Raw genomic sequence first — 55151 nt, forward strand, 5'->3', positions numbered from 1 at the left:
GTTGGGCACGGGGCGGCCGTTGGGCACGGGGCGGGCGGGCCGGGACAGAGCCCGTGTCTGGGAGCGAGCAGGAAGCTCTGAGGAGGGAGCGCAGCCCCCGTGACGGGAAAGCCCGTTATTAGTGCAGTGAAATAGGCCGGGGTTGGCACCGGCAAACGGCCCTCGTTGGACCCTGAAGCACCCGAAGTTAGAGACAAACCCATTGCTCCCGTTTCGACGTACTGATTGCCTGCAGTAACTCTGCAGTTACTGCCCGTTTTGATCTTTTCCCCCTTCTCTAACATCCCTGGGGTGGACAACAAAGCACCGCAGACAAGCTTGACCACAGGAAATAAAAACGTTTTCATGGTCAGGCACCCTTGCCTTGAAACTGCCTTGCCCAAAAGATTCAGATCCAAGATAAGGAAAAGCTCATCTGCTGATTTCACTGTTCTAACACTCGACAGAGGAAAAAGATGTTTTGTGAGGTATTTCTTATTGAAGGCAGGAGAGCGAGTGTTTAAAGCCGTTCCTAGCGTCCCTAGGCCGTGTGCTCCCAAAGGGGCGCTTAGGGGCAGCGTGCTCCCAAAGGGGCGCTCCGAGGGGCGAAGCGCTCCGGCCACCAAGGCACAAGGAGATGGTCCTGCAGCTGCCGAGCGTCGCTTTAGGCCCTGCTCCCCTGGAAAGGTAACTTTATTCCCTCCTAAAGCCTTCTCTCAGAGTAAGAGCACTAGCTAACGTGAAACCAGGTGCTGAAATAGGCCCAGAGGTTTCTCCTACCCAGGGCTCTTTCATAGCCGAGCCTGCAGCTGCAGTGCAGGTGCTTTAAGTTGCTTGAAGACTTTTAAGGTAGGAAATGCAACCTCTTGACTAATTACAGGCCACTAATTGTTTGGTCTGAAGTGCTGCTGTGACTTTATCTCAAGAACTTGAGAGCCAGATGCTGCTTTTATTCCTCTGTGGAGAAATAGTCTGTGGTGTGTGTGGTAAGGATGGAACTTGAGGGCTAAAACAATGAACCTTATTCTTTTTTCTTTTTACAATTTATATTACAAAATAATGTATGTTGCAATGTGCATCTGGTAATTATACCCCGTCCTTGTTCAAAAATGTTTGTTTAAAATGGATTGCTTTAAGAATAGGAAAAATAATGTATGTGTGTATAAGTTACAGGACTGAAGGATAAAAGGATTGCATGAGTATTTTAATACTGGACACGCATTGTAGTGATTAGAACTGAATCTTAGCCTTGGCTTACCCTCTGTGCTAAGGTTTCCTTCAAAAGACAGAAGTGTTGTAGGTGAGATCGCCCTGTCAGAGAGTGTTGTCTGGTTATTAAGATAGATCTCCTAAAATGATAATGTTTGGGAGGGTTTATACATTTTGACATTAATCTATTTCTCTTTTATCAGGGAGTGTGAACAGTTCTTCAGTGTCTCAATGCAGAATCGAGAAAATTTCCAAGGGAAATTCAAACTCTTCTTTGCAGAAGAGGGCAACTCTAAGCCATGTTTATGTAAAGAATGCATGTGCACAGATGCATGTTAAAGCTTTGTGAAAGAGAACTTGTTGTTAGCAAAGTTTTGGAAGCCTAGGATGATTTTGGCAAGTTGGAATTCTGCAGAGTAATAGCCTCTCACAGGCCAAAAAATTAAGTTTCCTAAAAATTGTGGTCTAGCTTTAGGTTGGTATCTGTGCAAGGTGGAAAAAAAAAAAGAAATTCTCTGTTATTTTATGTGTGACAAAGTACTTAGCAGCTCCCACACTTCCAAGGTGACTGCCAGGAGCTGAGCACAGCCTGACACGGATAGACAGAGAGCTTTGTATTTCATCCAAGGGTGCAAGTTACTCTCTGATGGATGCAAGCATGAATGTTGTCGATCTGTCATTACAGGCATCCTCCTGTCTTCAGAAACAGCTTCGTAGCTATGTAATTTAAAGCATAAAGTGAGAGAGGGAGCCTGTTTGGTAGCGACGTGGAAGCCGCCGGGAGCAGAGGGAACAAGATGAATGCGTCCGGAGGAGGCTGCGGGAGCCCCAGTGCTGCAGAACCCGCTGGGGATTTCTTCAAGGAGCTGTGGTCCAAACTGAAAGAATGTCACGATAAGGAAGTGCAAGGTAAATCGCCAAAGTCCCACTTTACAAGAGATTATTTGTTACTGTGGAGAAACTTTGAGCCAGTGTGTCACTCCATCTGTGTTAACTAAATATGTTTTTAGGGTTTTATGTTGGTTGGGATGGTTACAAAGGGTCCGTTAGAGGTTTACAGGCTCAGCTTGGCCTAGCAGATTGGATTTGAACCATGGAAAATATATAAATTGTTTGCTAGGTCTGTGAAGCGAAATATCACAGTGTTACTTGCCATTTATTTTTTCTTTGAAAATACTTAAATGTTACATTGTTATTAAAGGGTTATGGTCCAAAGCTTCAAAATGAAGCTTTCCAACCTCGTTTTTTTTCTTTTTTTTTCTTTTTGATTTCCTTTGGTTTTCATCACTTCAGATGTATTTAAGTTGTGGCCTTGACAAACATGTGCATTTTTTCCCCAGACTTGTGCCTAATTACAGTGCACATCACAGCCTGCTGCACATTATGATTACCAAAGAGAAAAATAATTTTTTTCCCAATGTTCTACCTCTTTTTTCCAAAACATTTTTACAAGGGATGCTTGTTATTTTACGCTATGATACCAGTTTTATTATCCTTAGACTGTTACTGTCTTTCCATTTACACTAACATAGAAGATTAGTGATATGCAAAATAAAGATGAATTATTGCATCATATATTTATATTCTTAATATTCCTTATGCATGGAGCAGTGTTTGTGTTCTGCTGGAATAAAAGCCAGTGAACTTTTGTGAATTAATGGCTTCAGTCACACAAGCTCATCTTCATAGTCAAACTCTTCCAGTGGCCTTGGTCGTTCTCAGGAGCTTCAAGGCTGGGCCAGGTCTGCCCAGTTAGGTCTAGTTATAGCCTCATTTATGAACTGCTGTCCTGCCCGCCCCCAGCCCAGTTTCGAAATTGTATTGTGGATATTTCATTCCTCCTACAGGAAGGCATAGAGGGTTTGACTCAACCCTACAGCCCTGGGCCCTGACGTTTTGTGCAAGTGTTGAAAAACTTTCATCACTTTGGCAGCTACAAGGAAAGATGTAGCAGATAATAGCACTGCCTTAAAAATAGTTTATGTCATATCAAGTATAATTTTATATTGTGCCTACTTAAAGAAAGACAAAACTGCCTATTTTTATGACTTTTTTTTTTCTTTTTCGTTCCTTATGGTTCATCCCAGAGTGGGTGTGATGTCAAGTGCAGATAAACGCGGAAGCGCAGACAGAAGGGGATCTGGCAATCCATGGCATGTCTGAACAGCCAAAACTTGAAAAACAAAAAGCTCTAATACACAGGGCGATGTTAAGTGACCCCTTCTCTAGTTTTTGGGGGGATGCGCAGCACGTGATTGTATCGTTTTGGTTTTCTTTATGCATATGAAGATATTCTTCAGCAGGCACGTAGGGTGGGGCCAGGTAATTTTGCCACTAGGCAGACTTTTTCATGCCTAGCCCTTTGTCAGTATGTCCCGCACTGGGTTAGGTAAAATTAGGTCTTCCATGATAACATCAAAGACATGCCTGAAGGATAGTTAATTTTTTCAAAAGGTGGGGATCCTCTTGTAGAAAATGGTCCTGGAAGATATTTTAGAAACATCAAACACAGACTTGCCTGGACTTTGCTTGCTTCTGAAGTCTATAAATAAGAATTAAAATTGACTCATGAGTTTCCAATCTAAGTGTCAGCAAAAATGTGTTTTAGAGATGGTGGTATTAAGGGAAAGCTAGTGGTTGGACAAAGGACTTTTTCTACAAGGTAGACAGTGAACTGAATGTGGGTGATAAATGTGGAATTCTTACTGCAAATTTGTGAAAAGCATAGGTATACATGAGTATGTAATGGTCAGGCATGTTATACAAATTGGATTAGAATATTTTTAGAAGATTTCAAACATGTTAAGTTTGAAGTGGATTTTATTTAATTCTTGTATTACTATATTGTAAAGGGCATTTTTTTTCCTACATTAGCTGAGCTAGCACCATCTTGCAAGTTGACCGTGGGTCTCTCTCCTACAACTCCTAGAGCAAAGATACTGATCATGGCGGAAATCAATTGAGTTTTGTAGAATTCAGAAGTGTTCAGAAACTCAGGTCCATTAAAACAATTAAAACATTAAAGCAACTTCTGCTTTTATTACCTATCTGAAGAATGTTTGGCATACTCTCTAAGTTGCAGAAATTAGAAAGAAATCCAATAATACCGTTTCAAAATGACTTGTTTCTGCAGGTATTAATAGTTGCATCTAGCTTGAAATAACTGCCTGGATCAGCAGTGCATATGTGTCTTTTAATGTCATTCCTGGGGATACATTCACATCTGAGGCTCTATATTCGAAGTAATTATTTTATTTCAGTGTGAAAACATGGTAAAACAGTTTTGTGTAGCAGAACAAGAAAAAACAATTTTCTGTTCCTCCTTTACCTCTGAAAAGCAAGAGATATCAATGAGGGAAAGACATCTGTAATTTTAGAAGAGAAAAATTTGAGGAAAGTGATGTTGTTGATAGATGGTTGTAGGAAAGGAGATGGCCAGAGACTACTGAAAAGTAAATTACCATAGAAATCGGGGCTGGAGGGGATCTCAGGAGGTCATCTGGTCCATCTTGGTACCCCTAAGGTAGGATTATATCTGTGTCCTTCCTAACAGAAGCTTGTCCAACCCTTGTTCCTAGAAGCTTCCAGTCATGAAGTGCCTTCCCAGGCTCTGTCAGTTTTGAAAAAGGAAACCTATGGCATCTGAAAATTGATTGGAACAGAAATGGTCATGCCCATTAGTCAAAGTATTGCACTTAGCGGAGTTGTAAGTTTTATATATGTCATGTGTTCATATTAATTTGCCTAATGATTTTTTTAAAGACAGTCTCCATCACTTTAATATAGACAATTTACTAAAGCTCTTGTGAGTTTTAGATAACTGAGATTTATATAGTCTGCAGCCATCTATTTCATAGAATTGTTCAGTAAGAAATGCTTACACAGTTGTTAAGAAAAATTCAAGCTGTCTTAATCAGGGCAGTTGAAAACTCCCAGTTCTCTGGAAAAGCTAGTGCAGCTTTACACTGTGCAGTACAGCTAATACAGTAATTCAGTGCTCTTGGATCCATGTAACAAGCTGGATTCCTGCCTTCTCATTGCAGTTCTTTGAACTGAGAAGAGGAAAGGAGGGGAAAAAAAAAAAAAAGAAGGGCTAACCTTTAAGGTAACTAGTTTGGTTCCTGCTGAATTGAGGTGAGAGGGGAGATAGTGTTACCTGCAGCACAGCGCCGGGCCCTTAGAGCGCTGCCTCCTCGGGTTGTGGCTCGGGTTGCCAGTGTTACAATGCGAAAGCCTGGCTCAACAGGCTACCTGTTCATACAGGAGGCGCTTTGTTGGGCAGCCTCATTCCTTCCGACGGGCGTGGAGCAGCATTAAAGCCTCCTTTATAGGGGTTTTAATTGCACATGCCTAATTGCCTTGATGAACGGCAGCAACTCCTTAAGAAAAATAAACCCTCTTTCGCTGCTGATCTGCATGACAGAACATAACATCTCACAGGTGTTGAACACTTAGAGATAAAAGAAATCTTGCTGTGTTTCCCAAGAGCTATTTTTGAAGTAGTCTCTACGTTTTTTTATCTCTCTGTCTCCCTGGCATCTTGCAGCACTCAGTGGCTCGGGTTCATTGAGTCTTTGGCTGGCCTGACTATTGCTTTTAGGTGGCCTGAAAATTGAATTCTTCCCCAGCAAGCATTTTGGAGGGGGAGGACAAGGGAAAGAAATATGTTTATTGTCTTACCTTGCATTTTCTGTAATAAAGCATAATACTGGGCAGGTGTTTTGATTTCAATTCAGTTCAGATAGTTAGAGGAGTTTTGTTTGTTGGTTGGTTGTTTTTTTCCTCTGAAAAACACTCTGGTTTCATAAGATTAGATTTTTTTTTCTAAGACTAATCCTTTTTCAGGATACCTTGCATTCAGACTGAAGTTTTTCATTCATAACTTTGCACAGCTTAAAGTAAATCTAGTATTTAAAAAGAAATTACATAGCTTAATAAAAATACCAGTGGGCGGGTATAAGATTTTACTTTTGCATTTAGTGTCATTTTACACGGAGCTTCGTGTCTGAGAACATCATTGGTATTTGCAAGGTTTTTTTACTTTTTTACTTCTAGAGTAGACAGGTGTTTTGTAGCTTTTGGAGTGTGGAGGCCTGAGTGGCAGAAGGGCTGTGTAGGAGGTACTGCTCTCCTGTGCACCCCAAAAGAGTCCAAAGCAGCTTTGGCTGGCTCTACCTGAGCGTACCTCAGTGAGAGTATGTGGTGGCTGTGTAGTGTAAAGCTTTAAATTACTGTTCTTGATAAGCTTCCTTGATACATAGACATTATAACACACTTTTCAATTCAGTGGTTGGCTGCCAGATTGCGAGTAAATAATGCTCTTATGTGTATACACAGATAGCATAAAGTATCATGTGTACAAACATTCCATAAAAAGAAAAATAGTGGTTGTTACTCTGAGTAAAAGTATGTCCTCTTCCTCTGCCTCCTCTAGAAAGTGTTTTAGCTGGAAATATGGGTGTTTAGTTTATTACAGAGTCTCCATTTCCTAGGGATCTTAATGGCTGGGTTTGCTTCCAAGGTCCAGTAGAATACCTCCAGAAAGTCCAGGATGAACCATTCTCCCTCTCCCTCCAAATGATGGACCTTTTTCTTTCTTTCAGGCAGATACCAGTGCAAAAGGAAACTTTGCGTATCGTTCCACTATTTTAGTTAAATGAAAATTGTTTTAATACGTGTTTTATCCTTCTTTTCAGGCTTACAACTGAAAATATCCAAACTGAAAAAGGAAAGATGCTTGTAAGTACACTTCCTGATCATCTAATCTGTTAAAGGAGATTCTGGATGCAATTAGCAAGCAGCAATATCTGTAAAATCAATTAGGGTTTTATGGATATTTCCTTCATACATGTATAAATCTGTTCAGCTCAGTACTTCAGCTGAAGTTGTCTAAAAATGTAAGTAACTTTGTGCAGGGTGTTTAACCTGAATGCTAGGTTTGTCTTCCTTGGACAAGTAACTGTTAGGATTTTCTATCTATGATATTTTTAGCCTGCTCACCAAGGATGTTGGACGTGTCTAATATGAAAAATTATCAGGGAGAAATTTTAAAATTGAGCTCAAATTCATAAAAAAAGGAATTTGTAAGGGATAAGACAATGTTTTAAAAATTCCCTTCACAGATGTTTGATTTTTAATACCAGCTTCTGAGCCTTTAACTTAACTTCTAGCTAGTCAGCAAAGTTTCTGGTAATAATCTTACTAAATCTTCATCAGTTCTTATACTTACAGATATTACATAAGTCTTTTGCAGTTATTTTTTACTAGTAATCTTGAGTCTGTTAGTTAGAAACAACTTGGGGAAAAAAAGAATCTGTATTACAGGATTGTCATGGACAGTAGAATAACAGTCTACATGTACAGCATTAAATCAGTTTTGCATTTACCTCCTGGTGACCAAAGTCACTTTTAAACTAAATGCTAAATGCTAATTGATAAGTGGCAATGTGACATTTTGAATTTTGACTTTGCGTTTAGGGAAATAAAAGGAGCAAGTTTCACTTTTTTTTTAAATTACATATGGCCTTAATCATGAATTTCAGTTTCATGTACTGTAAGAGAAGTAAGAATAGATTATTTAGTTATTTTTTATTTTGGAAAACAACATAATTGTATGAAATAATACTCAAGAAAAAAAAACAAAAAACCACTTTGGTCTATAATCAAAAAAAAAGGCATACTTACATACCCAGCATTGCCAGCTGAAGCCAGAGATACACAGTCTTAGTTTTATGATGCCACTGCAACACTTTCAAGTGTAGTTTTTTGTGTTCAGATTGTAGTCTAGCCATTTTTTTCTGCCTCATGCATTCCTATTATGCTTTTTGGTTTTTATTTGTTTTTTTACTTGCATAAATAATTATCCTGTTTGTAGTTACGTTTTTTTTTTTCAAAATATTATAAACAAGAATTATCCCTCTCCAGGGTTAGAAAACTTCTTTCATTATGTAGGCTTTTTGTAGAACAGTAACTTAAAAACTCTAGTTCTTTTATGACCTTCCTAGTATGCTTCTGTCTACAGCTGGGAGGGAAACTAAAGTGCCTTTTCATAGGAGTGAGCTCCCTTTAGTGGAATTAGTGTGTTCTCTGCATAAATTTCTAAATTCATCTTAAAAATACATTGGCTTTTTTGTGTGCTTTACTACATTACACTACAGTACATGTTTGCTGTTTATTTTTTGTCACTGCTTTTCAGTAATTATCTTTTTTTTTATTAAAGATCAATTATTTTCTAGATGACGAATATTAGCAGTTATGTGACTGGACACATACCAGGTGGTTTAATTGTTGTTTGTTGGATCTTTCTGCAGTCAGTACATTGTAGATACAATGCTCTTCTATTGGAGGTCTTGTTCTCCTTGATGCTTCTGAATACCTGAGGTTTAATATTTCAGACTTGATAATCAGCTGACAAAGAGCTCCTTATGTTTTACCCCACTGCAGCATTGGAGCTAATGGCTTGTAAGTGCTGGGTTAGAGACCATTCATTATGAAGAGTGTCTTCATAACCAAAAATACTCATCAAGTATGTCGGCTGCTTTGGAATTCTGGAGAAAGTAAAGTTCATTCATTCTGTCATTTTAATATCTAAATTGTGTCGTTTTTACGAATTTAGATGGGATAGAGTACGTATTGTGTCTTTTTTGTTAATTTTTAAAAAATGTAATGCCATAAAATGATATAAAGATGGCTTGAGAGAAGTTTTTATGATTGGATATATTGGGCCCTCTTTTAAACTTCCTAAGCTGTGGAAAACAATGAGATTTCCCTTATAATCATCAGAAAAATGTGAGTCACTTTTTTATGGCTGTTCCCGTTTTACCATTGCCTGCCTATGCTTGGTTAATCAGCCCAAATCATTAACTAAATGATTTGCTAAATAGTTCCTCATGATCTTTATGTTGTGTATGCAGCTGAAAGGCACCATATTTATCTGAAGTGTAGTTTAGAAAAATAACATTTCAAATTTATTTTATTAATTCCAAAATTCTATATCTGGATGGTACACAGCAGAAACTGCTTGCTATCTCGTTCACTTAATGAATGGTTGCTAATTTCCTGTATTACTCTTAATAGCCACAGAATGTAAATATGTTTCCATAGCATATCTTAAAGGGATAGTGCTTATTTGAAAGTGTATCTGTGTAAAAGAATTGTATCAATAAGTTGTAAATATGGTTTAATTGGTTATGTGTGTGCGTAGCAGCTTTTTGTCGGCCAGGTCCATGGCTGCCTCGAATATCCCATCTCAAGCATGCCGAGAACAAACACTGGCATTCATGGCATATACCGTGGTAAAAATAAAATCAAGAAAACATTCTCAGAAATTAGTTATTTTCATGTTATGTGGATTCAGCTGCTCAGTTTTTAATGAGAGCTGCTCTTTTTGTAGAGCAAAATGCATGCATGTTTGTTGCTTATACCTTGTTTTTATCTTGAGTGCATGTTGTGATCTGGTGATTAAAATGAAGCTAAAGTTGTGAAGTTGGTGTTCCTGGTACTTTTCCTTAACTCTTTTGAGGAGGAGATGTTCTTTATTAAATACACAGTTCTGATAAGAAATTTCCTCCAGGCTTCTGCTCTGTTTCTGAAACCTTTGGGAAGACAGTTTGCTTCCCAGTATTGGTATTCTGAGAATTCATCTTCTGTAGACACTGAGAAATTGCTGCCTGGAAAACTAGACGTCTGGTAGATCTAAAGATTCATGAGGGCTTTACAAACCTCATGTGGCTTGCCATGGTACAAAATGCAGTTATTGCTAAGAAAGAGTATAAAGACAGAAACTTGAGTGAGAAAATCTCCCAGCTAGTTCTTCAGCAGCTCAACTAGATAGTAACGTGCTGGAGCTTGGGTTCCCTGGAGTTGTTACTTGAATAACACTACCTTTTATACCTTGACTGTCATCAGCTCTATGTTCATCTTGAGCGAAGTCATATTTATCAACCAAATTTGAACTGTAATAGGTATGAGGAACTAATTACTCCTTTTCTAACTCAGTCATTGTTGACACTCATCAAAAACATTTTTTTCATATATCCTCAACTTATTTTTTTTTTGCTGATTATCATTTATATTTCCCAAGAGTAAGAAAGAAAAACACTGAAACCATAATTCTGTATTGAAAAGATAGTAGCTATGAGTTAAAGCTAGAAATAACTTTTTTTCTCTATTTGATTTTAGGGATGCAGAAAGACTGGAAGAGTTTTACACCAAGAATCAACAGCTCAGAGAGCAGCAAAAAGCACTTCATGATACCATCAAAGTTTTAGAAGACAGGTGAATTTGTGGGTTGTTTTTATTGGCTTTGTATAGAATCTTTATTTAAATATCTTACAAAAGCTTTCAGTGGCAGAGTGTAGCAATTCCACCTAAAATATACATATTATTTGAACAGCATCTGGCACTAGCAGTCATTTGTGCTAGCTATTGTACGTGAAATACAGGGTCATGCAAAAATCTCAAGGGATTGCTGTTTCAGTGTATTAGTGATGCTTAGCATGGCATTCGGAAACTTCCTTTTTTTTCTTATTTAAAGATCCAGTTAACTATTGATAATCTGCTTTGTGTATCGCATTATTTTAAAAACACATGTACTTTCTCTTACAGATTAAGAGCAGGATTATGTGACCGCTGTGCTGTAACTGAAGAACATATGAGAAAGAAACAGCAAGAGTTTGAGAACATTCGGCAGCAGAATCTTAAACTTATCACTGAACTCAGTAAGTTATAGCCATGCATATGAAGACAACATTTTGTAAAGTGAAGGCTTCGTGAATTTTTGTGAAAAAAGAATCATTTTGCTTCACCATTCAAGTATTCATTGAAATTGAGTTATTTAGATTTTATGTATGCTGGAGTATTATTAGAATTTAGTGTAAAGTGAAATTTTAATTGTGAAAAATGAAAGACAAATCAGCTTTTCAATATTTGATTTAAACGTGGAAATAATAAATTTTATATTGATATAGATTATATCAATTTGTCAGGAATATATATTATTTTTGCATATTTATATCAAGAATATTAAGAATTCTCATGACACAAAAACAGACAGAGTACAGACAACCTTTGTATTAAGTTCTGGGCCTTAAAAACTCAACCTGTTTTGAGTGCAAACTGTACTGAACACTGTCTGACAGAATGTTAGACACCTATAGATGCTGGATTGGAAATGTACATGTATGGTCTCAACCATGTAAGGAGATTAATGAAGAGTAATCCAGAGGTAAAATACATAATAAAAAACTTGGAACAAGAAAATGAATAGGAAAGGTAGGAGCTTTCATTCCATTGATTTGAGACATAAGTAACTAATGACTGAGTGGAATTAGTATCATAATCCATAATCCTTTGCTTTAACAGTCATTTTGTAACCTTTTTAATGAGTTGAGTAACTTGAAAATTTTGGTAAAACACTGGATGCAGGGGTGCCTCTAGTTTTTAAAACTGATCCTTTTTTCTTAAAGGGCCTAACAAAATCAAGTATAACATGCTGTTAACATCTGTGCACTGTTTTTTTTTTTTTTGTGAATTATAGTGAATGAAAAGAACAACTTACAAGATGAAAATAAAAAGATATCTGAACAATTCCAGCAATTGCAGAAGAAGTTAGAGTAAGTTGAGTTTTCTTGCTTTTTATTTTTCCTTCTCAGTAACAACTTCTGGGAATAAAATTTTCAGCTTTTAGTTCTTTAAAGTCTGTTCTTCATATAAATGACAGTTTATTGCCATTTTGAAATAAAAATGGGAAACTGGCATCTTGCTAATATGCTTATGTCGCAGAAATTTCATTTTGATGATTATTTTAAATTATTCTAGTCTTTGTGCATTGAAAAGCCTTACATTCTTACACTTTGCCAATCCTTTCTTCCTAGGATGAGACTTTAAGAAACGAGTTTATCCAATTATTAAGCAATCCCAAGGTCCTTCACTACATTTTTGAAGGAAACTTGGAATAATTTTACAGGATTTCAGACAACTTTTCAAGAAACTCATAAAAATAAAGGACAGCAAATTGACTATCAAATTTTAATATAGGCTAGCAAAAATGTGCCACATGGTGTTGTGGTTAGTATATATTATATATTATATACGTATATATTATATATGTATATTATCAGGTTCTTCTGTGTAAGGCAGAAGCAGTATGTGTACGGCTGTAGTCTGACATCACCTCAAATTTCTTTTCATTTTGGTTTTGGATTTGACCAGAAGCAGTTGCATTACGTGGCACGGGAGTAATGGGGATGGATATGGAGAGGCAGACTTGATCTGTGGGGCTTCTTCTACATATAATTTTTTATTGTTTTCATCCAAAAGTGTGCTTGGTGTAGGAACGTGCAGATTGAGTTCATGATTCCTGCAGTTCTGCTCCTTAGTATTTATTGCTCAGTTGGATAATAATCTCTTCTCCCTGTATGTATTTCATCTCGTTCAAATCCTATATTGCATGCCACTGGGTGTACTCCTTTTTAATGCCAATTAGTAATAAAATTCTGTATGCCTTCCACTTTATAATTGCCATTCTGCAGTGGGTTTCCTGTGAAGCTGACAGCAGTTAGGAATTAACTAATTCTCTTAGGCAAAATAATGTAGGTTCATTACCTTGCGACCCAACCCTGCAATTTAGCTTCTGGTAACTGTCTTATGGTATACTGGCCTCTGTAGGAAAGTTGAGAATGATGAATATAACACTTAAGTTATTTGCTCAGTGTGCTAAATATTTTTTGAATGAGTGAGAAATTGTGTGGATTAACAGTGATTAACAAGCAGAGTCTTGCTGTTTTTAATATTGCCACAACATTAGTTGTTTGATGGAACTGTGTCCTTATTGACACAATTGTCCCTATTATTTTGATTGAACTGTGAACCTATTTTATTTAGAATGAAGAATTCAAATCAGTGCAACACTGTCACGTAAGAGTGAAGTAACATTTTCTCCAGGGCATGTCATCAACTGAGACTGCAAAATCTGATTACTTTTGTTATGAAGATTTACTATTTTAGAAAAAAAAATCTAATAGTCTCTTATAAATAGGAAATGAATTTTTAGAAGAATTGTACTATCCAGTCCTTTATCAATTTAGAATTTCTTTATCCATGGATGGAAATAGCATGGAAGTTTCTTCAAAAATGTTATAGGATCTCTGATAAATGTTTTGGTAACTTAGAAATAATTTAATGTATATTTATAATGTATAGCATCTATATCAGCTTCATTTGTTTTTTTCTAGTTGTGTTTAAGAAATACCATCTAGTTACCATAGAATAAAGATACAGAAAAATAGAGCAGGCTGATTTTTCATGTAAAGCCACATACGTTAATAAATTTAATTAGAACTCTGACAGCTAACTTATTTTGCAACGTAACTGTTTTTCATTACAACAAGTAACTTTGAATATTTAAAAAGTCTAACTTTGCAGAAATCCCTTCGACTTAAGCCATGGTCAGTATGCCATGGTTTTCTATCAGTTTATTAAATTATTCTGTATAGGAGACTATAGCTTACCTTTTGTGCAAGCAGAAATATATCCTTACTTCTTCCTCTTAGATCAAAACCTTACATGCTTCTCTTCACGGTTAGGAAGTTACCTTTCTCTTGAGAGTTATAAGGCAAAATGCTACTGAAGAAAGATGCTAAAGGAGGCCTGTTCCTCGTTACCCTTACCATACAGCAGCAGCACTGGTCTTGTCACTACTAAACAAACAGCATGGAACTTACCAGAACTGAAGCAAATACCTCTGTTCTTAGGTCCTTGTTCTATCTGTAAACTCAGGTTTTGGCGAGAAAAGACACAGTCCTTTGTCAGACTGATTGTATCCTGACTCCTGATTGCTATGCTGATAAATTTGACACAGACAGGATGATAAGGTTCATAATTCATGTCATTCAGGAATTGTTTCTAACAAAGTTCTATTCACCGCCATTTAAAATTTGCCCAAAGCTTCCTGCTATATTTTAATATTTGTATTTAGTGTTTGTATTGTCTGTTAATATTCTGGAAGTACTTTGGGACTTCCGTACTGTAAGAGACATAGTAGTCCATTAGCTCCAATTTTGTTTTCATTAAAGTAGCACAGGCTTCAGAGAAGAAACTGGAGACTTCCCAGCTCCTAGTTTCCAAGAGAAAGTCTTCCATAATGCAGTAGCTGGATGCTGCCTCTAGCTGTGAAGAGCAAGGATCATATACAGTTATCAGGCTTGATGGAACAATTGTGAATTTATCAGACATCACTGAAACCATGGTTATAGTATTACATTTTTATATGGTGATGTAATTAAGAGTACTGTATTTTCTAAATAAGTTGCTTTATTAAAGCATATGATTTTCCCACTTGCTACAACTAAAGCTGTTGATTTTGCCAACTTGGTGTTTTGTTTAACCTCTTAAATTTGTCTCCAGAGAGCAAAAGCAACAAGCAGCTGAATTAGAAGAAGGTGTCATTCCAGATTCTCCAGTCCTGACTTCTTCATTTTCTGTGGTTAATCGTATGAGAAGGAAAAAAGAGAATAGGCATGTCCGATACACAGAGCATGCACACCCTGATCTGGAACTTGCTGAAAGCAACAGTGGTAAGAATATTGTATTTTTTTATTTTTTAAAGATTTTTGTAAGGAAAAACTAAAGGAAAAAAAAAGTAAATGTATATGAAAGGAGGAAAACTTTAAAAAAATGCTTATTGTGTATTTTTTCCTTTCAATGTTAAAATGTTAATGTTAGTTTAATGTTAAATGTTAGTTTAAAGCTATTCTTAACTTCCTACTTAACTGTTCACTCCTCTATTCCCTTCTCTATTCATCATCCATGCCTACATGCAAATGTAAGAGTTTTCCAACACCCGTCTCTTCTACTACTCCAGACAAAAATACACTCAGGTTTGACTCATGTGCACATCTTTGTCACCACCTAGTGGAAAGTGAAATATTTATCTTGGTGCATATAGCCATTATCTTACAACCAGGTATCTAAAAGGTCTTGGATGATAGGTATCTAATTCTAACATTATATTATCAGGCTTTTATCTTTTTCATTACCCTAGATGATGCAGGAAATTATCTTCCTGGACAAATTAATTTTTAATCAGTAGTCCTGCTGCCATATCAAGGGGAGGAATGTAGTCTGAATATTTACTATGTACACACACAGTATGGAAAGTGACATACTGATGGGTCAACATTATTTTATGGCAGAAACTGGTTGGCTGGAATCATACCTGCGAGGATTGACATGAAAATCTTGTGAAGAATTTGTCACAGTGATGCCTCAAAATAGGCAGTTGTGTGTATAGTAATGGTCCTACTGACATATTCAAATTTATGTTCCAGTGCTTTTAAGATCAGGATCTCTATCTAAGCATAATTATCATAGAAGGCTATCTCATTTAATCCTGTGAAAATGTCTATACGTCATCTTGCAGAGCTTGGAAAAACCCCACTCAGTTCTACTCAAGCAAACAGTCACCATGGAGGGGAGATACTAGTGGCAGACACTTGTGATCCACAGCTCTCACCAGTGCCAAGTAAGTCCATTAACACCTTTGATTTTAATAATTTTCCAAATAGGGACAAGATATGGTAAGATGAGGTGTCATCAGCTGATGAGATTTATTGTCTGTCTGTCTGTCTGAACTAAGGAACCACAAAGGGAAATTATCTGTAATAGAACTTCTGCTGAAATGCGTATCTGGTAAAATTCTAACATCTACTGGACTAGTACCACTATTTAAGAAACAAGTAATAAAAAGAAGCCCAGTGCAGCTTATACTACTGACCTCTTATATTTTGGGTTACTCATCCAGTTGTCTTTTGTCTAATTTTCTAACTATAAAGTAGATGAAAAATATTCCAAGGGTTGTGTTTACTGTCTGAAATCAGTATTTAACATGTAAAAGTGCCTCTGTTAAATATTCCCTCTTTTTGCAATTGTGAATTGATATTACTGCCTTGAGTCTTTCTCCTGAAACCAGTCTTCGAAAGCTTATGTAACATTTCAAGAATTTTTTATGTTGCTGGTTTTTCTGTGAAATTTTGGACTGCAAGTGACAGGATTTTTGAATATTCATGCAGGTCAGGGCTGAATTGGTTGTAGTTCTTGTACTGCCCCATCAGATCATTTCTCCTCAGTTTAATAAATGATGTTAAACCCATACAGGAAGAGAGAGTCATCTCTCTCTTCTGAAAAAAAAAAAAGTGAAAAAAATAATTATAAGTATTATCTAGGAAATACAGAGCTCAGCTCATTATAAATATGCACTGCCGTGCTTCCACATTCTGTTCTTGGAAGACAGTGTCCTGGCTTGGCAGTTTGAGAAGCAACTTTTACCTGGATTCATCTCTGCCTGTTAATTTTAGGAATGGATATGCAAAGAGGAAATATATCCCTCTCTGATCTAGCTCTTCATTACTGTCAGAAACTCCTCCTTCGTCTCTCTCTTCCCCTCATTACTTCCAGAATTTACTATGTATGGAACAAGGCACCCTATTTCCATAATTGCCAGATTTTAATTTGTGATCCTTTTAGTTCTGAGTTGTGTTATCTATGAGTGAAATAAAATAGTAGCATGTATGTATAGCTCATTAAGTGAGCTTCTTTCTGCCCACAAAGATAAACAGAGGGTTGGAGGCTACCCAGGTCCAAGACCATCTTTTAACTTGGCTGCAGTTGTGGCAGAAACGATTGGACTCTCTGTTCAAGAGGAATCTGTAAGTAATATTCCCAAATCTCTCATATAATCAGCTGTTTGTAGCAATTGTTTTGGAAAATGGTATTTTATTCTTGCCTTACAATTCTGCAGAAGTGTTTGGAGCCCAAGTAATCTCATTCTGGTCTGCTTCTGCTCGTTTGTTACTAAATTGCTCTAGCAAAAAGGAATACAGCTGTGCCGACCTGCCCAAAGGGAAGGGAATTCTCACACTGTAAATGGTTTTCGAGTTGGATTAAGGCAGTGAACTAAATCATAGATCTGCAGGCTTTTATTTGTGCACTAACACAGGTTTGAGACACTAAAATTACCTGTTGAGAAGACCCATCAGTGACATAGATTATATTTTTCATGGTTTTATTTAGTTGCTATAGTGAAGGTAGTTGTTTGCATACTGCATAGATTTTTTTTTTTCCTATAAATAGAGGGGAAATTATGTCTATGTGTGCATTTGAATGAAGCATGTTTTGAATTTCCTTAAGTTGCCTTTTAACATCTTTTGCTGAAGATCTCATCTTTTCTTTAAACGTTATTTTTTTCAGGGCATTGAGTGGTTGAGTTTGAATAGGACATTGGAGTTCTTATGTGTGGGGTCCTATCAGAATTTAAAATTCTGATTAACTTTTAATTATTTTTAATTAAAAATTGGGTAGCTTCTCACCTTTCTCTTCTCTGTCTTCCTCCATCGTTTGCAAGGAGTCCCAGAGTGTGCTGAGTCCTCCTGCCCATAACGCTGTTACGAGCCAGGATCCCGAGAGCCTGCGGTCTGAGGATTCCAGAAAACACCCAGCATCTGAATCAACAAACGATGACGACATGCTAGGGTGTGTTTTTGCTTGGCTAGAATAGTATTTTTTCAAAGAGGCTTAAATGAATTTCTGGGTTTAGTAGCACTCTGAAGCTTTAAAGCAGTTTATTTTATAGATATGGAGAAAAATACATATTTTCATATTGTATGAGCTTTTTTTCAAATAAATAAGTTAGCATTAGAAGAAAAGGAGCTGTAAAGCTGTAAATTTGTGGGATTTTTCTTTTCTCTCAAACTTCTGATAGGGGCTATCGATAAATATCCTCCCTATCTGATTTCTTGCTCTTGAGAGGTATCTTCTGAGTTTCCGAGTTTCCTAAATCTGGAAATAATGGGCCTAAGGTGAGAAAATTAACAGATCTCGATCTGATTTCACTTACCTTTCAGAGTCCTTGCAACAATGCTCCTAAACCAAGTTTTCTTTTTACTTCAGTTTTCAGTTACTGCTAGCAGTTCTGACAGCTTTGGCGTGTATCACTGTAAGGAAACCGATGCCTTTTGCAGATCTTTTTTTCTTCCCCCCTCCAGCTCTTGGTGTTTAAAAATATTGACTCTCTTGCTGTATTCAGTCTTTCAGAGCCATCTCAGAACACTCCACCACATGTGGACTGGGATCCTCAGGTAGCGTCTCCCGTTTTTGGAGCTTCTAGCAATACGAAGAACAACTCAAGCACAAGTCATGCTCCTTGTATTTTAGATTCTGGATTGAAGCCTAATCTTAAAACCAACCTCTTCAACAATCCTTCCAGTTCCAGATCTCATAAAAGCAGATCAAAATCTGAAGATGTTGCTTTTGTTGCACCACTTAATCTTGGAACTGAAATAAACTCTGTTATCAGCCAGACCTCTATCAATAGGCAGATGGTTGTGAAGAAGAATGCTACCGAGGCTGGCATTTGTGTTGGAAACACTTGCACAGCTAAAAATGAGACTATCAAGAGTGATTTCTTTCTCCTACACCATAAGCAACTAGAAGGCAGGTGTGCTAAGAGGAAGAAAGCTGAAGATGAGCACGCCGTTAGTTGTGAAAAGACATCCTTCAACAAAGAGAACTCTGTGCCTTTCCGAGCAGATATCCAGCTTGTTAATGGAGAACACACTGGTGACAAACCCTTGGATCTGTCGGATCGCTTCTCGGGAGTTCGCTGCCAAGACAAAAAGCAAGGCAGCGAGGAAGCCTGTAAAAGCAGGCTGAAGCAGGTGACTCTGCTTGACGTGTTTTCCCAGCTAGGGAAGCCCCTTGCGGAGGGGTCACCATCCCTTCAAAATGCCAACAGTGAGAGCTGCTTGTTGGGCAGAGATTTACAAGAGCAACCTTATGTACAAGAGGCAGTGCTGGGAAAAACGTTCCCAGATACCAGAAAACAGATCCAAGTGAAAGATGATAGCCCTCCTTTCAAAATTGCACCACTGCTCAACACTGTAGAGACAGAAACTCTTTTTGATGACATGAAGGTATGTTTTTGGGTTTTGGTTTTGGGTTTTTTTTTTTTCCTTCTCTTTGGAATATAACTTTGAAGTGCTTGGAAATGGTAAAATTTAATATGTTGTTAGGTTGCCAGTGACCATGTACCAAATAGAAAGAAAACAAGGACAGGGTATGGAGAGTCTGAACCTGCATCTGTACTTCAGCCAAACCCTTGTAGACTACCAAAAAATAAAGCACTGCAAAATGAACAAGGTAACTTCATGAAAATGCTCCTCCTTCCCTCCTCCTTGCCAGCTATGCTATATTTCAGTAGAATTTCTTGCATCTTCTTTTACCTCACAGCAATCACTTTCTCTGTTTTTCCTTTCAGGAAAAGTTGCTATTCAGGACTTTTCAAAATCACCCCTAGCTTTTCAATCTGTATCATAACTTACTACATTTCATTAAGCTTTTCTTCAGTAGTAACTTCTTAGTGTTTTTTCTGTGTACAATAAATATATCATTGGCTTTCAGCTTTAAACTCAACAGGTTTGTTGAAACTACTTCTCCCTGTTTCATTTCTATTTGACAAATATTCTATTTGACAAATGACTCCAAAGTCACCTCTGCAACAATGACAGGAATGTCATTATTACTTCAACTTTGGCTTTCTCATTCATCTCCTACACAATTTTATTAGTAGTTCATTTACATAGTGCAGGCATTTTTACTGCAAGAATAGTACATGTTTACCTCCGAAGTAACAAACACATAGGAGCAATGTGCTTCCCAAATGTGACTAATTATTACTCATTGCTTTTGAATGTTTACATTAAAAAGTATTTATGCCAGATTAGTGTATTTAAAACTAATCAATCCTTAAAACCAGAGGAACTGATTTAATTAAAAAAAGAAAATAACTTAGAATTTAGATGCTATGCATGCTAGTGGCACTCTTTTTTTAGATTGTCTTTTTTTCTTTTTTATCGTATTTTCTCCACCCAGATCTTAAAGATAAGTCTTCATTAGAAAACCTTCAGTGGAGCGTGGATCCAGGAGCTGACCTGTCCCAGTACAAAATGGACATTACTGTGATTGATACAAAGGTAAGCTACTTTTTCTGTAACTAGTCCACGTTTCCATAGTATGGAAAAAAAGTAGTATTGCAGACTTTATTCTGATAGACCTAAAGTGCCACTTTCTAACGAAAATCAGAATTCAACTCACTGGTCATACGGTTTCATTTTTAAAATGTTTGTTTTAAGTTGTCTTTAAAAGTTCCAACTTTCTTCTTGTATTTGATAAGCTTTGCAGCAGTTACTAAATAAGAAAATGATTTTTAAACACTAGTTTCAAATCTCTTATTTCTTTTCCTGTGAAAATTGTTCCCTGTGATATGTCTTTATGCTAAGCAGAGGAAGATGTGTAAATCTTGACTATTCTCTTCCTTTGATTTGTATGCAGCTTAGCTGTTAGAACAGGATTACTGAGCTGTATTTGCTTTGTCTTGTTTATGAGATATCCTAAAACATAATCACTTGGGAATGACTTCCAAATTCTGCTGTGCTTAATTGGTGATTTGAGTTATTCTATTACCTGATTTCTGCATCTTTATTATGCAAATATTACTGCAGAAAACAATACTGGAGCAAGTGTCTAAGAAGTTGCAGTAATTGTCATTAAAGTGGTGCTGACTAACATAGTCACAGCTGAGTGCCGTTCCCATCTCTTTGCTTTGTGTATTCAGGATGGTTCTCAGACAAGGACTGCTGGGGAAGGCGTTGATATGGATTATACCTATGTTAGTGAAAGTGTGCTATTAAAAACGAAGAACCAAGAGCAAAACCGGGAAGGTAGTCCAGGTAGGACTTCTTTTGGAAGAGGAAAGCATAATGTATATTATTTTTCTTTTGTGTGTATCGATAGTAGAAAATGGTCTGCGTTATATAGCACTGGTGAGTTGGGGAGATTACAATGATCACCAGTCTGTTTCCTAGTAGAATCAGTGGCCTTTTCAACCTAAGATAGGCTAACAGGACTTGTTGAGGCAGTGCCTTTCAGCATTGCTGAAGTTGTTAAATATTTATCATATTTTACTTCTCATCTGCAACAAATATGCTTGCAAGTCAAACCTATTTGGAAACTTGCTGCATACTTGTACCAAACTTTCTGTGGAATGTCTGATTTCATTCTTAATGCGACATAAATAGAACTGTTGCATTTGAAATAAATCCAAATGTGTTTACATCACATTTAATACACGGTGATCTGTGGCTGCAGGGCAGTGACTTCTAAGGGTATGTGTCTGCATGTGTGTTTGAAGTTGCAACTCGATCACGTTACCATTAGTTTATCTCTTCCACTCAGAAGATGTTTCCTTGTGCTTGGTTATCTCTGTAGTTACAATAACAAGAAAATATTGTCTGGGCACTAGTAAGATTATGGGCGTGATTCAGGGTGATTCAGCAGGTAATCAGTGTTTACCAATGAAATTGAGGTATCTTTATGAAAAATAAGCATGTGTTATCCACATTTAAAAGATTGAGAAAGGAACGCGGAAAGAATAAGTGTGTCAACAATGTTAACTAGTGCTGGAGAGGGAAGTAGGTATTTGTTCTTTCAATCAATATATAAATAAGCATTGTTTTCTTGACTTAAATTGTTGGGAGACTGATTTGGATATTTACTATGGATTTTTTTTTTTTTTTTTTTAATAGGAGCAGGAAAAAAAATGAATGATACCTTAGCAGAAATGTTTGATCGGACGAGTCATGAAGAATATGAATCCTGCCTAGCAGAAGATGATCTGTCTGCATGTGATGAAAAAGAAACTCTTCATGATGATGATCGGGATAAAGAAATAGCAGCTGCAAACAAGAATCTAAAAAGTGGGATTTTTTTTATCTTTATTAGACTACAAGAGCTGATTTGAAATCATTTATTTTTTCCTTGGATCAAATATGTCAAAAAAAGCAAGCTCCTTTTTCGAAAGTTCATGGGGGAATTCATTCATTGCAGGCATGTAACATAAGCCACTTTAGGAATTCATTTATAAAGGCACCACACAACTCTGGGGGCTGTGATGGATGTTAGGACAGGGGCTGTAGAGCAGGATGACTCTGAAAGGAAACACCAGGTTTTGGCTGGGATTTATGACTATGCACAGTTCACTTCCTCTCTTCCTTGATTTCTTAATGTTTCGCAATTTAGGCAAAACCTTTCTTTGCTATTATGCTCATCTTTTTCCTTGTCTTATTCCTGTGTTCCTTCTCCAGTTATGATTTTTGGTTTCTATTTCATCCCATTCTCTATTATCTGTGATTCTGTGATTTTTAGTGTCTCTGCCTCAGAGCAGACTGTACATGTCATCTTTGTAGTTCTTAATAACTGACTAATCATTTTATAGACACATCTCCAGGCAGCTTGTTAACCTTATGTGACCGGGGGTTTTTTGTTGTTGTTTATTTTTTCCCTGCGTATATATTTCCAGAATATGAAGATAAACAAGACAAGACCAAACAGAAGGCTTTTGTGGAGCCCTACTTCAAAAGTGATGAAAGGTAATGTAGTTTGTTTATTAATATAGGCAATTTAAGACTTTTTTTTTCCCCCATAGAGATTGTTTCCTTCCATGAAGTAAGATTATTTGTACACAGCTTATTAGTAGCTGTAGGTGTACAGAATCTGAATCTGAATCTTCACTTTGTAATGGTATTAAACCTTTCAATTAGTTACTAATTTTTTTTTTCTTACTTCAGCCTGTGCTCTCTTTGTAGAGGAAGAAGGATTTTTTAATACAGGTTTGAAAAAGAAAACATAAAGTTGAAAACACTCTGTTAGACCCCCAACATGCTTTCTTTTTCAGAAATCATTGCAAGAACTTCTGTTACAGGCATTACCCTTTTTTTTTGTATTAAAAAAGTATATTTTTTGAGTAAAATATATATAGTAATTATTGTAGACCTATGAAAAACCATTAAAATCTGAGACAGACACATCTCTATAAAATAATCATGTTACATTTAAAAAATCCTCAAACTGTTTTGATTATAAAAATAGGCTTGTTCAGAGGTGAAATGGAGAGCGGTTGGATATTTTTGTGATTTTTTTTTTCTCTTAATTCTCCTTCATTGTGTTTTGAAAAAAGAAATTTTCCAGACTTGTAAAGGAGATACAGCTACTATCATGTGAAAACCTTTCTGTTTTTCAGAAAGAATACTGTGCTAGATTTTCCTCATATTGAGGTAATTCGAAAGAAGGAAGAAAGAAGAAAGTTGCTGGGCCATACTTGTAAGGAATGTGAAGTAGTAAGTAGTGCTCTAAATTTTGGTCAGTCTTGCATTTTATCTCTAAAATGACAGCATTTTAGAGATATTAGGAATATAGTTGCATCATCATCAGTGCATACAGTGGCAAGTAAATGCTTTTTACTGTAGTAACTGCAAATAACGTCTTCAGTTTTTTCTTGCAAAAAAGAAACTTAATATATCATGAATTGAATAAGATTTTCATTATTAAATATATATATATACATGAGCTAGCCAAAGAAGGGTTTCTAAGCCTCCGAACATTCCCTCAAAATCTTTACTAAAATTTACAGCAGCTGGATTAGTACAAGTGTTGTTCCTCTGCCTTGGCTTTGTTTTGTTTTTGTGTTCTGGAGTGGTTGTATTTCAGATGGCTACCCCAGCAAAGGTGCCAATGTGCATGTATGTGCAAATGCATACAAAAAATGCTTGCAGGGATATGAGATTTTAGCTTTTGCATTACAAGTTTCCCTTTTATTACTCGAGCAAGTCTTTCCTCTCTTTCAAATTACTAATCAGCTTTCAGATTCTTTGTACAGATAAAAAAAAATAGTGAAATTATTACATATGTAATAAGAATGTTTAACTTGGTCATTAATAGGCCTTCAGCCAGGAGCTAATTAGGCTATGATCTAATACATTTTGACATTCCTGAAGTGTGGACTGAAGAACAGATTCTCTGGAGACTTTTCATTTAATTTCCATACCTATTTAGAACCAGCATTCTTCTTAAATTCTTCTGCTATTCATTTTATGGTTGTCACATTTGGTTAGCAGAAAACATTTATTGGAATGTATTTTGAACAAAAACATATTCCCGAAAAGCTGCCCTGCTAAAACTCATTAAATGCAAATTACTAAGTTATACCGTCAACTATAAATTCAATTTTCAAAAATATGTTTAATTTAGCGTCTTTGAAAGAAAACAGGATTAAAAAAATACTTCAACCTGTTTCTTGGGCCAAGCGCAGTCTTAACTGTTTTAATTTCCTGTCTTGGCAAGTCATGGGTCTTCTCTCAGCAAATCTAGTTCTTGTCACTTTCTGTCAAGTTAATTCAAGTGGTAACCATGGTAGTTGGGAACATTTATAACCTCTGTTTTACAACACATCAGACACATTGTACAGGCACATTGTACAGATATAAAAGAGTGAGATTATTGCATATGTAACATGTAATATTACAACACGGATTTCTACATTAGGCTTTAGAAATGACAGCCCCTTCAAGACAGATGCCTCGGAATGTAGGGAATACTTGGCCCGGTCATTGCACCACAAGAAGAGCAGCTCTGAAGGAAATGCTTATGGAAAAGGGGAGTATTAGGCAAAGCATAAGGGATGTTTAAAACATCTTGGCTTACCTGTTAGCCATATGGCTTGGAAAACTCTCCAAAGTCCAAGGAAATATTTAGGGAGTAGAAATGAGTGAATTGTTTTTGGCAAGCTTTTGCAAGCAGTGTATTTGGGGGGGCTCCTTCCTTTCTGAGGGAACGTTGCATAAGACAGTGGCCAATACTTTGAAACGGAGTTTATCCACATTCACGAACTGAAAGCAGTTCTGCTGTTGGGGCTGTATTTGGCTCAGTGCACAAATGTTTTGTAGAACCCTTCACTAGTTGCTTTTAACCATTTCTGACTGTTCTCTGTGGAACTGGCAGTTCATACTACCCTAGGCAGCAGGACTTGGTAGAAGACAGACCAGTCATCTCCTATCTTGAATACAGCCTGCGAAATCTCTGTTGTGGACCAGGAAACACACATTCGATAAAATTCCTGTAAAATGAAAGGAAAAATTGTTCTGATGTTGAAGTTTCTAAAGAGACGAGATATTTGTACAGCTCTCTGGGAGAAGAAAGTGTACCTCTGTCAGGCAGAGCTCCCGTTCCTTTAGTTGACAAGGACATTAAAATAAAAAAAAAAACTTTTACATTTTTCCCAGTTTGTGCAGCTTTGTCTCCCACAACCCTGGTTGTGATTACTTTCTCATCATGCTCTTGGGGAACGTGGTATTTTTATGCCTATTTTGTATTTCACTTGCCCCCCACTAATAAATAAAGGGGATCTGTTGGTGCACTTTAATATTCCAAGCGAGGATTCTGTGATCCTCTCTCCAGCAGATGGAGACAGGTAGCAAACTCCATTGCCACGAATGCCCTGCTGCTCTCCTCATCTCCACTCCAGATCATTCTCTAGCTGACTAACTGAGGTCTGAGCCTGTAGTTTGTCCCTCTGGCTCCCAGTGCTGTATCACACTGTTAGAACCGTTTTATCACTTGGTGTGAGAACGAGGCTGCCTGCAATCCTGTCCGGGACTTTGGCTGTGCTGCTTGGGTCACGTAGCACGTTCAGCTTTGAAAATACTTCAGTGCTTTATAATATCGAGATCCAAATCGTGATTTGGGGGAGATGCTAAGCTGAATCATAGCTGAAAACACTAGAAAGCTGCACTAAAAAAATGCGGTTTTGTGATACACGTGGGGATCACTCTACAAAGAAGCCTGTAGAGCCTACACTATTCTCAGTGCAGCCTCCAGGACAGCTGACAGATAAGAGAGTGGGTAGCCAACTTGCTACACACTCTGGAGAATCCCCAGCTGGCAGATAGTTCCTGGAATCCCAGTGTCAGTCAGCATATGTTTAACCAGCTCTTTTCACACTCCAAATTTGAGGGTTGTGAACCAGGAAGCTTCTTGACTGGTCTGCTGTAAATACTGTAAATTTAGACACTGAGAATTTTTAGCAGAGATTTTTGCATTTTCAGTTTTTCTCTTTTTATTTGCAAATACTCAAGTTTTGACTCATTAGAAAATTCCCTTTTATTTTGACCCCTATGCTATCTGTCAATACAGTTAACTTTCTGGCTAATGGCCAGGTAACACGTCTTTACTCTTGGCTGGCCTCACCAACGTATTTGGATAACTGTTCATAAACAGTGATTGATAGTTCCAGTGTGTAATGCACTTGCTTGTTATCTATAAATTTGTTAACTCCGCATTTTATTTTCTAACACACAGTATTATGCCGACATTCCAGCGGAAGAGAGAGAAAAGAAACTAGCTTTCTGTTCGAGGCACAGGTTTCGCTACATTCCTCCGAGTACACCTGAAAATTTCTGGGAAGTTGGATTTCCTTCCACCCAAACTTGTGTGGAAAGAGGTTTGTGTATGAAATGGCTTATAAAGCACTTTTCCTCCAGCTAGTTCTTTCTAAAAGGGACTCCTGAAATTGTGTGTTCTTCATAAAGCAGCCTTTCTCACACAGGTCTGTTGAGCTCCATTACCCACTGGCAATCATTGAGGTTTTCAGAGAATTTAATTTACTTGTCTTTGAACCCAAGCAAAAGCTAGGCACACATTTGAAGAGGCAAAGGTGGAGAGATGGCGCTAACTGAAGACAGGCAGGTAGCATCAGTAGCTCCAAAATCTACTAAGTTTGTACTCTATGGGATATTTCTTCAGAAGAAAGGAAATTGGGATCTAAGGAGTCCTAGATGAACTCAGAGTTACTTATATATTAATGTGCACGTTATTAGTTATGAAACATTAATCTGCCTTTTTTTCCCCTCTATTCTTGAATAGTTTCAGGTCAGGCATAAGAAAGGCCAGGACCATGTGTGTGACCTGGTGTGGCAGTGCTACAGTATCATGCTTAAAAAATCTTTCAGGATAGAGAACAGTTCTAGTAGGGTTTTTTTAAGTAGTCTTTCGACCTCAATATGAGTAGCGGCTGGTTTCTTAGAGATAGACTTATAATATGACTTACAGTATGAGTTGCATATTGAATTTTAGAAACATAGTGAGTTAAGCTCATTTAAGTTTGAACCTGTGCTCCCAAAGAATGGGGTTCCAAAGAACGACCATGGGGTTCAGCCTTAGAAGCCTTTCCCATTGTGGGGGGCAGATTTCCTGTTGAGGCTCTAGTTAAGTTGCCCCTTCTTCATTATCTGCTGCAAGGATTTATGCCAGTTACGCGGCTGGTAAGTGCCTTGGGCTCAGTCTGTTCGTAACTTCATGGGATGTGGGTAACCTGTGAGGGAGAGTTTTACCACCCCTTGTTGAAACTAGCTTGGCAGCTGCCTCCTTGTTCTGCTAAAGCAGCAGCTGCTCAGTGCTTTGTGGTCCCCAGCAGGGCATCAGAATCAGAATTTAGGTGTCCCCTTCCATGGCAGTGGCCTGTTACACAAGAATGCAACAGGAAATTAGAAAATGGAAAGGGAAGACAGAGCATGGCAAGTAATTGCAGTTGTCAGTAGAAGTGGGATGCAGGGGATGTATTTGCTGGCTCTTAGTGGTACCTTGTGTTTTGAACAATTGAGAATTGAACAGAAACTCTTCTAACAATGAGGTATGACTCTGCTGTTCTTACTTCAGCAGACATTAGTGCTGATAAACAGTAAGGGTTTGACAAAAGCCAGATGCTCTAAATGATTTGCATGAATTTTCTGCTCACTATCGGTGTGAGCTGGGTTGGACACGCTATGGATATTTTCCACACAGATTTCTCATCAGAGGGCAGTTCAAGTTGTGTTGATCCATAGGTTACTGTCTGGCCTTTTCCAGGTGGACAGTGTCAACCTCAGGGTCTAGATAAATAAATAAGTAAGAAACAGAAGTTACATGTGTTTCTAAGTTGTATTTCTTACCTCAAACTTGCTCTTATTCTTTTAGGATACATTAAAGAGGATCTTGCTCCCTGTCAGCGTCCAAAGAGACGTCAGCCTTATGCTGTAATGTTTTCTCCAAAAGGCAAAGAGCAGAAGACATAAACGATGGAGAAATACAGCATGCCAGCCTGAGGGTTATCTTTTCTGTCCTTAGATATTTATAGTTAATATAAACTTGAAATTAAAAAATGTGTTTTCTACAACAATAAATCATTTCACTGAGTATGTAAATTTTATAAAATTCTTTTGAAAATCTGAAGTATGTACCAGGAAACAAAGCTATTTAATGTATGTTTGTTTCATATTTTTATTAATACATTTTGTACGAATTTTTGCACCTGTCAGCAAGTCTTCCTTTTTTTTTTTTTTTTCTTTTGAAGTCAACAGGTAAAATTTTAGCAATTCCTGTCTAAACTTCATGTTGGTGAGGAGCTACGTGAAGTCCGAGATGACAGTTGCTTGTGCAACATGGGAACAGAAATGCAGATTCTATAGGGTGCTTCTGTTTTGCACTGGATTTTGTATTTGTATATATAGCCTTCCTTTTTTTTGGCAAGAATTGTTATATCTACTTGTAATAAAAATGTATTAAATATGAAAGGTATCGACTGTTAATAGTTGGGAGGTATAAAAATCATTTAACCAAAGAGTCTTAAACTTCTGATGTTAAATATATAGCATCACCTCTTCCTCAGCATTTGAGTCAGAATATCTTTATTTTATGTGGATCTATTTGTATTCATTTACTCTGTGTCCTTTAGTGATATGGAAATCAGCACTGTTACTGACAAATTGGGGTAACTGCTGCACTCGGGCTTGTGCTAGGTGATGATAGGGGGATGACAGCCACTGCTCTCCATTTGGTCACAAGGCTTTCTCTGAGGCTACTTTAAGGAGTTTGTGGGAGCCAGGAGCATGGGGTTCCCACTGGCATTTGGGTGTATAGGAGAGTATAATGTAATATGCTTTTGAATGTACAGTTGTTTGCAGGAAACTTTTCCTTTCCATTTTTTCCCTCTTTTTTTTTTTTTCTCTCTACCTTGCTTTTTGCAAATGTGCCTGGCGGTGTCATTTTCCTGTAATACCTCAACCTAATCCTGGCACTCTGATCTTGATGCAAAAGCATTTTTTTTTTAGGATGCTGTATCCTCCAACACACAAATTAATAAAACTCTTTATCCTTACATCTCATAACTGTATAATATGTTAAAGCAGTGTAGAGTCAGGGATAGTCTCAGCCGATGGGAATTCTGTTTAAACAGATGATAAAGCAGGCAACTATGCAAGTGCCTTAAACTAAAGTAAAATCATGTATACATTTTTATACATACACACGTAAACATACATATTTTATAAAACAGTACTTAAGCCCAAGTCATTGCATGTGCAGTTGCAGAGAAGTGACAGTAGGCTATGCTGGAGGAGAGGTTACTGTGTATGCTTAAAAAATGGAAAAAACACAACCCCTTAGACTAATTTAACTGTACCCCTAAGAAAGAGAAGGTCCTCTTACGATCAGGCCTTGCAGAAAGACAAGCTCTATCACTAGTCCCTGTCTGTCTGCTCCGTTCGTTAGTTTCTTTAGTGTTTCACAGGAGTGCCCTGAAGAACAGCGAAGACACAAATAGAAATACAAATGGAAACCTTCCCTTGTCTCCGTGTACGCTGCAGCGTGCAGCCCCGCTACCTGCTTGGTCACTGTCAATGTCCATTTCTTGGGGCAAGAGCACGTGAAAAAGTAATTTAACTTTCCAAAAACGACAAAAACTTGCCAAAAAAGGTAAAATTCCTGCAGATGTGCTACAAAGCAATAATGAGATGCCCTGAATAAATGTATATACAGCAAAAAAAAAAAAAGGGGGGGGCAAAAAAAACAGGTTGGAGGTTATATTTAAGTAAAGAAAGCCATTAACAAGTAATTAGGCCCACAGAAGGAAAGTAGAGATGTATTGTAAACACATTAAATGCAAAATCCATTATAAAGTAGGTTTTGTGTATACATAGGGACAAGGAAGAAATTCCTAAAGAGTGAGAATTATTTGTAAATCTTTTTCTTTCTTTAAGAAGTATCAGAAATGTCAGATGAGTGTCAGCAAAACTGGAAATCATTATGGAATCATAGGGACCCTCAGAGGTCATCTAGTCCAGCCCCCTGCTCACGCAGGGTCACCCAGAGCACGGGGCACAGGGCGGCATCCAAGCGGGTTTTGAAGATCTCCAGAGAAGGAGACTCCACAGCCTCCCTGGGCAGCCTGTGCCAGGGCTCTGTCACCCTCACTGTCAGGACATTTTTCCACAAGTTCCTGGGGAACTTTTCATGCCTCAGCTTGTGGCCATTTCCTCTAGTCCTATTGCTGGCCACCACTGAAAAGAGGCTGCCCCCCTCCTCCTCACTGCCTCCCTTGAGGTATTTATACACGCTGATCAGGTCCCCCCTCAGCCTCCTCTTCTCCAGGCTGAACAGGCCCAGCTCTCTCAGCCTTTGCTCACAGGGCAGATGTTCCAGGCCCCTGATCATCCTCATAGCCCTGCGCTGGACTCTCTCCAGCAGCTCCACATCCCTCTTGTACTGGGGAGCCCAGAACTGGACGCAGTACTCCAGATGTGGCCTCACCAGGGCTGAGTAGAGGGGGATGATCACCTCCCCCGACCTGCTGGAGACGCTCCTCTTAATGCATCCCAGGATCCCGTTGGCCTTCCTGGCCACCAGGGCACACTGCTGGGATTCAGAAGCTAGAGAGGAAACCGCTGACCTAACAGCGTTAGCCTGGACCTTGAAACTGCTCTGATGTTTGAGAAGCAGAACATGCCAGTTCCTCCAGCAGCTTTTAGAAAGGATGCCAAGGAACTTGTTGGAGCTGCAGCCTAGCTGGTTTTATGGAGTACTGGAAATAGCGAGCTAATTCCTGTTACACAAGACTTGCAGACGCGTGGAAAAATAAAATGGGAAGAGACAATGTGACTCTAAAAGCAAGTCATGCCTCCAGCCTTTTCGAGTCTTCAGAGGCGTGCAAGGGTGGCTGGGCTGATGCTTGCAGCAGAACCAGCATGTCGTGGTGTGAAAGGGAAGGTCCGCTCATAGGTTTTGACTACTTAAAGGACTCTGGTGAGGCGAATAGGTGGAGTCCAGCCACCACACTGGGAAGAAACGGAGTGGATTCTGGTATGATCTCTGGAGAAGAGAAGGCTGAGAGGGGATATGATTAACATGTATAAGTTCATGAAGGGAGAATTCAGGGAAGGGGACAAACTGTTCTCATTGGTGGCCAGTGATAGGACAAGGGGAAATTTCACCCTGCGTGAGCAAGGGGGTTGGACTAGATGACCTCTGAAGTCCCTTCCAACCTTAAGCATTCTATGATTCTATGAAATGGGCATAAGCTGAAACACAGGAGGTTCCATCTCCATGTGAGGAGGAACCTCTTTCCTGTGAGGGTGACAGAGCCCTGGCACAGGCTGCCCAGGGAGGCTGTGGAGTCTCCTTCTCTGGAGATCTTTAAAACCCACCTGGATGCCGCCCTGTGCCCCGTGCTCTGGGTGTCCCTGCTGGAGCAGGAAGGTTGGACTAGATGATCTCTAGAGGTCCCTTCCAACCTTGAATATTCTGTGATTCTGTGATTCTGGTATGACCTCCTGTATTCTGCCTATTTGTGTTTTGACAAGGGCTGGAGGGCAAAGTAGAGAAGCTGGGCAAATTATTCACTGTAAGAGAGACATCAATAGGACTTCAATATAAAAAAGAGAGCCAGAGGGAACGTTTTGTAAAGCAGAAAGTAAGAACCACACTGAAAAGGAGACACATGAGAATGGTGAGGGGTCTAATAGGCGCCAGTCTAAGTGTGAGAGCTCTGACACCAAGTGTGCAGCGAGTGAGTGCCCGTGTCCCCAGCTGCCTTGCTCTAACCCCTGCTGCTGAAACGCTCCATTACGTAGGCTCTGCCGTTGGATCACAACATCTCCTCGCTCCAGGGCTCGCTACCGCTTCACATGAAAAGCAGCAAAAGCGAATCTGCGGAGCTTCTCAGTACATAAATGTGGGCGACCTACCAGCAAATGAGGGTTTTAGCAATACACTTATTTTTGAAGGGCAGTTAGTGCCTGTGAGGACAGTAGTACTGCACTAGAGGGCAGTAAGGAACTGCTTAGGTGAGTCACAGAGCGTAAGAGCTATTTCCACGGCAGCCCATTTTTTAAGACTTCGGTGAACATTAAAATCTTGCTCTGCTGACACTTAAAAATATTTCATTGCTCATAACCAGGGTTAATCTTGACAAATAAAAGATCAGATCATTTTTAAAAAACTATACCAAAAAAAAAAAAATTAAAAAAACAGATTAGAATAGGTTAGGCAGACTATGATTTCCCTTTCCAAGAGAAATTCCTAAAAACATACTAAAAGTGTGTAGCCTTCTTTTGTGTACAAAAAGAAGGCTACAAATAATAAATTTTAGAAATTCAGCTATAAATTTCTATTTGTAATCATTTCTACTTGCAATTATTGCTTGCCTATATACTTTTATCATATCCTTGCAATAACACATGGTTTTTGCCCAGAGGGAAAGGAAGAAGAGATCTGGTCAGCCCCATGCAAAGAAAGCCTGCTAAAGATTCACTTGAAGGCTGTTACACTCAGCAGGAACAGTGGCCATCCTGGCCCTCCTTATCTCATGGCAGCTCTTTGTCCCCTCGGGCAGCTCCACGGTGGGAGGCTGAGCTGTAAGAAGTTATGTAACAGTACACAGTAGCAATGACTGGGATTTGAAGACTTAATCTTCACCTAGTTGCATGAACCCACCTCTGTTTACAAGAATCTGTCATAGTCATGATCCCCAAAAGAGACAATAATATCTAAAAAGCATCCTATTTGATGCCATAACAAAACGGCACTCATGGAACAGGCTTAAGGGGTTTCTGGAAGTTGTCTATTCTTAACATGGATCCACAGGTTCACCAAAGCTGCTTCTGCGCTGCTGGAGTACACAGAGTGTCGCCTCTGTGTTATTAGTGATTCTTAGTATATTATCAAGTTCATGATGTTTAGAGGCTCGTATGGACCCAAGGATAATACAGGCTGGTCATTCCCAAGAACTTAGGGATGGCAATTAACAACTTAAGCACATGCAGGGCACTATCTGTCCTCCCTATGAACAAGTCTCAGACCCTACAGAAGTTCATCTTAAGTGGATTTTCTTGGGCTGCTTGGAGCATATGTTAGATGGTTTGTTTTTCAGAAGTCCATAGGCAGGTTTCCCTTACTGCCTTTACTTCATTTGGGCTTTTAATCAGTTGTGCTCTTGAGTTTTGCCTATCTCAAGCAAGAGGAATGAACAGCATGTCCTTAGTAAAGCAGGAAAGCAGGAAAAATACAATGCATGTCTGCTGGTTAGTGGAAAATTCTTCAAAAAAAAACCACATGAGAGCAAAATTATTATTTTTTAGTATTTATTATTTATTATCATTACATCATGGTGTAGTTGCGGATTCTGAAATAATCAGTAACAAAATGAGCCTAGCCTGCTCTCCTTAGCCCAGGTCCTCAAAGAAAGGGTTCCAGGTATGGAAAATTTGGAGAGTGCTGGTACAGACAGGCTGCTCAGTGGGAACAGCTTCACTCTTCGTCTTGCTCCTGCACAGGAGTATAAAATTAACAGAAGCAGTCGCTGTGCACACATATGAACGGCTGACTACCCCAGGGGGGCAGCAAGAAGACAGGGCAGAAGTTAGCCCCAAGTTCAGCTTGAGGGTAGGTGGGCTGGGTCTGCTTGATGCACATTCAGCACAGTTTCATGGGATAAAACGAAATACAAAGCACCAGGATTCCTCTGGTTGCTCTTCATGTGCGCTTTGCGTGCAGGCTTGGAGGACAATTTGTCTTCCTGTGTGTGTCCGGCACATGGAAAAATGATGTGCTGCAGACAATATAAACAGTGTTGTCTTCTGTGAATTGTTTCACAGATTACAAAGTGGTGTGTCAGCACAGCTTGGACTGAGCTGCACGGCTGTGTGAGTGCTGTGTCTTAGAACAAAGATGGACTACAAAAATACACAACGCTTTTTGACCATGAAGTCTGAAATTACAGTTTCTATAAATACAGATAAATCTCTTTCCTCCTTGATGGTCATACTAGCACAAGATTTTTTCTGGGTTGCAATTGTGTCTGCCTTCTCCCACCATTTTTAAGTCAATGATATTTTAAATATATTTTAATATAGAGGAGAAAGGTATCCAAAAGGTAACTTAATAGATGACAGTTCTACCTCTAGGATACTCTCATGGGTAGATATGTGGCATCCAGGATACCTGCTTTAGATGCAGACATCACCACAGCAGTGATCCCTGGGCTCCCGGCTGTCTGGGACGGGCTCCAGGACATTCACTGTGGAGAGAGGCTCTGGGCTAGATGTTTCGAGGACATTTGAAGACCATTTGACGATGGGTGAGTTTTGCCTGTGAGTTTAAGGCTAATGAGTTTGATTTATAGGCCAGGTTCCTCTTTAACATCCAGTTCTGCAAATTATTTGGAGCTTGAGGGTGGGAGAGAAGTTTTTCATTAGAGCGGGGAAAGCTGATTTAAGCTAAAAGCATGTATTTACCGTAAAGACATGTCCTTAAAATAGAATATCCTACCAGATCAGAGCACTCCCATTTTGTAAATGCTTTCTACACTAATAAGGGGATATGTTCGGAGCCAGCCAATGTATGGCATAAAGCTTAAACGCAACCAGGCAGTGCATGAGAGACATTCACACAAAAAAGCAATCAGCAAAATATCTCCAAAGGCAACGGTGGGAAGAGTCCTGAGTCTACCTCTATTCCACATCCTTTCTTCTCACTTTGATGTGATGAAAGATATCAGTACATTTCAACTACATCATTTTAACACATATTTGAAAATGCTGGAGAATTCCCTTTTTCATCACCTTATTTTCCAATAGTCTACGTAAGACATCCTTGATGATTTTGCCATAGGACTTTAAAATTTGTGGTAGAAATCAGTTGAGTCTTTGCATTTTTTACCCATTCCAAACTCAGCCCAAATTATTTAAAGTTAGGTAATTAACTGTTTTGAATAAATTGATTTTCATTGATTTAATAATACCTTGGCTCACATTATCTATATTTAACCAGAGCTTTTCTTACAGACATGGCTTTAGGAAACAGCGTACTAATAGAAAAGATCATTAAATGTGCATATTCCAAAGCCAGCAAAAACAGGCAGGAAGGTACAGTGTGGATCACACACGCTTGAAGCAGAGGAGACAAAACTCAGGTCCATTTATCAGCTAAAATCCATGGGATGGTAGAGGCTACCCAGTAATTGGCAGCCAAAATTACCAGCCCAGTGAATCTTTTCAAAACAACGTTAAATGAAGTGAGGATGAGATAAAACTAGATGGGGAATAAGTAATGATTTGGGGACTTTGGGGAATCTGCTACATGTGCTTTACTTGTACCCTTGGGTAAATCAGCTGTGGGAAAAGATAGAGAGATTAAATACAGTCTTTGTAAAGACATTCCTAATGACTCACTATTTCAGAGAGCTTGGGAATTTCAGCTGTAATTGAAAAGAAGCATAAAATAATAATAAAAAAAATGCCAGCTATCTTGGATAACATGTATCAGATACTGCGCTGAGACTTTTTTAATGTTGAAAAGATGTCTCAGAAGAGGTATTTTTGCTTTAAGTTTACTTTTGCTTAAGTCAGTTCACAAATTCATAGGTACTCTATTACACATATGTAAGGATAATAAGAACCAAGACATTGATCCTAATAGAGCCAAATGAGAAATGTCTCTTCACTAGTTCTATTCCATGAGAACATTCAGTCACTTTAATGACATTAGCATTCTGCTTTGGAACAAAAAGTCAAAATTTTCCACAAAATCACTTATAAAAAATCATTTCTGAATGATTTCTGATTTAGTTGCTGACGGATTTCAGTATGTCCTAATGCAATTTAGTTTATATCCTTACTGCCAAATTGATAGGAGCAGACAAGAAACTCAAACTCATCACGATATTCTCCCTCAAATCACTGGGCTCTTTACAGACATTTCTGGGATGTGTTGCTTGCTGATCATCAATTGAATATTTTAGAGTATGCTAGCCTGACAAAACACTCCAATAATATTTAATAAATTATTAAACAGTTGACAAATCATTCAGACAAGCCAATTCAACTTTTGGCATCTAGTCCTAATAATTTGTCACTCAGGTAGGAAAAAAATAAACGAAATATAAAAAGGCTTTAGCCGTCCTTCCTGCAACTTCTCTCTCGGCTTACAGAAGAAAATCACATGAAATTGTCAGAAATATAACTCTTCTCCAGCCTATGTTGAAAGAGTTAATAGTTAAAGGGGATTATAAAACAGGTAATTTCTCAACTGCTGAGTAGTGACATAGACTATTTTCTTAGTGACTCTGGAAAGGTGTTACCCAGTCCAGAGGCAATTCTTCTGAATTGTCCATGGGTCCGATCTCCTGCGATTCCTTCCTTGGTTACCCGAGAGCACCGATGAGGGAGCCGGGGTTGGCAGTGCTTGCTGACAAGACGCACCAAGACTGCATTCGTCATGACCTTGGTGAGGCTCCTTCTCTCCACACCAAAAATGAGGAAGGCTTTTGTGAAGACTTTGTCAAGATCTTCAGCCCTACTGCAGCACTATGGAAAGTGAGATGTTGATGACTGATAATTGATTGTTGATGATTGATCGACTGAAGAGGGGGTCAATGCTTTTCCAAAGACATTTCTATATACAATAATAGTGGTTTCCAGGCTGGGCCAGCTGTTTAGAATTCCTGCTTATATATATTATTTCCCCACAGAAAGAGATTCATTTAGAATTGTATTTATATTCCTTAAAGCAAATATGCACTAGCACTGTAAGTGTTTAACAATATATTTTCCCTTGTGAAGAAAACTGTTTCCAATTCAGTACATATAAAAATGGATTTCATGGACTTTCTCAGAAGCAAATTTCTGAAGAATCTACCCCGTGATTAAATTAGGAAGGACATAAGAAAATAAACACTAGGAAGCAAGGCATCCATTATTAATCCATTACTTTGCAAATGATTTTTCCAAACAGCTATGTAAGCTTAGCTTGACCTGTTCCAGGGGCTCTCATGCACGTCCCCATGATCCACGATCACTTTGTTGATACCAGGCGAATACCCTCACAAGCTGCAATAAGCACGGCATGATGCTGGGAGGGGAAACTCCCTTCAGTGAATGGATTCCCTCTAGTCTTGCACACTTCTAGTCCACTACTGCAAGTCCTGAACTTATGTACTGCTATTTGTCCCCTTCCCAGGGCCACTGGCTGCCTTCTCCTCCATAAGATGTTTTCCTCAACCATTTCCCATCTCCTGCAATTCTGGATTCGGGCTTTTGGTAGCTAACTTGAAATGCTTCCAAAAGGGGATTTTGTTTCAAGGGGTATCAGGCTCACAGGGCTCTGAAAGATGATGAAGCTGAGCAATTAAAAAGCAAGGCATTGTAATTCCCAGCCTATTTCAAAAAGCTGGACTCCAGGTTGGGTCACTGGCAAAGGGCAACAATACTAAGGGCATCTTTTGGGAAAATATTCACCAATTCCCTAGAATTTTAGAAGCGCGGTAACATAAGGATGAACAAAATCCTTTTTTAAGATCCTGTCCAGTTTTATAGTCACATTCAAAACTGACTAATCTGGATTAACCCCAACTGTATCCTGCCCCTTGAGCCATCAGTCAGTAAAATTTTAGTGCCTGCCAAATCAAATGTTTCAAATTGCCTTACTACATTTTATATCTTTGCTGCCTCTTTTTCTGTATTTTTTACAAGCTAGGCTGAGCAAGCTATATTCTTTAATATATTTATGCTATATACTAATCAAGAATAAATCATATCACAAGTAGAAAAATAATCAGAACAAAAAGCACAAAAAAAGAAAATATTGCAATTATTTCAGTGATTATTGTCCCTGCAGACCATGCACTGACTACCCGGGGTTCTTCAGATCTGTCATACTTATGAAAAAGATACATCATAAAAGATCTAAAGTTCTTTTATTATAACGGATGCCAAAGGGGAGAGTTTTCCAGGGAGGATTTACAAACTGTTCTAGTAGATGAACCCATTCAAATGCCTATTTAATTTTTTAAAGCCTTGGGGTTGTAGAGGCTCATTTATCACCCAAAAATAGTCTGTGTAGAACTGTATCAAGGAGGTTTGATAAATTTTAAACATGAAATTTCTTCAAGATTTTCCTGACAGCTCTTTGGAGCTGTCCCTTCCTACTTTTCCTTTGTGCTTGGATATTTAAATTTTCTAAGCGATTCACCTTTCCACGCTCACTGCTGTAGTGCTTTCAAGGGTCATGATCTCACCGGCAAGCCCTTGCATGTTGCATTGCTAAAGTCTCAGCCCCTGCAGTCAAAAGATTGTGCAAAATTCTGCTTGTATTTAAGCAAAAGCTTGTGTTTATTTGTACGTGAAAACAAACACAACGCCTGGGAGGTCTAGAAGGTTTCCACGCTGCAGACCTAGCGCTGTGAGGCTGTGTGGCCAAAGGCTGATCTCCATAAACCCCAAAGACCACCATAAACCACCATACCACCAAAACCAGCAAACCACCAAAATCTCCATAAACCACCGCACAGCGGCGGCGGGAGATCCCGGTCACCTCGCCATGAGGCCCCGGCCCGGCTCCGGGCAGAGCTGTGCTCTTCAGAGAGCTGTGAAGGGGGAAGTCACCCACGCCAGCTGTGCCGACAGCCCTGACACAGCTCCTTCGCCAAAATAATGGAAATAATAACCTACACACCCAGCAACTTTGGGGTGCAGTGAGTGTGAACGCTGGAACTTTTCCTGTGGGATTTACACTGGGCCAGGTCAGGCCTCCAGGGTGACCATGCCCATGGGCTTCATTTGCTCACGTCGTGACAGTTACACAACTTCAGCACCAGTTCATCAGCTCCATGACCTGGGCCTGCAGATCCCTCCCACTATCCAGTTACCAGGAATTTTCCAGTAAGCGAGACCCCATAAGGAGGTGTCACTGATAAAAGCCAACCTGAGAAGAAAGCTCTCGGCCTCGGTGCTGAGCACAGTAATGAATCATTTAGCCCAGCACCTTCTAAATGACAGCACCCAAGCAGCAATATTGACCTAAGCTTCTGCAGCTCTTGCACAGATGGTCTCCTGCTGCTTATGCCACGCGAGAGGTTTTCCAGCGTGAGCAACGAGGCCGTGTCCTGTGTGCAGGAGCTGCTCAGGTTATTCACGGGGACAGCTTATTACATGCTCAGCTTTGGGTACTAAGCAGTGGAAAATAGGGCAGGCTGGTGTTTCCTACAAGTCTGGGAACACTGACCTGTTTCTAAACAAGTATGTTTGCTCTGAGTATCAAAGCCATAAACAAGCGCAGGAAAAACCTTCTTGGGAAAGCTGAGAGACAGAAAGCAGGCAAAGCCTTTACAGTTCCTCAGATCTCTTAAAATGCCTGAGAGGTCATATCAAGTGGAAACATCATCTCAGCGTGCCCTAGAATGACTGTCAGGGCAGGCAACCGATCCACTGATGGAGTGAGCAGAGACGATAAACATTTCAGGTGATGCTCGTATACCCTCACCAGGAACACAAGTTACACCATGCAACTGGATCGGCCTAGTCCATTTGTCTGCCTTTTTTTGTCACATTTGTCACAGATGATGATTTGGTCCCATTTTCATTTTGCGAGCACTGCTAGGTGTGAAGAGCTCGTCCACGCTCTCCACATCTGCTATAAAGCAGCTTCCCAAACCACCTTTGACATTACGCATTGATATGAGGCAGTGCTGTCCCTGGGAGATGTACTCCCAGCTGTGCCTGCAACATGCTCCTGTGCTGAGTGGTCCAGGAGCAGGCCTAGGTGAGAAGTGGCTTATGGTTTGCTGATTTCTAATGCTTTCCGTGAGAGAAAATGAGTAAAAAAAGTAACACACAACTCACTTTCAGTAGGCCCCTTGGGAGGTGTTCTTGCTGACAAGCTTGGGGCTTGACTGGTGAGGTTTCCATCTGGGCAGCCAATGTTACTGGGCCTCCTCTTTCTCTCTACATCGTCACCTCCTGTTTGCTCTTGCTCCTGCAGGTATTTCCTTAAGGAAAAAGCTCCCTCATTCAGATCCCTGCCTGTGGGATGGGGGCCAGGCATCCACTTCTGTTTGCATCACATTGCACTAACACTGATCTGCCCACATGCAGGCTGGCCACTGCTACTGCAAAGCTTCTTCTTCTGCCCTTGGGAGCAAAGAGCACTGCAAAGCACATCTCAGCTTGACTGTCCCAAGATCATTTATTCAGCCCCACCAATATCTCCTGCTCCCAGAAGGATGTGAAGTAGTATTTCGTTGCACTCCAAAGCCTTATGATGAGCAAATGATTAAATCTTGAAGAGAGAGAGCAATCTCAAAGTCATAATGCAGTAACATCGAGTAATAAACCATTTCCAAAAGAGCCAAGAACAACACTCCCTTTTCCAAGGTGCTCATTTCCACAGAGCCCTGCCTTGTGCCCACAACCCTGCTCCTCTCCCTGCAGCTAGAACACTCTTACCTGGTCTCTCTTCACTGGGAACAAGGATGGGGAAAGACTCACAGTCCCTCATTTCTCACCCAGCGTGGCTTGCTCCTCAGATATGTTCTCTAACACAGCACAGGCACCATGAACGTGGGTCCGTGGCTCCCAGAAGACCAGGCGGAGAGCGGATAATTTTAAAGAACTTCCTGTTTCCCCAGTACTGGAATTTTAAAAATTGAACAATAGTTTCAAGCTTTGGTCCATATGTCTTAAAGGGTAGCCATAAGCACATCTACACGTGGCAGAGTAGAGGCCCACTATATCAGAGGAGCAACTTTAAGAGTGTAAAAAACTCAAGTAGAAAGTATATCAAACAATTCTTCCCACCGCATCTCCTCCCAGCCCCCAACAGCTCAGAGCTTCTGTGCACCAGAGGCTGTGTCTGGACCACAGTGTTTAATAACCACTGGTGGCTCTATCATGCATAAATTTGTCTAAGCATTCTCTGATTTATTTAAGTGTTTTCCAGGTGCTGTCTCATCAAATAAAAGGGTTGGTGCAGAATGAGAGAGAGATGCAGCAATTTATAGTGCTGCATATCCTTTTCAGGGCACAGAAGAGCATGTAACAGCACACTCTGTTTTTAACTTATTTATCTTACAGTCAGTAGATACTCCCCATTGCTGCAGAGAAGAGCCTCATTCTCTACTGAAAAGTCTCTTCCTGGTGACAGGGACCATTGTTTGGAAAATCTTTCAGCTCAGTGCTGGTTAAAAACATTAATAAGTGGCATTTCTACAGAAGTTCCTATTGCAGACCCTCAGGGCTTCACAAAAATCAGGAGTTTAAGCCTGAGATAAGCCCAGAAAATTCAGAAACTAGCTGGCCACACTTAATGAAAGAATCACAGAATGGTTGAGGTATTTGACATATTTGAAAGACTACGTTCCCTACCCAGGGACATTCAGGAGATCTGGTACTGTTAGTGGGACGTGGGATGCAATGTTATAGCATCCATTGATACAAGTGAGACTTATTATGAAGATGGCTTACATGGCCAACATGTTTTGAGTCTTTAGGGAGCACATAAGCACAGCAGGCATTGCACAAAAACTTCAGGAAAGGAAACAGGTTTAGTTGTCTACCAATTTCACCATGGTTTGATTTAATTTTCTCTATTGAACATGCACTTGATCTGCATCTGAGCAGCCCTGACCTTGTCTTGACTTCCTAGATGTCCTAATGGAAGGAAGAAAAACGGAATAAAATCTGAGAAAAAAGGAGTTCTTGGTTATTTTATCTGCACATATAATGTGTGGAAATAGACTTTTAAAAGCACTAGATTGCCATTTAAAGTAACTCATGCCAATAATGGCACTGGAGAACTACTTTTATGAGGCAGCACTAAGCTGAGTGCTCTCATCAGTTGGACTAGTGTTTACCTGAAAGTGTGTGGGGAAAAAGGAAAATCAGATGGCTGAAGGTGACCAAGGCAAGGCAGCTTCATACCTGGAAACATTAACATTGACCATTTAACTGAGGGAAAAAAGCCCTCTAACATCACCTTCTTTGAGAAGAAAAGTTAATGTAAGGAGTTTAAGTAGGTGCAACAGTGTCCCATTAAGCATCCACAAAAACCCTCTGACAAGCCCAGGAGGGCTCAGAAACCTCAAAGTGGAGCCCAGAAGCTGCTGTGTGAGTTCGGTCTCGGCTAGCTTGGGGAACATCCTCTCTCTCCAGCCCTCTTCTCCTGCCAGGTCGAGCTGGGAACCGCAGTGGCAAACAGTGCCCATTTGACCTATTCATTCCCAGCACGCATGCACTAGCTGCAGAGCTGGCGTGCAGAAAAGCCCAGGCAAAAAACAAACAAAATACACTGATACACTGATATCTTCCTCTTAGATTCAGTTGAGATTGTCCCTCTCTTGCTTGCGGCCACCTCAGCAATGCTTATTGGCAGCAAGGGAAATCACAGGCAATATAAAACCCTTTTCAAACTCAGCTTTGGGTGACACCTCCTTCGGGCAGGTGTGCCCACATGGGAATGAATTACGCTCCCGGGAGCAACCGGGGAAAGCGCAGGCAGCAGAATCAGGCCTTGCTGTTGCATTTTACACTTGTGGTGCCGAGCCTTGCACATCCCGGCGTGGCACCGCGAGGCAACGCGAGTCTCAGCGGTGCAGGAGAGCAGAGCTTTCCTCCTTGCAGAGCAGGCTGCCGATGCCAAGCCCTGGGCACAGAGCTTTCCAACAGCTGGGCTGGCACTGCGTGAAGGCTCCTGCCAGGGGCAGTCCCCGAGGGAAGCGATCTCCTCCGCTGCCACTGCACTGAGGGAGAGCAAATCTCCCCAGCAGCTCGGCTCTGAGGCTGGCGCAGGGCTGTGCATCTGCTTTTGCTGGCTGGATTGGGCAAGGTGCATTCGGTTTGCCACAAGTCTGTGCTTCATATTTCTAGGAAAATTAAGATCAGTTTGTACCACTGTAACGTAACAGAAAGATGCTAAATACTGGTTTGAGGTATAAATATCGAAAGGAGCAAATATCACTCCTGGTACAGAAGACAGCAGTGAAAGCTGCTGAAAATAAATACCATGTAATGGAACTTTCAGTTCCTAATCAGCTTGTTTTAAAGCATGACTTTATCTTCACATTGTCATAAATTGCGCTACTGCCTCAGCTTCAGGCAGCAGGTAGATGATGGAAAAATAGATCGATTCCAAAAAGGAGACTCAACAAACTTAATCAACACAGTATCATTGGTGACTATTAAGTCAGTGGTCAAGTGAAAATCTGCAGCTCAAAGTTACTCAAATTCTGCTTGCTAGAAGCTGAGAGGGTAAATTAACAAAAAAACACACAACGTAAGGGCTGAATCGGGCAGGGGTATTTTTTTAAATCAGGCGTATTTTTTAAAAAGGTAGTAATCCTCTGATAATTTTACGTGCTCTAGCAAAGCACACTCTGGAATTCAGATTTCTGTTTATTTATAAAAAGCCAAAATGAAAATGTTATGTCTGTTTTCATGTGGCGAGTTCGAAAACAAATGCAGCCACAGGAGGAGCATTTGTAATGGAAAGTTCTCCTCTCCCTGGAGCTCTCTGTCTGTGAGAAGATACGGAAAAGGGGTGTATGTGTGAAACGGATATATAGAGATGTGTGTGTGCGCATATTCATTCATATATATATGAATATATATATGAATACATAGACATGTGTGCATGTATGCACACACATATATGGGGTGTACATTTATATTATATGCATATATATATAAAAATAGGAACTAGAGGGGTGTTCAACAGCTTAGAGGAAGCGCAAGGGGTGGGCACCCAGCCTCTGGGCTGACTCTCCTGCATAAGCAGCTTACATAGCTGGAAAATGTTGGGAAACCCACTTCGTGCTCACTAGGAGAGGCACCTGCTCTACTGCAACATGAGTTTGTGCCCTGCTTCAGCTCTGAAAAACGTGTGTAGCCTGAGCAAGGGCTAAACGCTGCTTTTTAGTCATAACATAGCCATAGGAACACTTTTTTAATTGATTTCCCATGACCTCAAGAAATACATCATTTGTCTTTAGGAATTGCAAATATGAAAATCCAATGAAAAGAATCCACTTAAAGAATCTTCCAGTGGGAAAATGTTTTCCCAGACTGAGTGTCCATTCAGATAGAGAACTGGAAGCAAACTGGTATGGAAACACACCATCCCGTCCACCTTGGCTGAAAAGCAACATGCAACAAGGCAAAACGACGTGTGGTGACACAACCCAAACTCTGGGATAACAAACCTGTCCCTGGGCCCTTCCAGGAAAAAAAAAAACGAACAACAACAACAAAAAACCCAACAACCTTGAACAAACCAACCCTGAGCCGTTTCGTCACGGGCAAAGCTAACAGCAGAAGCAAACACTGAAATATTGCTGCAGCACGCAGGGCACTGAGCAAACAGAGGAGCTCTGGCTCCAAAGAGCAGGGCAGACGTGCAGGAGACCAGCATCTGGTGCAGCAGGAAGGTTCGGGTGACTGGGGGTCATGGGGCATGGAGGAAGGAGGTCATCCCGGGGCTCAGGCCACCCTTCACACTCCCACACATACAGATTTCTACAGCAGAAGTGCCAAAAGTCCATATACTATGGGGAATTTGCAAGGGAGAGGTCAGCTTCATCTAACCGTCACTTCTGCTATGCTTAATACTCACCCTGGGTCTTGCTTTAACCAAAACCCAGGCAAGTCTTACAAAGAGATAATATATTTATACTGCCTTTCAACTGTTTCTTGAATAGGATGGAGGGCCTTCAGCTATGATTTTAGGGGGGAATCTGCTGTTGGAGGGCAATTACTTAAATCTCCAAATTCTGGACCTAAAGGAAAAAGACATACAGAGCGGGCAGTATAAGTGCAGAGAGCAATAAAAGGCTCGGGAGAGACAACCTTGTCCCCAGGAAGCCCTCAGCAGGAAGAGGGGCACGGAAGGGACAGCAGGGTCAGAGGCTGGAGCCCTACCGGGGCTGTGGCGAAGGGCGGCACAGGGATTTATCCCATTCATCACTGCCTTCCTCGGCTGCTCCGGCACGCCGGCATTACGGGTTTTATTTAGGGTCACTCCAGTATCAGCAGGAAGACATAATCCTCTGATCGCCAGGCAGCTGTTACCCCCCGCCTTAGCGAGAATGATGATCTCAGGCTGAGGCTGTTGTCCTGAATCATCGTATTTCCCCCGCCATAACAGATTGCTTATGTTCAGCTCTTACGGTCCTCAAGTAATTTACCCACCAACACTACCAGGAGTTAATGAGAATGTGACCCTGCAGGGTCCTAAGCGTGGACCGTGTGGGGCCCTAAGCATGGACTTTAGAATTTGGCTCCAAAAGGGATGATTAAAACACAAACAGAGCGGTATAAAAACAGACGTGATCAAAACCCACGAGCCCTTTAGCCTAGTGAGCGGCTGTGCGAGCGAGCACGCCCAGGGAGCAGCCCCGAGCGGGGCGCCACGGCCTTTGGGCAGCGAGGACGGACGCCGCCACGTCCTCGAAAGGGTGTGTTTGCGGGCCTGCAGCGAGGGACTAGGGCTCTCAGGCATGGGGAACATCTCATGGCCATGGCCTACCGCCTAAGCCCTCCTTGTGCTGTGAAGGAGGAGGGGGAAAAAGCCTTCCAAGTCCGTCACACCGGGTAAAGAGCACGCGGGTGGACTTCAGAGGGCCTGCTGAAACCAGGGCAAAGCTGACGTCTCCCTGCGTCGTTTGGGGAGTCACTCCTAATGCTCTGCTGCCTATTTCCTTAAATATCCTCACATTGGGCCTCAAAACACATGGTTTGATACCCTTTAAAAACATCCACTCCAGAAACAACTGCTGTCTGAGCCTAGAATTTGCAGTTCTGGGTCAAGCAACACTCCTTTGTGCATTTGTCACTCTCTCAGCTTTTACAGGCCATCATCATCACCCCCTTGCTCTCTGTGTTCCAGGTACCTTTCATCCAGAGCAATAAAGGCCACATATCCCTCACCTGCCCTGTCCTAGTTGGCAGGAGAACCCTAAAGCCTCTAGACTAGCAGGTGGCTATCCCAGCAAATTCACGTCTTATCAAGCCTGCCAGGGCTTAACATACCCGTGCTCTTAACTCCGTGTCACTCTCCCGTGAGCTCTAAGGATTGTCCTAAAGGCAGAAATCACGAGCTGGTGTTTCCAAGGGCACAGTATGCTCCACGATACCCTATCAGAACAGCAAATATTTCCACTGAAATGCTGACTAGGCATTGTAATTAGTCAATTTGAAGAACAAAAATAAGGGGAGGTGATGACAGGTCAGCACTATTTAGAGCTGTCGCAGATACAAACCAGGAAGTTTCTTGAGAGGGGAGAAAAGAATTTCAACAGTAATTTGAAGTTCTGCTGTTTTTAAGCCTTTTCATGGCCTGTCGTTCTTCTCTTCTTCTTTTCACAAGCACACTTCCTAACCTCTCCCCCTCAAAAAAGTCACTCAGGTGAAACTACACAGGAAGGTGGGACCATGTGCTTCCTTGCAAACTGCAGTGGTGGCCCCTTGCTCCAGTGTCACGTAAACCAGTGCAGGCAGCTGCTCTCATGAAATGGGCTTCAGGTTCGCTGGTTGTCAAATGACAATCAAGCCCATTGCTCGAACTCTTCCCTTGGAGGTTTTAACTGCTTCCCAAAATCTGCTGTGCCTGCAGCCCTATGTCACAGGCACTCTCAGGATTTCTCCACAGTCATTGCACCACCTTCTGCCCTAAGGATAGCAGGGACAAGGGCACACACACCATCTCTGTGCCTTCAGCAGATGGGCATTTAGCCCTGGCCACTGTCTGCCCCTCAAGGCACAAGTGGAGATGGAGGGACACAATTCAAAATATCTGACATTCTTGTTTCATTTATTTCCAATAGAACTTGGACTAGGAAGGCAGGAAACAAAATTAAAGACCACTGATTATTCCTCCATCATCTGGTTGACAGGGGTGAGCCTGAACACAAAGTGTGCAGGGTAAGTTAAAAAGGGCTGAGCATAGGTGGCACATATATATTTCATCTATAGTTCTTCCGATACTTGCCCTATCTGCTGGCAAAGTTCTGTTTCCTTCATATCATTTATGTACCTAACAGTTAAAAATAAAGCAGGCACATTCAACCAGAACACTCAGAACACTGATTCAAGAAAGCAGACAGATATCTATAACGTTCCTTTTATTTTTCAGATTAATTCAGAACCAATTTTTCAGATTGTTTTTTCTCTGAGAATCCCTCCATATTCAAAGGAGCTTGTAAGATTGGAGGATTTCTTCTCTAAACACTAGTCCTGATGCAAGTAAATACTAAGGAGACAAGATAATAGCCTTGCAAAACACAAGCCCTAGATCTTGTTTTTCAGAGTGCATACACATTTAAGTGGAATGTTAACACAAAGCCAAATTTTAATATGCTCCCACATAATGAGCAGCACTATTAAAGCCTATGGGATTACTCCTGCAATACAATGCTTTACAAAAGGGTTAAGGATATACAGCCTTTGGAAGTAACCAAGGAGAGTGCAAACAAGCTTTTTCTATTGCGGATCTATTAGTTAGCTATAATGACTGCTTTAATGTGTCTGGCTGCACCTGGCCTCACTGGTACAGTAGCACAGAACTGGTTCAAGTAGTGTCAAAAATGGGAGAATTTAATTAGAATACTCCAGCGAATTTAGTGTTTGCAGAATATCCAAACATTTAGTTTTGTTCTAAAGCCCAAGATTTCAGCCAGGATTCACCTGCTCTTGCTACAGAAGCCTCTTGCTCCGAGGAAGCCTGTTCCCATAGGAACACAGTCATACTGGCATAATGGAGATGGCTTAAACGTTTCCAAAAACAGCCAGCAGAATAATTCTGTTAAATTTTCTTTGTACTGCTTTCGTTTCAGGGCATGATTAATCTCCCAATTTATCTAGCTGGAATTATGTCCCCACAGGTATATATAAAAATATACTAATACATTTATGTGTGTATATATATATATATATGTACACACACACATATACAGTGCTTTATATGTATATGTGTGTACATATATATATGTGTATATATATGGTCAAAATCTCCTTAATCCCTTACAAGGTATATCTAAATGTTTCCTTTGCTCCTCAAGAGGCTGACACAAAGAACAGCCACCTCCATAGACACTGCAGTAGACTAAACTACTACTAGAACTAAATGATTCATTTCAACACTGGAAGAAGGAATTATCAGTCAAGCTTACAACCAGAAAGTCATGCACATGTCCCAAATTATGTACAAAACAGCATGTTAGGAGAGCTATTCTCTTCTGTTACATTAGCATTTCTTTGGCTCATTCAGTTTTATTTTCTGGGCTTTACCTAAGTTTTATTTTGCAATAAATGTTACAATGGATTTGGATTTAGTGGACCTTTTCCAGCATTTATTTCATCACAACTTAATGGATTTCTCCTTTTCTTGGGGCTGCAGGGGGCTTGAATTTTCACCTTTCAATTTGAATGCAGCCTGTCTTTTACTTTCTTCTGCACTTCATTTACTTAAACAACCTCACTGATCTCAGTAGGACCACTATTAAACCGAGGTACTATTCCATTTGAGTACAGAGAGTAGAACGCTTTGCATCCGTCCATCCTGTTGGGAAACCATTTCCATTTATTTAATTTCCATTACTGTCTAAAGCAATTTTTTTTTTTTTTTTTTTTTTTTTTTTTTTTTTTGGCGCCTAATCGTTCTGAGGAGAAAAGCATCCCATTTGAAGCTTTCGAAATATGTTTATACAGCAAGTGGCAGCTGTGTGGGGTAGGGTGCTGGGTTTGTTTTGTTTCTGCAAATCCCCTGGACCCTGTTGCCTTTGGGGGTGTCACCAGTAAAGGAGGGACAGACGTGCTACAAGCTGGCACCGCTCCACATTGTTCAATCCAATCACAACAGGGGTTGAAGCTGTTGCATCTCAAGGGCAGGAGGATATTTTATTTCTTCTTTTTAGCTGTCCGGTTTTGGTCAATCTGTAATGAGTTCTAGGCACTGATGAACTGCTGGAATTAAAAGGGCTCTCAAAGTTTTCCCAAAATTTTGGAATGTACCCAGCGCAGCGTTCATAAGCTATCGCATGACATACGGACAGAAAAATGCCATTGAGCTGCATGTGAAACCTCAATTCACTCCGCCAAAAGTTTTTCCATTTGCCTTCTTCATTCCCGTTGGAGTCACACTCCCTGAATTTAATATTTTCAAAAGGAGAAAAAAAAATTCCTTTGAACTTTATTTTCTTGGATATTAAGCACTTCCAGTCAAGCAGAGCTCCGATGAGTCTCTGAAGTGAAACACTCCACCAGCAAGTCCCTCCGGGAACAACTTCAGATGCTATTTATTTAATGTTTTTACTCTCATTGAAGACTGTGTCACAGAAGTCGTCAACAGCGTTTTCAGTCCAACAGAGCTCCTCAGTATGACTGTCCTGTGAGCCGGAGCATTTTCCTTCCCCAGACAGCCAACATACTTACAGACTTGCTCACATGAATGTTTCAGAAGTCTGCAGTATATTTTAAAATTAACCTGAGATTATTAAAAATGAACACCCGCCATGACAGTGATGAATGTTTTTCCAGGCTTTTCTCTGAAATCCTAATATCCAAGTGTTTCTACACTTGATTCCAATCATCTCCAAATGGTAAAGAATGGGATAAATTGCAGCTGCCCTTTCATGAAGATCTGAAAAGCTGTTTTTAAAGATCTGTCCTGTGGTCCCATCCTACTGCAGCTACAAGTTGCTCTTTTTCTTAATGCCACTTATTAAGGGGATCGCCAAGAAGGCAGGGCACGTGCCCATTCCTCTTTTGAGTAAAACTAGTCTGTTTCGAACCTCACACTTACATTAACTTATTAAGATGCTACCAAAAGGAATCTGACTTCAGAGAGGAAAAACTGCAGCAAGACAAGGACGGACATGTCAGGGAGAAGCTGTTTTCTGTGCAAGTGTCCACAGCTTTTGTTTTCCAAGGGAGGGAGGAGCGACGTGGCCCTGTTCCCATTTAATCACTCAAACAGGAGCCAGGAACTGCTCATTCCAGTTACAGCGCTGACATGGCCACCGTCCTTGTTCTGCCTCTTTATCCGGCAAGCTCAGTGCATCACGAGACCACGTTCTTGCAGGACCTGGTGAAAAAGAGCTCCCGTTTTATTGTGGGCCCATAAGGGACCCACGAGTATCTACAACAAACAAACAAAGAACCCCCCTCGGATGACTCCCTCAGTGCACTGAGTTTGAAAGTTGGGGAATCAGGCAGCTAGGAAGGAGGAAAAGCAACAGGTGGGGTGGGAGAATTGAGGTTGAATGTGCAACCCTCCCAACTACTCCTTGTTGAATGAAACCAGAGTAAGGATGTTGGGAACACCCTCCTGGTGCTCCTGTGCATCTGGGGGGCTGCGCATACTCCTCCTCTTCACAAAATGCAGCTGGCCAAATTGCTCCATGGGGGCATCCGTCACCGCTGGCAGTTCTAGCTGCAGGTGCAGGTCTCGAGCGAGCACATGCAGGCTGTTGATTCAAAGCCTTAAAACTGCACAGAGGTGGCTGGATTGTGACAGGGAGGGCATCCCCACCTCTTCCCTCAGCCCCATTCCCAACACAGAAGCTGACTGCCTAAATTGTTTTAGTGAGGGGGTGCTAGGATATTTCAAAGGCAAGGTCACAAGAGCTTCTGATGGGGGCAAATAAGCGTGTTTGACTTGCTCTTGGATCCTGCATAACCATTTTGACCAAAGTTTGCCAAAAGCTTTGACCTGAGGAGGATCTAGCATGGAAAATACTAGGGTTTTACGATGAAAAATGTTACGTAATCTTAGTAACAGGCTGTTGTTTTAGCTTCTTAAACAGACTTCCCTGGTTTCACGAAGAAGGAAACACCTTTCAAACTGGGCCTACTGCCCATATATACAGCAGGCTAGTACTCTATATATGATGAGAATGATCCCATGAACCTTTCAAAACATAGTACAACAGGGAACACAGAACACAATACATGTATGTCCTAGCTCCAATGATAACGCTGGGCAAGCACTAACCTCTCCCAGGCTCCCATTGCCCTCTCCATTCCTCCACACCCAACGGAGATGCTATGGGGGTCAATCAGCACCACTTAGTACTGAAGCCAAATAACCACAAGACGGGACAAAAAATCACTGCCACAGAAAACGCTGCACGTGGTGGTGGCCACCCCACCTCACTCCCACCCAGAGCAGACCTCAGCCCCGCTAAGCTGATAGGGGAATTTGCTCAAGGCAGCCTGGCTGCTGTTTGCACACACCCTGTGTGTACAAGGAAGCAACGCAAGGAGAAGCTCCTTCATGAAGAGTTAAGCCTGTCCCATATCCAGGGAACTTTGTTTTCCAGACAACGTGACAGGTATGCTGCCAGCTTTTATATTCCAGTTATCAAAGAAGGTCCTCCAAAACTAAAATGCTCAGATTCCTGAAGAGCTCTCAGTGGGAAGCAAGTACTTAGCATTTCTGAGAATCCAGTTCTTTCATATGAAATTCAAAACAGACTTTAAGGTTAGGGCCTGGCACCAAAACCAGCCTTAATATCCAGATGCAGCATTAGTCTTTTATAAAGAATGTGTAATGTCTTTAAGCAGTTTCCATTCCTAACTATGGCTACGTACGGAAATGTGTTTAACTTCTTGGGGCTTTTTTTTTTCTGCCAGACACTTCTTCTAAACAGAACGATTATTAAATTCATATTCCAAGCCTTTCTATAATATTACAACCACTTTTCTCTTTTGAAGTGCAATCCTGTTCTCAAAACGGACTCCGGGAAGGAAGGGAGAAGCACTGTGAGACTGCACACGTGTCGTGTCTCCAAAGCCTCGCACCTTGCTGGAAGCACCCCTGGGGGCTCCACAAAATCTGCCTGATTGCTGGGGCCAGGAGCTGCTGTCAGTGATCACTGTGCCTGTCAGCAACCAGAGGAGCGCACAAGTGCTGGCTCCGGACTGCCTTTGCTTAGCATCATCGCCTGGCCGACTCTACCTGTTAGAAACCAACCTTGATGAAGGTACAAAAGAGAAGTGCATTTGCTTTCTTCCCTTCCACTAGCTGCCTTGCTCTGACAAGGTCTGACAAGCGCCGATGGCACCGAGAGGCCTGTTTCTGGCACCGAGAAGCTTGTTTTTGACACCACCGCGCACAGCCGCTATGCCGGGCGTGCTCGAGGAGCAGCCTGTTGACTCATGTGGGTGATCCAGGACGGGTTATTCCTGCAGCGTTAGCTCCCAGTGTAACTCAGACGCTGCCTCTAAACCTCGGTAAGCGCTTCAGCTCGCCGCCCGGGTGGTTGTTTCACCGCATGAGGTATCCAGGCGCTCGGGGGCAGCAGCTCTGCCCTCACACTGCTCACTTCAAACCACGAAACCAGGAGGCCTCCAAGCCCCGTTAACCTCCCTATGAAGGCAGGTTCACCCAGGCACTTGTGCGACCAGAGACCATCTCGATTCCCAGAAGAGACCTCAGCGGAGAAATTGCTGAGCTTTCAATTTCACACGGACTCCCTCCACCCTCTCCTCACATCCAGCCTCTCCAAAGCCTGTGTTAACTGTCCCCCAAACGCCACGTGCTGCCAAACACCCACGGCTGATTAGCCTCTCTCCCAGCTCTTGGTGCGCCGGGCAGAAGAGCTGTCCTGCTCTACCACTCCTATGAGCACTTGTCATCCAGCTGCTTACATAAGCCCGTGACCTCTGAAATAAAAACATTTGTTTGAAGTTGGGTAGAGCTGGCTGGTTGGAAGGGGAATTGGAGAGCAAAATGATTTAAAAAACAGGCACAGAAGCAAATTTCCAGAATATGTCCTTTTGGTTTTCCTTTCAAGTTTGCTATTTCCTCTAGTCAACCACCAGCTCCCCATCAAAGAAAAAGCCTCTAACAGCACAGTCGTTTTGTTTAATATTTCCAAATAACCTCCATGAAACAAGGCTACCATAGCTCATGCAATCATCTATAGCTTTACTAAGCACAGATCATAATGATGTAAGTAACAGGAAAAAAAAAAAAACAAATTAGTAGCCAGCTCTCCAGTTCTGCACTTATTTAAGCCTTTGAAAAGCGGTGTTAGGCATCGCAGGTTGCAAATATTTATTTAAAATTTGCTACTAGATGCATAAATAATAAGCCCAAAGAACCTGGTATTCCTATCATGCCAATTCTTAGCACTGTAGCGCCTTACTGGTTATTAAAAATAGCTTCATTTTAATCTGTAAAGGTCACGCTTTTCTTGCTTTGTGTTGCTTTCTCAAGCAAATTTACCCTCGTGGGCAGCGGGAGGAGCGTTTTTAACCCCTCTTCACAACGGTGGTTGGAAAAGGCACTTCACAGAGCTGCAGCACCCCTGAAGGGTTAGCATTGACTGTGCACCTTAAAGTCTGCTGGGGTGAGCTGAAAGGTACCTGGGGTACCTTTCAGAAGAGCTCATTCCAGAAAGAGCTCCTGTCACAGCCTGATGCCAACTCCTGGCAGAGGTCGTGGCTCCAGAACCAGCTCATGCCTACGGCAGTGCAATGCACCCCCTCACACGGGCAGCTTTGTGAAGGGCAGGAACACTGCTACACTTCAAAAAAAATGACCCCAGATTAGACTAACCTTGTGAAGCCCCACTTGGAGTGAGGGGCTCTTTCTCATGCCTGTCTCCTGGGAAAGGCTGGACTTGGGAAATATTCCCCAGGACTCAGTTGCCACAGCAAGTGTTGGAGCTCTGGAGAAAAACACGCACTATGGCTGCTTCCTTCCAGAAATGGAAGGAGAAAGGAAAGCAGAAAGGAGATAAAAAATCACACCGTGCATCCTGCTCACCTGTAATGTGGCAGACCTAAGTTTCGTGACCTAGCCACCACATGGGAGCAACCTTGAGCCAGGGCTGATCACCCAGGGTCACTCTCATCCTCAGGCTTCTCAGAGCAGTGACACTTCTCTGAGGCCCAGGAGAATTCCAAAGAGTCCCAAACTGGCTTCAAAGTGGGACCATCTTGAAAGGAGCGCTAGGAGTCATAAGCGTCCCTGCTTATCCATGGCCACAAGGGTGGCTCCGTGCACAAGGGTGTCCAGAGCTGGTCATGCAGCAGTTTCAAGGACATGGTGCCACCACTGGAGTATAGATTTCTCCATACTGGAGTAATGAAGTACGGATCACTCCTAGCAAGCAGCAGGTGCCGATTTGACCCCTGTCTGGTGAGGTGGCTCTAGCACTCGGGTCTACCCACTTCCACCCAGAAGGATCCATCCCTGATGCACCAGGGCCGGTTATTAAGCGGGAATCAACTGAATCGTCAAGAGGGCAGGGAGCAGTGGGAATTCCCCTAAAAAGAAGCACTGAGAAGGGTTTGTGATGTGAAAGGCAGCCCTTGTGGGCACCATTTCCCCTTCACTTGCTCAGCACTTCCTGCCCGGCTGGCCGGCCGGTGTCTTCCTTATGTAAGGAGCTGCTGAGGTTACTGCCTCAGGGCTGCTGGATCCCCCGCCCAGGACTGGCTCCCGAAAGCCAAGGTTTGTAGCCCTCAGTGCAGCAAAGACCAGACTTCCGCAAATAACCCCCAAATAACCACAGAGCCCCATGCCAGAGTTCCTGGATGCTTAACAGCTCCGCTTGGCGAGGAATGCAACAGCAGGATTCGGCTTCCCCATCCAACCACACAAGCTGTTTTGCTTATCAGACGCCTGAATTTGGCTACAACTGCACAAGAGGAGTGCCTGACAGGGATGCAAAAACACGACAAATTCCGTGACAGCTTGGAAAAGCCGCTAGTCACCAGGCAGGCGCAACCACGAAGCCCTAAAAAGACGGCGGCAAAGCAACGCGGGCCCTGGATAAGCTCCAGGCGGGCAGCGCGGCGCTCGCTCCGGCGCCCGGTGCGCGCCCTTACATAAGGCGCCGGGCCGGGCCGGGCCGGGCTCGCGCTGCAGGTGCGGCCCGATGCGGTGCTCGGGGGGGGTCGCGGCTGTCACCGGGCACGGGCCGCTCCGTGCGGGCCGCC

The 55151-nt window shown here is 41.0% G+C and overlaps 2 protein-coding genes and 1 long non-coding RNA gene across 3 annotated transcripts in view; 2 read left to right on the forward strand and 1 right to left on the reverse strand.

The window, feature by feature from the left end:
* Positions 1–484: 484 nt before the first annotated feature.
* On the forward strand, positions 485–28440 carry RBBP8 (RB binding protein 8, endonuclease). Its single transcript, XM_026035471.1, has 19 exons — positions 485–666; positions 1874–2097; positions 6885–6927; positions 10369–10464; positions 10795–10907; positions 11726–11801; positions 14593–14762; positions 15608–15709; positions 16795–16892; positions 17588–17715; positions 18269–19154; positions 19254–19380; positions 20113–20213; positions 20855–20969; positions 21825–21995; positions 22598–22667; positions 23318–23414; positions 26431–26572; positions 28084–28440. Exons 2-19 carry the CDS (start codon positions 1986–1988, stop codon positions 28179–28181), a joined length of 2745 nt encoding a protein of 914 aa, XP_025891256.1. The 5' UTR covers positions 485–666; positions 1874–1985; the 3' UTR covers positions 28182–28440.
* Positions 28441–49220: 20780 nt separating this feature from the next.
* Positions 49221–53840, reverse strand: LOC112944078. The gene is made up of 2 exons (XR_003248708.1): positions 53764–53840; positions 49221–50283 (listed from the first exon to the last, which is right to left on the reverse strand). It is a non-coding gene; the product is annotated as an uncharacterized LOC112944078 (long non-coding RNA).
* A 454-nt stretch (positions 53841–54294) lies between these two features.
* The window catches only part of CABLES1 (Cdk5 and Abl enzyme substrate 1), a 59205-nt gene continuing 58348 nt past the window's right edge, over positions 54295–55151 (forward strand). The window contains exon 1 of the mRNA XM_026035507.1: positions 54295–54348. Within this exon, the coding sequence (XP_025891292.1) occupies positions 54295–54348 (54 nt within the window). The remainder of the gene's footprint in view (positions 54349–55151) is intronic.

This window comes from Nothoprocta perdicaria, unplaced genomic scaffold, assembly GCF_003342845.1.
Source record: "Nothoprocta perdicaria isolate Ctin4 unplaced genomic scaffold, notPer1 scaffold_16, whole genome shotgun sequence".
In the NCBI taxonomy this organism is placed as follows: Eukaryota; Metazoa; Chordata; class Aves; order Tinamiformes; family Tinamidae; genus Nothoprocta; species Nothoprocta perdicaria.

Bases quoted from the DNA above. Each gene is read 5' to 3' on its own strand.
- RBBP8 (XM_026035471.1), top strand. From the start codon at position 1,986: ATGAATGCGTCCGGAGGAGGCTGCGGGAGCCCCAGTGCTGCAGAACCC. The intron at 15,710-16,794 runs GTAAGTCCATTA...CTGCCCACAAAG, and splicing joins ACAGCTCTCACCAGTGCCAA to ATAAACAGAGGGTTGGAGGC. The intron at 20,970-21,824 runs GTAGGACTTCTT...TTTTTTTAATAG, and splicing joins AAACCGGGAAGGTAGTCCAG to GAGCAGGAAAAAAAATGAAT.